Source organism: Rattus norvegicus, chromosome X (genome assembly GCF_036323735.1).
Source record: "Rattus norvegicus strain BN/NHsdMcwi chromosome X, GRCr8, whole genome shotgun sequence".
NCBI lineage: Eukaryota > Metazoa > Chordata > Mammalia > Rodentia > Muridae > Rattus > Rattus norvegicus.
This window is the reverse complement of record NC_086039.1, coordinates 114290937-114363025: the sequence shown is the minus strand read 5'-3', so window position 1 is coordinate 114363025 and position 72089 is coordinate 114290937. Positions and strand designations below refer to the sequence as shown.

Here is a 72089-nt window from a genome sequence, read left to right as displayed (position 1 = left end):
TAAATACTTAAATAGGTAAGACATCTAATATGTACTCCTATCTAATAAATGCTTAAAAGATATTATTGAATATAAAATAATTTTATAAAATCAAATATACACATTACAGAAGTATATATTCTTTGGAAATTAAGAACTTTTTGAAAGCACTTGTAGCTCATTTGGTAGTGCTGTGACCATGTGCAGTTTTCTGTACTGTGTAGTTTCTACTATGCCGCAATAAGCTTCGGGCTGACCGTGCTACCAGCATCTCCCACTTTCCATTAGATCCTCTAATGAAACACACACACACACACAAACACACACACACACACACACATACACACACACAAACTTATATTAATATGCTTTTCATCTCAATGGAGGTGCACATCTAAGCCTTCTTTGACTAGTGTGCCCTTTTTTTCACTTCCAGATCAACACCTCTAAATCTGCCCTCTACCTAGGTGAGGTTAACTTCTGTTCAGGACCATACATCTGCCCTCAGCTTAGTTGCATTTCTAGTCTCCTGCATGCTACCCCAGACACAGATGGGGAAACAGACAATAGGTATTCCACCAGAGATCTCACATGACTGGTGGCTCTCTCTTCATCCAAAGCATAGGGAATCCTCTTTCCTCCTTCTTCTGCTAGCCTGCCTTTGGGAACCTATGCAAGTTCCACCTCTTCTGTTCAGCCATTGGCAGCCAGTACCTTCATAAATTGATCAAGAACCAATTGGAAAACAGGACCTTCAGTGTGTCCATATGCTGATCAGATCATTAAAACCACCCTCTATAGTTTTCCTGTACACTTTGACTTGTGAACTGGTATTGTCATTGTGCTTGTCTTCAGACAGCCCATGTTCTTGAGACTCTACGGGTGCAATTTCATTGTTTTGTCTAGTGGACACTATATAACGATAAGCATTGGAGTCCTCTGGATCTTAAATTCTCTATGCCCTTTCTTCCAAAATGAGTACTAACCCTTAAATATAGAGGTGGTGTAGATGTAACAGTTAGTGTTAGATATGCTACATTTTGACCAATTATTAAGCTCTGTAGTCATCTCCACATGCTATTAAATGAAGGTTCTTTGAGGATTCATGAGAGATACACTAATTTCTGTGTATAAGGATGAATATTTACAATATAGTTAGATATTATATTAATTTTAGAAAATGACAGTAACAGGTTTTGCTGTCAGGACTATGAGCACCCAAGGTATTGGTAGGTATCTGTAGTTACATTACTAGGCAAACAGTTGGCTATATTTACAATACAGTACCTAGAGAACAAACCCTTTGTCCAATTAGTCAGCTGTTGGTTACCCCCAAAATGAATGTGCTATTATTGTGACACAATGCAAATGCCATTATGATGAAAACTCATGGGTCCAGGTGCCTTCCAAAATAAATGGAAGAGAGCATACACTAGTAGCTTGACAGCACATCTGAAAACTGGAGAACAAAAAGTAGCAAATACACCCAAGAGTAGTAGACTGCAGGAAATAATCAAACTCAGGGAGGAAATCAGCCAAGTAGAAACAAATAGCACAATACAAAGAATTAACAAAGGCAGGAGCTGGTTCTTGGAGAAAATCAACAAGATAGATAAAACCTTAGTCAAACTAACCTGAGGCCACAGAGGCCATATTCAAATTAACGAAATCAAAAAGGGAAATGGAGACATAACAAGAGAAACTGAGAAAATAAAAAAAAATCATCAGACGCTACTACAAAAGTCTATACTCAACAAAACTGAAAAATCTGGGTGAAATGTACAATTTTCTAGACAGATACCAGATACCAAAGTCAAATCAGGATCATTTTAACCTTTTAAACACTCCCATGATCCCTAAAGAAATAGAAGCAGTCATTAAAAGTCTCCCAACCAAAAGAAGCCCAAGACCAGATGGGTTTAGTGCAGAATTCCATCAGCCCTTCAAAGAAGACCGTTCCACAATCAATACTTCTCAAACCGTTCCACAAAATAGAAACAGCAGGAACACTACCCAATTTGTCCTATGAAACCACAATTATGCTTACACCTAAACCACACAAAGACCCTACCAAGAAAAAGAACTTCAGACCAATTTCCCTTAGGAATATTGATGCCAAAATATTCAATAAAATTTTCACAGAATCTAAGAACACATCAAAATGATCATCCATCATGATCAAATAAGGTTCCGCCCATGGAAGCAAGGATGATTCAATATATGGAAATCCATCAATGTAATCCACTATGTAAACAAATTCAAAGAAAAAACCCACGTGACCATCTCATTCAATGCTGAGAATGTATTTGACAAAAATTCAACAACCCTTCATGATAAAAGTCTTGGAAAGATCAGGGAATTAAAGGCCCATGCCTAAACACTTTAAAAGCCATATACAACAAACCAGAAGCCAACATCAAATTAAATAGAGAGAAACTTGAGGCAATCCCACTAAAATCAGGGACTAGACTATACTGCTCACTTTCTCCATATCAATTTAATATAGTACTGGAAGTCCTCACCCAAGCAATTAGACAGCAAAAGGAGATCAAAATGAAATAAATTGGAAATGAATAAGTCAAAATATCACTATTTGCAGATGATATGATATTATACTTAAATGACCCCAGAGAACTCATAAACCTGATAAATAACTTCAGCAAAGTTGCTGGATATAAAATGAACTCAAATGAATCAGTAGCCTTCCTCTACTCAAAGGATAAACAGCCGAGAGAGAAATTATGGAAACAATGACTTTCACAATAGTCACAAATAATATAAAATACCTCAATGTGACTCTAACCAAGCAAGTGAATTTTCTGTATGAAAAGAACCACAAGTCTCTGAAGAAAGAAATCGAAGAAGATACATAGAAAGATCCCCCATGCTCATGGATGGGCAGGATTATAAAAGTAAAAATATTCATCTTGCCAAAAGCAATATACAGATTCAATGCAATCTCCATCGAAATTCCAACTCAATTATTCATAGAGATAGAAGAGCCATTTGAATATTCATTTGCAAAAGCAAAAACCCAGGATAGCAAAACAATAAAAGAACTTCTGGGGGAACCACTATTCCTAAACTCAAGCTGTATTACAAAGCACTTGTGTTAAAAAGTGTACAGAGACAGGCAGGTATATCAATGGAATAGAATTAAAGACCCAGAAATGAACCCACAAATGTACAATCATTTGATCTTTGAAAAGGGAGCTAAAACCATCCAGTGGTAAAAGAACAGCATTTTCAACAAATGATGCTGGTTCACCTGGATGTGAGCATGTAGAAGAACGCTAATTGATCCATTATTATCTCCTTGTACAAAGTTCAAATCCAAGTGGATCAAGGGCCTCTACGTACAACCTCTTCTGCTGGAAAAATAGAAGAGAAAGTGGGGGAAGAGGCTTGAACACTAGGGCACAGGGGAAATTTTCCTGAACAGAACACCAATGGTTTATTCTTTAAGATCAACAATCTACAAATGCGACCTCATAAAATTGCAAAGCGTCTGAAAGGCAAAAGACACAGTCAATAGGACAAAATAGCAACCAACAGATTGGGAAAAGATCTTTACAAATCCTACATCCAATAGAGGGCTAACATCCAATATATACAAAGAACTCAAAAATTAGACTCCAGAGAATCATATAATCCTATTAAAAATGGGCTACAGAGCTAAACAAATAATTTTCAACTGAGAAATATCAAATGACTGAAAAGCACCTAAAGAGAGGTTCACCATCCTCATTCATTAGGGAATTGCAAAACAAAACAACCCTGAGATTCCACCTCATATCAGTCAGAATGGCTAGGATAAAAACTCAAGTGACAACAGATGCTGGCAAGGATGTGGAGAAAGAGGAACACTCCTCCATTGCTGGTGGGATTGCAAACTGTTACAACCACTCTGGAAATCAGTCGGGAGTTTCCTCAGAAAATTGAACATAGTACTACTACCTGAGGACCCAGCTATACCCTTCCTGGGCACATACCCCAAAGATTCTCCAACATATAACAAGGACACAGGCTTCACTATGTTCATAACAGCCAGAAGCTGGAAAGAAAGCAGATGTTTTTCAACAGAGGAATGGACACAGAAACTGGTTATTTACACAATGGAGTACTACTCAGCTACTAAAAATAATGAATTGATAAAATTCTTAGGCAAGTGAATGGAACTAGAAAATATGATCCTGAGTGAGTTAACCCAGTCACAAAAGAACATACATGATGTACACTCACGGATAAGTAGATATTATCCCAAAAGCTTTGAATACCTAAGATACAATTCATGTATCATATGAAGCTCCTAGAAGGAAGAGCAAAAGTTTGGACAGTTCAGTCCTTCTTAGAAGGGGGAACAAAATTCTCATGTGAGGTAGAACGTGGGGGAGACTTGAGAGGATGGGAAGAGGGGGAGGGTATAAAAGGGGAACCAGGATGGTATTTAGCATATCAGGAATTTATACAGTTATGTAGCAATTGGGACAAGGAACAGGGCATAGCCACCAGCAAGTCCCAGATGCCAGGAAAGCAAGAGGATTTTCAGAGGAACAGTGATGAGATTAGCAGAAACGAACAACAAAGGGGTGGGAGCACCTATAGAAACCATATCCAGAAGTTAGGTAAGGTCCCCAGTTGACGGATGGGGACACCCACTCCTCTCCTAATTTTTAACTCAGAATTGATCCTGTCTAAAGGAAATAAGAAGTCAATTTTTGGAGCAGAGACTGAAGCAAAGGCCATCCACAGACTGTCCCACATGCAGATCCATCCCATATATAGACACTGAACACAGACACTATTGAGGATGCCAAGAAATACTTGCTGACAGGACCCTGATCTAGCTGTTTTCTGAGAGGCTCTTCCAGAGCCTGACACACAGAGGCAGATGCTTACAGTCAACCTTTGGACCGAGCATGCGGCTCCAATGGAAGAGTTAGGGGAAAGACTAAATGAGCTGAAGGGGTTTGCAACCCCACAGGAAGAACTACAATATCAACCCACTACACTCCCAGAGTTCCCAGGGACAAAACCAACAACCAAAGAGTACACATGGATCTCCCCATGGCCCCCGGCACATATATAGCAGAGAATGGGCCTTGTTGGGCATGAATGGGAGGAGAGGCCCTTAATCCTGTGATGATTCAATGCCCTAGTATAAGATAATGCCAGGGCAGGGAGGGAGAAGTGGGAGAACACAAAATATGATGTTTCAGAAACTTTAACCATACATTTTATCCATTAACTACAAATTTGAAAATAAAACCATCATGAGCTCTCAAAAGACGGAAGAATGTGCTCTTATTAACATTATTATGGATATCTTGCTGGTCCAGTCGTTGTTTTGGAGTACTGGGAAGGAGTACTGATTATTCCTTTACTTGTTGCTTATGTAGCACCTTCCAATACTATGAGAGCCATTTCTCAGAAATGGGGCTTCAGGTTTAGCTCCATATCCAATGGATAATTTTGAAATCATCACACATTATCTTTTAGAGAAAAGGAACAAATTTCATCCTGATTACAATCTGTTTGGTCATAAAAATGTAAGTAGCAAGGTTAAATAGAGTTGTCTGAGTTTATTCTCACTTAAATGCTTCTACTAAAATCACAAGAAGATTTTTAATAGTTGTGAATTTTATGTGTTGTATTTGAATGCCAAAAGTTTCATTTTTAAATATCAAAGAACCTCAGATAATTCTTCTTTCACCTTATAAGTGATGAATTTTATGAAGAAATAAATTGCTCATGGAATTGAAAACTAAATTATTTAATGTGTTCAACCTTATGTAAATTGCTTTTTAACTTTTACATATATTTGTATTTCGTTTTCAATTTTGTGTTTTATTACTCCATTAAAATTTATCTGCATATTTTAAAAGAGAAAGTCGTATTGAACTTTTTAGTGTACAGGAAAAAACTCGTTAGAAATGTCTACTAATAAAGAAATGGAGACAAATACATTTATTTTGTCTATATATCTTTAGTTTCATACCTTATTATCTCTCATGAGTACTTTTTTAAAAAAGAGCGTATCCATTTGACAAGACAATAAAATATAAATTGGAGTTTTAAATGATAGTATAACAAAATTGCTACTTCATTTGATTGCTTTATTATCATTCCCGATGTTCAAACTAGAAAGGTCTAGTCAATTACCAAAGCTTTTTTTTGAAAGGAAAGGAAATGATCATTCACAATTCATCTAGGCTATAACATTCATTATACACTTACATCTAAATATACTTTGTAGGTCATAAATATCATGCAGGCTCATTCATTCTATTGTGATGTTATCTTTACTTTAAATTGCCAAATGATATAAAAGCATAGCAGCAATAACATCCATCTAGATGGATTTATAGTTACATGGGTTACGTACTGAGCAGTGAAGTGAGCTTGAATGAGACAGTATTTTTGGCCTGATTTTTTTTATTCAGCACTAACCATGCATGACTACAGGGAGGAAAATTCTACAAGTATCAGACAGCATTTGTGGTCAGTTTTTGTTTTGTTTTGCTTTGTTTTTAATCTTAGCCATTCTACTGGGGGAGCACTTAACCATTGCCGTTGGAAGTATAAACTTTGTAACCACTATGGAAATCAGTGGAGGTTCCTCGAAAAGCTAGAAGTATATCACTAATCCATCTATAATATTCTTGGTATATAACCAAATATTTTATATCCTACTATAGCAATACTTTCTTATCTATGTGTCATTGTTTTCTATACACAATAGCTAGATGGAGTTATCCGGCCTGTTGAATAGATAATAAAAGTATGGTACATAACATTATAGAATTTTATTCACCTGTAAAGAAAGATGAAATTCTTAGTCAAATAAATGGAGCTAGAAATAATTCATGGGGTAACCTAGACCCATAAATGCCTCTTGCATGTTTTTGTCATATGTAGATCTTAGCTCTGAATCAATAGTAGTGTGTTTGTTTGTGCCTGTGTTTGCCTGTGTGTGCCTGTGTTGCCTCTGTGTTGCCTTTGTGTGTGTGTGTGTGTGTGTGTGTGTGTGTGTGTGTGTGTGTGTGTGTGTGTTTGGTTTGTTGTACTTATCACAGCTAAAAAAAACCTGTGAAATAACTTGAAGTGGGGGGAAAATAACCCTTCCAGTCACCATATGCCAGCAAATAAAATCCCTGGCTCCATGAAAGGGTTACTTCTTTTTAAGATATTGGTTAGAGGTTCTGATAGACCCCAATTACAACAGACTATTATCATTGTTCTAGTTACCCTCCAGAGGATGTTAGCAAGTCTCGATTGTTGACTCTACCACACACTTGAGAAAAACGTAAAGGTAAACTTTAAATTTAAACTATAAAGTTAAGTTTAAATTTTACAAAGGAGATATCAATTTGGTACTTTCCTGGAAACTTTATCTCTACCTTTCATGGTGCCAAATGATGATAATCTTGATACTGGAGAATAGAAATAATCATCAGTATTACCCAGCAGTGAATCCTTGGGCTACAATAATGACTATCTGTTAAGAATGTGCTCACTGATGAAATACTGTCACAAATATTATGGTAATGGGCAAATACTTTCCTCTTGGACTTGCTCCAGAAGATGGAACACATATTTTGCACCATTATCAGAGGCAAGAAACTGAGACTTGAAAATTCACAGGCCCTAGGGAGAAGCCAATACCATTATTCTACTGAATGAACATAGTCTCAAACCAACTCCTAATGATTTCTTGCTATACTGATAGATTAGTACATCTCTCAACTCTCCTCTGAGAAGATAACAGTTAACTCAGAGCCCACATCTGAAAAAAAGACTGTCGGGTGCTCAGCCCTGAATGGGATACCTATATAATACTTCTCTGTTCAAAGTCTCAAGGGTTGTCAGGAAGATGAAGTGAAAGGTTTTAACGGCCAGAGGTGGTAGACAACTTCAAGGGAACAGCATTTTCCCAACACATTAATGCAGTTACACACAATTCACAGAGACTTTAACAGCATGCATAAGACCTAGGCCAGATCAGTCTGTCAGCCCTGAAATGGAGTAGGAAAGATGGCCATGAACTCCCAACTACACCTAAAGAACTATTGACAATTGATAGCTTCTGGGAAGGATAGACATAATTTTCTCTGAGGTATGACCCCTAGTAGGTCAGAATGGTCTAAGGTAGTCTTTATACCCAAACCTGTTTGGACAGCACAAATTGGAGTTAAGGATTTTATGGTGGGGTGGGGTGTGAAGGCAGGTGGATACAGAAAGGGAGGATTTTGGTGGAATTCCAGAGGGGATTAATATGATAAAAAATTATTACATAAAATTTTATTATTAAAAATAAAATAACAAATTAGAATTTTTAAAATGTTGCATTGCAATGTCTTGATTCAATTCAGCAAAACAATGTAAAATTAATAGTCTTAAGTAAATCAGAGGGTATTGCTTGCTTAAACTCTTAGGGTTGCCAACATATTTCCTCTTGGGTTCTCTGAACTATGGTCCTCTTTGTTGCAAGAAAATGTTTGCAAATTTACACATTATATAAGGCTGTGGAGTTGAAGTTTTTTAAGAGAGGCCGGAGCGAGTTGAAGATAAAACAGTAGGTGATATTTGTAATAGTCACAGAAGATTAAAGGGATGAAAACAGGAAGTCAAAACTGACTACATAATTTAATGTGCAGAGAGCTCAAAGAAAAGTGACAAGTATCTTTCTTGGCTAAAAGCCACAAAATGTCTTTGGAAAGGAGCATATGCATGTCCTTGCCAGAGACCAAAGATGACAGAAATATCTAAGCCAAAATTATTTCTTGTTTCACCATAGCTAGAGGCTTGAGGTGTCAGAAAGGGAATAGAGTTTCCCTTTTCTCTTTACCCTAAAGGAGTATCTCTTTCCTTGAAACCATACTGAGGAATTGACTAAAATAACAAAGGCCTTAGCCCCTGGAGTGAAAAGAAGTACACCCTGCAACTCTTTTTTTCCATCCAATAGAGACACATTAACTCCAAGGCAGTGAGGCTCAATAATATCCCACCTCAATGATATCCCATTCCTAGGGACAAGTACTGCTCTAGAGAAGCATTATCTCCCTTCATTCCAATAAACTCTGTATAATAAATGCTTCTTTATAAACCCCCAAAAGTTCTTGAATTTCATTCTTCAAATCCATGAGATAAGAATTCCAAAGCTTGGGAGTTGTAGAAAGAGTCCTGCATTTAAGAACATTGACTGCTTAAAAATAAATCAATCAATAAAAAATAAATAAATGAATAAATAAAACACTGCTCTTTTTTTCTTTTTTTCTTTCATGGAATATTTTCTTTAGTTACATTTCTTTTCATTTTTTATTGAATATTATCTTTACTTACATTTCAAATATTATCCCCTTTCCCAATTTCTGCTCTAAAATCTCCCTATCCCTTCCTCCTCCCCCTGCCTCTGTGAGATTGTTCCCCCACCCGCCCATCTACTACTCTTTCCCATCTCCCAGCCCTGACTTTCCCCTACACAGGGGGCATTGAGCCTTCACAGAGCCTAGGGCGTCTCCTCTCATTGATGCCCAATAGAGTCATCTTCTGTTACATATGCAGCTGGAGTCATGGGTCCTTCCATATGTACTCTTTCACTGATGCTTTAGTCTCTGGGAGCTCTGGGGGATCTGGTTGGCTGATATTGTTCTTCCTATGGGGTTTCAGACCCCTTCAGTTCCTTTCTCTAACTCTTCCTTTAGGGACCCCTTTCTCACTTCAATGGTTGGCTGCGAGCACCTGCCTCTGTATTTGTCAGGCTCTGGCAGATTCTCTCAGGAGACTGCTATATAATGCTTTCACAGGATCAAGGGCTTTTCTTTCTATTGATGCTGGACAATGGCATCCTTTGCCACATAAATGGCTGGAGTCATGGGTCCCTCCATGTGTACTCATTGATTGGTGGTTTAGTCCCTGGGAGCTCTCTGGTAAGGTCTGGTTGGTTGATATTTTTGTTCTTCCTATTGTGTTGTAAACCCCTTCAGCTTCTTCAGTCTTTTCCCTAACTCTTCCATTGGGCTCCCCTTGTTCAGTCCAATGGTTAGCTGCAAGCATCCTCGTCTGTATCAATAAGGCTCTGGCAGAGCCTCTCAGGAGACATCCATATCTGGCTCTTGTCAGCAAGCACTTCTTGGCATCAGCAATAGTGACTGGGTTCCGCGGCTGCACATAGGCTAGATCCACAGATGATTCATTTTATGGACAACCTTTTCTTCAGTCCCTGCTCTACTCTTTGTCCGTGTACTTCCTCACATCAGTATTTTGTTCTCCCTTGTAAAAAAGAATGAAGCATCCATATTTTGGTCTTCCTTCTTTTTGGGCTTCATATGATCTGTGAAATTTTTTCTTAGATATTCTAAGCTTTTGGGCTAATAACCACTTATCAGTGAGTGCATACCATGTGTATTCTTTTGTAACTGTGTTACCTCACTCAGGATGATATTTTCTAGTTCCATCCATTTGTTTAAGAATTTCATGTAGTCATTGCTTTTAATAGATGAAAAGTATTTTGTAATTGTACCACATGTTTGGTGTCTATTTCTCTGTTGAAGGACATCCGTGTTCTTTCCAGCTTCTGGCTATTATAAATGAGGCTGCTATGAACATATTGGAGCACATGTTCTCGTTATATGTTGCAGCATCTTTTGGGTATATGCCCAGGAGTGGTATAGCTGGGTCCTCAGGTAAGACTATGCCCAATTTTCTGAGGAACTGCCAGATTGATTTCAAAAGAACTCAAGAATAAAAACACTGTGGCGCCAAGATAGTTTGACAGGTAAGAAAGCTTGCCGTTCTTGGTAAGACCTTTGTTGGGCTCCTCCACAGCAGCTCATAGTAGCTGCAGTTCCAGCACCTCTGATACCTCTTTTGGCCACTGTGGGTTCCAGGCACACAGGCACATGTATCAAATCAGAGAAAAACACCTGTATGCACAAGGTAAAGAAAATGAATGTTGAATGAAAAGAATATAAACAACCCAGCTGGTGAAAACAAGTGAGGCATATATAAACAATAAAAATCTAGCATCATTAATCATACAGAAATGTAAATCCAACACATAATAGAACATTACATATAACCATATGAGTGAGTATATTACAAAACAGGACTGAGTAATAAACGGTGCAGAAGCTAGTATTATTACCTGTCATAGGTGGGAATCGGAAAGGATATGTCTGTTTGGGCAAACAGTGTGGCAGTTCTTTCAAATATTAACAAGATACCTATCATACGTTTTATGTCATGTTTTTACTCTAAGTTGCTGTCACAAAGAAATGAAACATGACCATACTTAAAGAAACATATGTGAATAATGGAACAATAGTATGCATAAGAACCCAAAGAGAAAGAACCTAAATTTTTCAATATAGAATAGCTAAGTGTACATTTCCATACAACTGAACATTATCCATCAGCAAAAGGAAATGGAGTGTGGTTGTTATATCCAATAAACAACCGAAATGTAATGCTAAGTGAAATACTTAATGCAAATGACCACAAATTTTATTACATAATTATTCTGAAATGCCCAGGAATAGTAAATCTATTTAGAGACTGTATAGAAATCAGCTCAGTGGTTTGGGGGAATATAAATGGGAATTTTATAGCAAGAAGAATAAAGGAAATATTTTAAATTTTATTAGTATACTAGATAGACAAGTTTATAAAAATTCCACAAAATCTATGAGTTAAGCATGTATAGGGCATAAAGTTTATGCTGGGTAACCCTAACTAATAAAACAAATTTATATCTAATATGTCAAACTAGTTTAACTATATCACTTAAATATAATCAATAGTTTATTAAATTTAACTTTGAGTATTTTCTATGTGAATTTTCAGACAGTTCACTTTGTCCTCAGAGTAGTACATCAATCAATACTGTGTTCTAAATGAAAAGACAGATAGCTTTTATATTCTTCAATAGAGCATCTTTTTACAGACCATGTCTTAAAAGATGACTGTAATTTGATTTTTTCATCCTTATGAAACTCTGCACAAGACTTTGATGTTTTAAAATTGCTTTTCAAAGAAAATTTAGACTTGCTTATACATCAGAGGAGCAATTTTCAATGTGCCTCAAAAATTGTTTAGTTACAAGAACAATAATGTTGAATAAAAAAAGAAAAAAAAAAGAAAGAAGGAAGACAAATTCAAATGCTATTGCTCTAAACAGTCCAAGCTGGAGAAGGTATTGACAATTGGAAATTCCCACTATAAGCTGTTGCTTGGTGACTCTATTATACAGAATGAACTAAAATAACTGAAAATACACTTCAGTGGTATTTCAAGTAATTTTGCACGATTTGAGTTGATTAGTTAATAACAGGAATTATAATAATGAAAGCATTCAGTGCAGTAGATTTTAAACTTTATTACAGCATCTCTTTAAAAACAACTGTAACTGCATTATCAAAAGCAAAATACCACAAGGATTGATATAGTTCCTGGCTCTTAAAAGCTAAAAATATTCAACCTTTTTCTCTTTTTGTTATCTGTCATGCCAAAACATATATTTTTTTAAAAAATCGTGTCACAATTGAAGTTTAGAATGACATTTCATATTTGTATCATTGTTTTGTCTTATGTAGGTTGAGATGGTGTCTCTCTATGTAATACTGGGTCTCCTGAATCTAGCTATATAGATAGGTCATGCTGATCTAAAAATCATGGAGAACTATTTGCCTCTGCCTCCGGAGTTCTGCAATTAAAGGCACGTGCTGTCCCCACCTAAACCATCTTCTTTCTAGTTTGTAAGTGATTAATGCACATGTACCGTGTTATTTAGTAGTAAAGTGGTTTAAAGCATTTTGAAATCCAGGACATAAAACGCACTGAGTAATTGTTCATCACTGTGTGACATATTTCATCCCTCTGACCTTCATTTTTTTTGTAAACAAAACAGAAACAATATTATGACCTAACACATAGGGTACTTTGATATTGTATGTTAAATGCAAGTCATATACATATTGAGGCCTAGTCATATAAATTCCAGTTTTACTCTATGAAATTATGGGAATATATATAATATATTAACATATATAATTGTTTATATATTTACTATAATATTTCGTATATATATTTACTATTATATATTGAATATTATATTATGCATATAAAGAAAATCAAGTATCTCCTTTCAGTCCCATTTTATTTTATTTTTTTGAAAATAAAAACATGGTTTTATTTTTAAAATCATATTCATATGAGTGCTAAATTTTGAAAGACCCATTTTTTAAAAAATTATTTAATCTTCTTCATAGTCCAGATAATATCCAGGTCCTGATCTACCCTCTGACTGTTCCACGTCAAATACGTTCTCAGTCCCTCCTTCCCCATCTCCACTAGGATGTTTCCACCCCACCAGACCTCTCCACTCCCTGGAGCCTACAGTCTCTTGAGGATTAGGTGTATTTTCTCTGACTGAGTCCAGACTAGGTAGTCCTATACTGCATATATGTTGGGGGCCTCATATCAGCTGGTGTATGCTGCCTGATGAGTGTCCCAGTTTTTGAGAGATCTCGGGGTCCAGGTAAGTTGAGACTGCTAGTCATCTTACAGGGTCGCCCTACTCCTCAGCTTCTTCCAGATTTTCCCTAATTCAACCACAGGGGTCATCAGCTTCTGTCCATTGATTTGATGTAAATATATGCATCTGGCTTTTTCAGCTGCTTAGTGGGTCTTTTGGATGGCTGTCATAATAGACCCCTTTTTGTGAGCACACCATAGCCTCAGTAATAGTGTCAGGCCTGGGGACCTTTCTTTGAGCTGGATCCCAGTTTGGGCCTGTCACTGGACCTCGTTTTCCTCAGGCTCTTCTCCATTTTTGTTCCTGCAGTTCTATCAGACAAGAATAATTATGGGTCAGAGTTTTTGACTGTGGGATAGCAACCCCATTGCTCACTTGATGCCCTGTCATTCTGCTGCATGTGGTCTCTAAATTTTCCTCTCCCCACTGTAGGACATTTCATGTAAGGTCCTCCCTTTGAGTCCTGAGAGTCCCTCACCTTCCAGGTCTGTAGTACATCCTGGGGGGCCCCCTTCTACCTCCAGACGTTGCCCATTTCTATTCCTTCTTTGGTCCTCAGGACTTAAGTTCATTCCCCTAACCAATACCAGATCATGTTCCCCTCTACCTCTCCCTGCCCTCTTTCCCACATTGGTCCCTCGCTCCCCACTCCTGTGATTACATACTTCTCTCTCCCAAGTGGGATTGAGGGGTCCTCACTTGGGCCCTTTGGCTTGTTAGCCAGAATGGCTAAAACAATTCTTTTTCCCCATTTTTTAAAATGTTTTTAATTGGGTTTTTTATTTACATTTTAAATGTTATTCCCTTTCCCAGTTTCCCACTCATAAACCCTTATCCCATCCCCCTCCCCTGCCTCTATGAGGGTGTTATCCCAGCTACCCACCCCTTCCTGCCTCCCTGCGCTTACATTCCCCTACACTGGGTTATGGAGCCTTGACAGGACCAAGGGCTTCTCCTTCCATTGATGCCCCAAAAGCCATCCTCTGCTACATATGCAGCTGGGGCCATGGGTCTGTCCATGAGTACACTTTAGGTGGTGGTTTAGTCCCTGGGAGCTCTGGTTCGTTGGCATTGATTTACTCATGGAGGTGCAAACCCCTTCAGCTCCTTTGATCCTTTCTCTAACTCCTCCAATCAGAACTCCGTTCTCAGTACAATGCTTGGCTGCTAATATCCGCATCTGTATTCGTCATGCTCTGGCAGAATTTCTCAAGAGACAGCTATATCAGGCTCCTCTCAGCATGCACTTCTTGACATCTGCAATATTTTCTGGGTCTGGTGTCTATATATGGGATAGATTCCCCAGGTGGGGCAATCTCTGTATGGTCTTTCCTTTTATTTCTACTCCAAACTTTGTCTCTGTATTTCTTCCTATGAATGTTTTTGTTCCCACTTCTAAGAAGGACTGAAGCAATTGTACTTTAGTCATTCTTCTTTTTGAGCTTCATGTGGTCGGTGGATTGTATGTTGGGTAATCCAATCTGTTGGGGCTAATACCCACTTATCAGTGAGTACATACCAGGTGTGGTTTTTTGTGATTGGGTTACGTCACTCAGGATATTTACAAGTTCTGTCCATTTGCCTATGAATTTCATGAAGTCGTTGTTTTTAATAGCTGAGTAGTACTCCATTGTGTAGATGTACCACATTTTCTGTATCCATTTCTCTGTTGAGGGACATCTGGGTTCTTTCCAGCTTCTGGCTATTATAAATAAGGCTGTGATGAACATAGTGGAGCATGTGTCCTTATTATATGTTAGAGCATCTTTTGGGAGTGGTATAGCTGGGTCCTGTAGTACTATGTCAAATTTTCTTAGGAACTTCCAGACTGATTTCCAGAGTGGATGTACAAACTTGGAATCCCACCACCAACGGATCAGTGTTCCTCTTTCTCTACATCCTCACCATCATCTGTTGTCACCTGAGTTTTTGATCTCAGTCATTCCAACTTGTCTGAGGTGGAATCTCAAGGTTGTTTTGATTTGCATTTCCATGATGTCTAAGGATGTTCAACATTTCTTTAGGAGCTTCTTGGCCATTTGATATTCCTCAGTTGAGAATTCTTTGTTTAGCTCTGTACCCCATTTTAATAAGGTTATTTGATTCTCTAGAGTGTGAAAACAATAAAAGTCCTTCTGGGGGAATCACCATCCCTGACCTCAAGCTGTATTACAGAGCAATCATAGTTAAAATTGGATGGTATTGGTACAGAGACAGGCATGTACATCAATGGAATACAATTGAAGACCCAGAAATAAGACCCCCACACTTACAGACCAGTTCCATTTTAATTACCTAAAATATTACCACATAGAAAAGAATGTTAGGCTCACAATGTTGTTTGCATTATCAGGAGCTGAGGGTGCCAATTCCTTAGTATAGTTCTTTTATTGGAGTAAACTTTCACAGTGAGTGCAGACCTTGAATCATCGAAATGCTCTTTGAAGAATCTTAACTTTAGGAACAAACCCTAAGAGTTTAATGCAAAAAACATCTTTGAAGCTAAGGTTATATCACCCAGGTAAAGAGAAAGAGATGAGGAGTGGGTATGAGGGACAGAGGGGTTGGGAAGTGTACTGGGAGAAGTGGAGGGAAAGGAAACTGCAGTCAGGAAGTATTGTGTGAGATCATAATAATAACAGTAGTAGTAGTAGTAGTAGTAGTAGTAGTAGTAGTAGTAGTAGTAGCAGCAGCAGCAGCAGCAGCAGCAGTAAAGTTATCACTGATTAAAGACTGCAAAATTATATTATTTCAGGATCAGCACTGACAAAAACCATTGCACATCCTTATCCTTTCCAGAGTAAATTCCCTTGTTCTCTAAACAGCTTTATTCACTTGTTTCTTCATCCCTGGACAAAGATTTTTTTTGATAATGATAATATTATTGCCTCTGTAACACAAAATTTGTTGTGGTAGGAAACTATTCAATAAATCATAGTATGATGCTAGCTATCTAGTAGCACTGCATGATTTCAGTTCCTGTAACCAGCACTTCTAATTCAGTATGCAATTCTGATGCAATTGTTTCCTCTTCCAGGCTCCAAAACATTTCCAGAAAACATGTATTTACTAAACAAATCAAAGAACACAATAGGAACTCTAAATCAATTACATTTTTAGACCCTTAACCTCACTATTGCTTAGGGGAACAGAATCCAAACTAATATTAGCCCATTTCTTTTAATACTACTTTTGATTATTTGAATATGGAATAGAAAGAGATAAAGTTCTGTTAATAGTTGATAGTTTAATGTAGAAATTTGTGGTGTTTCATACAAATTTTTATTCCTATATTATATCTTTACTGTAGAATGAAGCTAATTCTATAACGAATATAGCAAAATGGACACCTATATTATCTGCTAATTGTTATAAACAAAACAAAAACGAACAAAGATGTAGAACATTGATTTTCAGATATTAAGTTCTACTATTTAGTTGTAATAAACAAGAAGCAAGATTAGCAAAAATCTCCATAGCAACCAGTGAACAAAATAACACTCTAAAAAATAGTAGCAATCATACATTGTCATCTGATTCATTGCAATTGACAAAGTTCAGTGATCAATCTTGAGTCAAGTTGATAGTCAAATTTTTACTCTAATCTCACGCTGAAAACAAAATTAGTTTCAAATATGTGATACCTCAAACACAAGGAAAGTCAGTTCCAAATTATGTTACTTCAGATAGAAGCAAATTCAAATTTGTGAACTCACAATTATCTAATCTTATTGACCAAAAAATAAAAAAGGACACAGGATGAAAAAAATATCAACAGCACTTTTGTCAAAAACAAATAATCTTTGTTGAAAAAAATAACATAAAATACAATCTAACCAGAAGATGTGTGGTAGAATAGGCATAATATAGAATAGACATATACGTGAAATAAACATCTATCAAGAAGTGACACTATAGTCAGTGCAGTACCAGAAGGAAGCCAAACCTCACACTCATAGATAACAAAGAATGGTGATATGGATATTAGTATGGGAGGTTCAAATTGCTCAGATTGCTTGAATGAATAAAGCCTATACAAACTGTTTTGAAAACTCCTCGTCAGTAAAACATAAGGCTGAATTAATATATGCCCTGAGACTCAGAAAACTTGTATTAGGTTATGTTCAACAGAATAAAGCACATCCAATAAATGAAACATACTACAATGAGCATGGTAAGTCTACCCATACTAACCCTAAATTGTACTAAACTTCAATATCCATTAATAGTCAGGAGTTATAAATGAAAACAATTTATTAAATGCATTTGTTATATATAGCTTCATTTATATTATGTTGCAAATCACGGGATGTGAGTGGAACTGTGAAGTTAGGCTTTGAAAGGATTCTATATTCCTGGCAATGTGCTCTATGTGTTTACTTAGTGCTGTAGTGCAATGTGTCATAGTGTTTACTGTACACACATGCTTATCTATAAAATTACCCCAGATTTTCTGGATGCTAATTGAAAAATAACATAGACATGACAGAGTAGACACTTAACTTGCTTACAATTTTATCTGAAACTTCTACTGCACACTAGAGTAATACTTATAGGCACCGATTTTCTACTGCTAAATTTACATTTACCTCCCAATTAGGTTGCTCAGTTCCCTTGCTGTTTAGACTAAATTCTCCTCTGTCACAGTTGTTTGCTCTAGCTAGGTACTTTGTAAATTTTAATATCCTGCCTGCATTTCATTAGGCAGAAAAATATAACATCTATGACAACTTTAACTACTCTGGCTTGAATATATAGTCTACTCCCTCTTTGCAAAATGTGTCACCTATCTTCGTTTTGGGTAATGTTCTAGTCAAGACTGCAGAATATGAATAGATGCCACGCCACACTGTGGGGGTCATGCTTCTTTACTGACTAATGAAGATCTAAACTATTTCATTTGCAGAACACTCCCAGAACTCAGTAACAGTGGGGCATTTTTAATTATATAAATACAAATAAGTTTCCAGGCTTGTTGTGTTGTTCTAAAATAAATATAATTTATCAAGATTTATTTGTGTGATTCTGTTTGCTGTGAACTCTTATCAGAAAGAAAAATAATCAAGCATTTTCCTTGGGAGATAATTTTTCATTTTCAAATATGTTGCTATCATTTAATTAGGAGATTTAACCATATTAGCAATTATTAAGACTGACTTGCTGCCTTGTTTTCTGTTTTAAATATGCTATGTGAGGAATAAACATGAGTTAATATAACTAAAACATATAACTCTAAAGTAAACTGAAGAGAAAATTATTCCAATGTAATGTTCCAACCAAAATACCCATACATATCCTCTTCAATTTGGTTCTTGTGTTTTATGTGGCATAAAATTCAGATCATGATCTAAGGGTTGGATGTAATATTCTGTATACTATTTTATTTTTCTCAGAAGGACAAAGGATAAGTTCATTTGTAGAGTGCTTACTTCTGAGTTCCTTGCATTTCAAGCATGAACAATGTAGTCATTTGTATTCTCACTCTGGTCATGCTCTCTGGTTGGTCTACTAGTCATGAAGTTTGCTCACTTAACCGTAGCATGACAACTTTTTTTTGGACTTACATTTCTATAACTGACATCAATATAATCCATCCCAAAGCACGTGGACATGCCATTTATCTCTCTGTTACTCAAAACTATATTTTGTTTCTGACTTTTTCATTAGCCATAAGCAGCACTTCATTTCCCTCTCCTCTCCAGGTTCAGTTATCCAAGAATTATTCATTGTTTTGTTGTCCGTTTTTTCCATTCTTAAAATTGTTATGATTTTTTACTTCCCAGATGTCATAGATAAACTCATATTCTCCAGATAAGAACTATCGAAGTTTGCTTCCATTTATTGACATGAATGCCTTCTTCCTAAAGATGCCTTACATAAACTCATATTCTACAGACAACAGCTATCAAAGTTTGCTTTCATTTATTGGCATGGAAGCCTTCTTCATGAAGACTACCTCTCATAGAATCTGAAGATGCTACTCAGGGTGCAAAGGGAAAAAGCAATTAGTCTTGTTCATCTGCCAACCTTTGAACAACAATAACAACCAGTATTGCAAGATCATCCCAACGATGTAATAATGGCACTTATACTTTGAGGTAAGAAACAGTTTTCTAATTGGACTAAGGGCCTACTCAATAGGAAAGAATTTATGACTAATATTGTGAACTTGACTAATTACCTATAGATGATGAAGTCAAGGTCCCTAGAGAAAAACACATTACTGCTACTTTACTAAACCAATATAATATCCAAGTGCACTCTAAATATTCATCCTTAGGCCTACTGAGACATACAGCTCTCACCCCTAATCAGAGAAGCTTCTTTAAACAGCAAATTAAGACCATTACAGAAAGACAGAAAAGGTTAAAAGGTAAAGAGTAGTCAACAGTGGGTTTTCTGGCTTCAGCTGATAGTTCTGCAACACTACCCTTGATTTAAAGTTCAGGGCATGTTATGGAAGAGAGAGCAGAATGATTGGAATTGCCGGAAAACCAAATTTCTGCTATGAGATAGTGTTCTCTATATATGACAAGGATGCAGGTGCCTGAACTCTCAACTGTATGCTGCCTAAACAAAACCTAAACAAAGAACATGTCAGTTGGTATGCTAATGTACATGGTGAAATCACACAGGATGTGTGATGTCCCTCTCGATGAAGAGATATAAGAAGTCCATGGCTGTCAAGTGGAAAATCAGTCTTCTTCCGAAACAGGACCCTAATGGGTTATCCAAATCTAAGTGGCTACTCCTGAACAGATAAATATCATGAACAATAAACGGGATCAGTAAGTGGTCCATGCATGTGTGAGTGTATGTGTCTGTGTTTCATGTTTGTATGCATCTGTAACAATAACAATTAAGAAAAAGGTCATAAGTCGTAGAGGGAGTTGTAAGGAGAAATAAATGCAAGGAAGAAGGAGGCCTTGGAATTTGGGGATCCACATAACATATAGGTGTGAGGAAAGTTCTTTCTCATGCAAACATTCAAATGGAGTAGTGTGGCAGGAAGTCAATGCATAGGTGTGTTTTAGCAAAAGTATTTCCCTGATATCCTGTTTACAGTTCCTTCTCCCTCTACTCTTCCAGTTTGTCTCCATCTCCCTTCTGATCCAGATCCACTCACTTTCTATTTCTCATTAGAACAGAATAGGCATCTAAGTGTTAACAACAAAACCAGCAAAATAAAATACAATTATATAAACAAAAAAATCACGTCAATGTTGGATCATATGTTTTTGTTTACTCTCCTGATCCATAGCTTTTATTTGGGAGTATATATTCCATTTATTTTCAAAATTATTACTTCCCAGGAATTAAATTTTTAATATTATTATTAGTTTCATAAATGTCTTATAACTTTTGCACCCTCCTTTTCTTGATCTTTTGTTTCTAAGTTGATTTTATGATGACATATTTTTATTTATTTTTGTGTATATTTTACAGACATTTTCCATGTGCTAACCATGTGGATTATGTATAATGTTCTTGAGTAAATCTATTTTAAAATGAAAAGAACTTAAGTTTAATTGCATTCTGAAACTCTATACTTTCATAATTCCAATATGCCTGAATTATGCATTTGTCATTGACAAGAAAAATTTTGTATGCTGTTTAACAACTGACATAAATGCATAATTATTTTTAATGTGTTTGTATAGAGAATGCTGCAGGAAAAGAGAATTGAATAAATTTGGTTCATCTTGACTTTCAACTTGATTGGACTTAGAAATACCTAGGAAATAAGTGAAGCCTATCACAAGTTTTATTTCTGTTTGTCTCAGGAAATCATTTCACCTATGAATTAATAAATGGATTACTCTTTGATGGAGACATACCATTACTGAGAGATTGAAAAATGCCTTTGCTAGGGCCTAGTTGGAGAAAGTATGTCAGTGGGGTGATTTTTTTCCAGGGATACATATTATCCTAACCCCTTTCAGTATTTTTTTTTTTTGCCTCTGATTCTTGGAAGCCATGCCATGAAATGCTATTCTTTACCATACCCTTCTAGCCACAGTGAAAATAAATGTCTAAGGTTGCTATTCTTGAGAATTTATTCACAGCAATACAAAAGAGTAATATAAGTATATGTCAAATAATGATTTGTGACTTACAAGTACTGAGGGTGTTTATGTTTTCTCACAGCTTTGAATGTTTATATTTTTCATTCATTTTAGTATTTATGATTGTTACTAGCATTTCTCTGATGACAATCTACTAAAGAACATCTCTAGTGTCTAGCCTAAGAATCGAAATCTTTAAAACTCATCAAGGGAACTTCTCTTTTCAAGAGATAAAAATCCACCAGCAATCAAAATGTCAAGTTGTGGAGTCTATTCCCATTGGATACATCTATAAAACATTCCTACACCAAAGGCTCCAGGAGCATTGTGGAAGGAAGGGCAAGGTGTAAAATCTAGAAGATCATGGAATTTGCTGTGAGATTGTGTCTCCTATAATGTCAGAAGATACTCCTGTAAAGTATCAGCAACATGACTACACAAGCATGAACACCAAGGACAGCAATAGACAAATGAAAGCAGAAGAAGACAGGCCATTGGGTCAGATCCCTTCTTAAAGAAGTAAAGTCATCTGAGGAATGCTAAGATAGAAAAAAATAGTCTTTCCCAAGGCAGAGCATAATTAGTGATACAATACCAAATGATCATCCCTGACAATATTCATGCAAGTGCCATTATATATGTGTATGTGTGTATGTGTGTGTGTATGAAATGACAATTTAAAAAATAGAGGCCAAGAATTTATAAGATAGATGGGAGATATGTATGGAAAGGTTTGGAAAGAGGAAAGATGAGGAAGTAATGTTGTGATTTTAATTGTGATTATAGTTCCAAGTTTTAAAAGACTGCAAAGTAAAAGTAAATAATCTAGAGAGGAGAAAGTATGAAATATGTACAAATCTGCATATCACAGGAATTTTTTCTTTTACACATTAGAGAGATAGAATTGTTTGAGGTTCAAAATAGTTTGGAATTCAAAAAAAGAAAACATCTTTGGATATATTAAGATTTCCTAATTATGAAATTTCCACAGAAATACGGCTTCTACAGACACCAGGACACTCTATAAAGAAATAATCTTGGCTGCCGCTGCAGAGAGCCCCTGGGCAGCACCCCACGAGCGAACTTGAGCCTCGGGACCACAGGTAAGACCAAATTTTCTGCTGCAAGAAAGCTGCCTGGTGAGCTTGGGACACACGGAAGCAGAATTTCTCTAGGACCGGGCACGTTCTGTGTTTACCGGAAGTCCCACACCCGCCGATCCCGGCCCGCAGCAGCTCTCTGCTCCCAGACCCAGTGAGAGAGAGACCCAACCACCTGGTCAGGTGGGCACTCCTGAGGCTGCAGAGCGGAAGAGACCACCAACACTGCTCACCCCTGCCCACATCCCTGGCCCAAGAGGAAACTGTATAAGGCCTCTGGGCTCCCGTGGGGGAGGGCCCAGGAGCGGCAGGACCCCTGCCAGAGACACCGCCGGACCCTGAAGGAAACAGACCGGATAAACAGTTCTCTGCACCCAAATCCCGTGGGAGGGAGAGCTAAACCTTCAGAGAGGCAGACAGGCCTGGGAAACCAGAAGAGACTGCTCCCTGCACACACATCTCGGACGCCAGAGGAAAAAGCCAAAGACCATCTGGAACCCTGGTGCAGTGAAGCTCCCCGAAGGGGCGGCACAGGTCTTCCTGGTTGCTGCCGCTGCAGAGAGCCCCTGGACAGCACCCCACGAGCAAACCTGAGCCTCGGGACTACAGGTAAGACCAAATTTTCTGCTGCAAGAAAGCTGCCTGGTGAACTCAAGACACAGGCCCACAGGAACAGCTGAAGACCTGTAGAGAGGAAAAACTACACGCCCGAAAGCAGAACACTCTGTCCCCATAACTGACTGAAAGAGAGGAAAACAGGTCTACAGCACTCCTGACACACAGGCTTATAGGACAGTCTAGCCACTGTCAGAAATAGCAGAAGAAAGTAACACTAGAGATAATCTGATGGCGAGAGGCAAGCACAGGAACCCAAGGAACAGAAACCAAGACTACATGGCATCATCAGAGCCCAATTCTCCCACCAAAACAAACATGGAATATCCAAACACACCAGAAAAGCAAGATCTAGTTTCAAAATCATATTTGATCATGATGCTGGAGGACTTCAAGAAAGACCTGAACACACTTAGGGAAGCACAGGAAAACATTAATAAACAAGTTAAAGCCTACAGAGAGGAATCGCAAAAATCCCTGAAAGAATTCCAGGAAAACACAATCAAACAGTTGAAGGAATTAAAAATGGAAATAGAAACAATCAAGAAAGAACACATGGAAACAACCCTGGATATAGAAAACCAAAAGAAGAGACAAGGAGCTGTAGATACAAGCTTCACCAACAGAATACAAGAGATGGAAGAGAGAATCTCAGGAGCAGAAGATTCCATAGAAATCATTGACTCAACTGTCAAAGATAATGTAAAGCAGAAAAAGCTACTGGTCCAAAACATACAGGAAATCCAGGACTCAATGAGAAGATCAAACCTAAGGATAATAGGTATAGAAGAGAGTGAAGACTCCCAGCTCAAAGGACCAGTAAATATCTTCAACAAAATCATAGAAGAAAACTTCCCTAACCTAAAAAAAGAGATACCCATAGACATACAAGAAGCCTACAGAACTCCAAATAGATTGGACCAGAAAAGAAACACCTCCCGTCACATAATAGTCAAAACACCAAACGCACAAAATAAAGAAAGAATATTAAAAGCAGTAAGGGAAAAAGGTCAAGTAACATATAAAGGCAGACCTATCAGAATCACACCAGACTTCTCGCCAGAAACTATGAAGGCCAGAAGATCCTGGACTGATGTTATACAGACCCTAAGAGAACACAAATGCCAGCCCAGATTACTGTATCCAGCAAAACTCTCAATTAACATTGATGGAGAAACCAAGATATTCCATGACAAAACCAAATTTACACAATATCTTTCTACAAATCCAGCACTACAAAGGATAATAAATGGTAAAGCCCAACATAAGGAGGCAAGCTATACCCTAGAAGAAGCAAGAAACTAATCGTCTTGGCAACAAAACAAAGAGAATGAAAGCACACAAACATAACCTCACATCCAAATATGAATATAACGGGAAGCAATAATCACTATTCCTTAATATCTCTCAATATCAATGGCCTCAACTCCCCAATAAAAAGACATAGATTAACAAACTGGATACGCAATGAGGACCCTGCATTCTGCTGCCTACAGGAAACACACCTCAGAGACAAAGACAGACACTACCTCAGAGTGAAAGGCTGGAAAACAACTTTCCAAGCAAATGGTCAGAAGAAGCAAGCTGGAGTAGCCATTCTAATATCAAATAAAATCAATTTCCAACTAAAAGTCATCAAAAAAGATAAGGAAGGACACTTCATATTCATCAAAGGAAAAATCAACCAAGATGAACTCTCAATCCTAAATATCTATGCCCCAAATACAAGGACACCTACATACGTAAAAGAAACCTTACTAAAGCTCAAAACACACATTGCACCTCACACAATAATAGTGGGAGATTTCAACACCCCACTCTCATCAATGGACAGATCATGGAAACAGAAATTAAACAGAGATGTAGACAGACTAAGAGAAGTCATGAGCCAAATGGACTTAACGGATATTTATAGAACATTCTATCCTAAAGCAAAAGGATATACCTTCTTCTCAGCTCCTCATGGTACTTTCTCCAAAATTGACCATATAATTGGTCAAAAAACGGGCCTCAACAGGTACAGAAAGATAGAAATAATCCCATGCGTGCTATCGGAACACCACGGCCTAAAACTGGTCTTCAATAACAATAAGGGAAGAATGCCCACATATACGTGGAAATTGAACAATGCTCTACTCAATGATAACCTGGTCAAGGAAGAAATAAAGAAAGAAATTAAAAACTTTTTAGAATTTAATGAAAATGAAGATACAACATACTCAAACTTATGGGACACAATGAAAGCTGTGCTAAGAGGAAAACTCATAGCGCTGAGTGCCTGCAGAAAGAAACAGGAAAGAGCATATGTCAGCAGCTTGACAGCACACCTAAAAGCTCTAGAACAAAAAGAAGCAAATACACCCAGGAGGAGTAGAAGGCAGGAAATAATCAAACTCAGAGCTGAAATCAACCAAGTAGAAACAAAAAGGACCATAGAAAGAATCAACAGAACCAAAAGTTGGTTCTTTGAGAAAATCAACAAGATAGATAAACCCTTAGCCAGACTAACGAGAGGACACAGAGAGTGTGTCCAAATTAACAAAATCAGAAATGAAAAGGGAGACATAACTACAGATTCGGAGGAAATTCAAAAAATCATCAGATCTTACTATAAAAACCTATATTCAACAAAATTTGAAAATCTTCAGGAAATGGACAATTTCCTAGACAGATACCAGGTATCGAAGTTAAATCAGGAACAGATAAACCAGTTAAACAACCCCATAACTCCTAAGGAAATAGAAGCAGTCATTAAAGGTCTCCCAACCAAAAAGAGCCCAGGCCCAGACGGGTTTAGTGCAGAATTCTATCAGACCTTCATAGAAGACCTCATACCAATATTATCCAAACTATTCCACAAAATTGAAACAGATGGAGCCCTACCGAATTCCTTCTACGAAGCCACAATTACTCTTATACCTAAACCACACAAAGACACAACAAAAAAAGAGAACTTCAGACCAATTTCCCTTATGAATATCGACGCAAAAATACTCAATAAAATTCTGGCAAACCGAATTCAAGAGCACATCAAAACAATCATCCACCATGATCAAGTAGGCTTCATCCCAGGCATGCAGGGATGGTTTAATATACGGAAAACCATCAACGTGATCCATTATATAAACAAACTGAAAGAACAGAACCACATGATCATTTCATTAGATGCTGAGAAAGCATTTGACAAAATTCAACACCACTTCATGATAAAAGTCTTGGAAAGAATAGGAATTCAAGGCCCATACCTAAACATAGTAAAAGCCATATACAGCAAACCAGTTGCTAACATTAAACTAAATGGAGAGAAACTTGAAGCAATCCCACTAAAATCAGGGACTAGACAAGGCTGCCCACTCTCTCCCTACTTATTCAATATAGTTCTTGAAGTTCTAGCCAGAGCAATCAGACAACAAAAGGAGATCAAGGGGATACAGATCGGAAAAGAAGAGGTCAAAATATCACTATTTGCAGATGATATGATAGTATATTTAAGTGATCCCAAAAGTTCCACCAGAGAACTACTAAAGCTGATAAACAACTTCAGCAAAGTGGCTGGGTATAAAATTAACTCAAATAAATCAGTTGCCTTCCTCTATACAAAAGAGAAACAAGCCGAGAAAGAAATTAGGGAAACGACACCCTTCATAATAGACCCAAATAATATAAAGTACCTCGGTGTGACTTTAACCAAGCAAGTAAAAGATCTGTACAATAAGAACTTCAAGACACTGAGGAAAGAAATTGAAGAAGACCTCAGAAGATGGAAAGATCTCCCATGCTCATGGATTGGCAGGATTAATATGGTAAAAATGGCCATTTTACCAAAAGCAATCTACAGATTCAATGCAATCCCCATCAAAATACCAATCCAATTCTTCAAAGAGTTAGACAGAACAATTTGCAAATTCATCTGGAATAACAAAAAACCCAGGATAGCTAAAGCTATCCTCAACAATAAAAGGACTTCAGGGGGAATCACTATCCCTGAACTCAAGCAGTATTACAGAGCAATAGTGATAAAAACTGCATGGTATTGGTACAGAGACAGACAGATAGACCAATGGAATAGAATTGAAGACCCAGAAATGAACCCACACACCTATGGTCACTTGATTTTTGACAAAGGAGCCAAAACCATCCAATGGAAAAAAGATAGCATTTTCAGCAAATGGTGCTGGTTCAACTGGAGGGCAACATGTAGAAGAATGCAGATCGATCCATCCTTATCACCCTGTACAAAGCTTAAGTCCAAGTGGATCAAGGACCTCCACATCAAACCAGACACACTCAAACTAATAGAAGAAAAACTAGGGAAGCATCTGGAACACATGGGCACTGGAAAAAATTTCCTGAACAAAACACCAATGGCTTATGCTCTAAGATCAAGAATCGACAAATGGGATCTCATAAAACTGCAAAGCTTCTGTAAGGCAAAGGACACTGTGGTTAGGACAAAACGGCAACCAACAGATTGGGAAAAGATCTTTACCAATCCTACAACAGATAGAGGCCTTATTTCCAAAATATACAAAGAACTCAAGAAGTTAGACCGCAGGGAAACAAATAACCCTATTAAAAAATGGGGTTCAGAGCTAAACAAAGAATTCACAGCTGAGGAATGCCGAATGGCTGAGAAACACCTAAAGAAATGTTCAACATCTTTAGTCATAAGGGAAATGCAAATCAAAACAACCCTGAGATTTCACCTTACACCAGTGAGAATGGCTAAGATCAAAAACTCAGGTGACAGCAGATGCTGGCGAGGATGTGGAGAAAGAGGAACACTCCTCCATTGTTGGTGGGATTGCAGACTGGTAAAACCATTCTGGAAATCAGTGTGGAGGTTCCTCAGAAAATTGGACATTGAACTGCCTGAGGATCCAGCTATACCTCTCTTGGGCATATACCCAAAAGATGCCTCAACATATAAAAGAGACACGTGCTCCACTATGTTCATTGCAGCCTTATTTATAATAGCCAGAAAATGGAAAGAACCCAGATGCCCTTCAACAGAGGAATGGATACAGAAAATGTGGTACATCTACACAATGGAATATTACTCAGCTATCAAAAACAACGAGTTTATGAAATTGGTAGGCAAATGGTTGGAACTGGAAAATATCATCCTGAGTGAGCTAACCCAATCACAGAAAGACATACATGGTATGCACTCATTGATAAGTGGCTATTAGCCCAAATGCTTGAATTACCCTAGATCCCTAGAACAAACGAAACTCAAGACGGATGATCAAAATGTGAATGCTTCACTCCTTCTTTAAATGAGGAAAAAGAATACCCTTGGCAGGGAAGGGAGAGGCAAAGATTAAAACAGAGACTGAAGGAACACCCATTCAGAGCCTGCCCCACATGTGGCCCATACATATACAGCCACCCAATTAGACAAGATGATGAAGCAAAGAAGTGCAGACCGACAGGAGCCGGATGTAGATCGCTCCTGAGAGACACAGCCAGAATACAGCAAATATAGAGGCGAATGCCAGCAGCAAACCACTGAACTGAGAACAGGACCCCTATTGAAGGAATCAGAGAAAGAACTGGAAGAGCTTGAAGGGGCTCGAGACCCCAAAAGTACAACAATGCCAAGCAACCAGAGCTTCCAGGGACTAAGCCACTACCTAAAGACTATACATGGACTGACCCTGGACTCTGACCCCATAGGTAGCAATGAATATCCTAGTAAGAGCACCAGTGGAAGGGGAAGCCCTGGGTCCTGCTAAGACTGAACCCCCAGTGAACTAGTCTATGGGGGGAGGGCGGCAATGGGGGGAGGGTTGGGAGGGGAACACCCATAAGGAAGGGGAGGGGGGAGGGGGATGTTTGCCCGGAAACCGGGAAAGGGAATAACACTCGAAATGTATATAAGAAATACTCAAGTTAATAAAAAATAAAAAAATCAAAAAAAAATAGAAAAAAAAGACAAAAAAAAAAAAAAAGAAAAAAAAAAAAGAAATAATCTTTGACTAGTCTTAGCTCAAAATCCACCAGTCAACAGAAGACTAGCCACAGGCACTATCTTTGCAAGCCTGACTTCTTTTTTTTTTTTTTTTTTTTGACCCAATTGACTTACAGTTGCTTTTTTTTTTTTTTTTTTTTCCGGAGCTGGGGACCGAACCCAGGGCCTTGCACTTGCTAGGCAAGCGCTCTACCACTGAGCTAAATCCCCAACCGACCCAATTGATAATATATAATTGCCCACATAAACATACAAAGCCCGGTACAATCCATCCCTTAGGAATATTAATAACAACCTGTAAATACACAGAGCAGAATCTTAACGTCACCTGCCGTGGCTTCTAACCCTCTCCTCTTCCTGTCTCTAGTCTCCTCCACTTCCTTCAAACTTCTCTCCTCCCCATCCTTCTTTCTCCTCCAATGATAGGCCTCCTTCTGTCCTGTACCTTCTCCTCACCTGTACTTTACAAATTCAATGGGGAGGTGGTTCTGGTGAAGTTACCTGAGTTCTGAGTATGTGACTAGGCAGCTGTCCTTGGGGCAGTGGAATTAGAATCAAAATACAGATAACTTCAGGGCAAACCACAACATTTCCCCCTTTTTGTCCAGTTAAAAAGCCTTTTCACTTATATATGAATTGAGTATGATTATTACCATTCTACAGTTTATAAAGCATATGATATACTCAACACCCAGTCCACCAATATATCAGTTAGACAGAACATTTAGTACCATGTTCAGCATGGCCTTGCTGTGGTCAGAGTGACTTGGTTCCTACCCCTAGGGCTAGCAGGCATGTGCCTCCACAAGTGTTAATGGCAACTGTGAGGCCTCTTTGTATAATAATGTACATATTTTTATGACTCCACGATAACCAAGAGGCAAGGGGTAACTAATGTCTCAGGAAAATTGTAAGCACTAGGACCTTCAAGACAGCCATTATGGCTATGGAAAAATACTCTAAAAACAAAAGTTTGAAATTTTATAATTTTGTAATGATGTACAAATATAAGGATGTAATATAAATTGTATGAGAAGCTTCATAGATCAAATGGAACAGAGGCAGCTTACCAGAAAAATACAAAGAAAGGCAGAAAAATGCAGATTCTTGAATTCAAGGTCAACCTGGAACAGAGTGAATTTAGGTTCTAGTGTAGTGAAATTGGTCATTTAAGGGCCCGATCACATCTAGCAAGCTAATTGTCTGTGCTTAACAGAAGCAGGCAGACCTTTGAAGATTTTTTGCAATGTTAAAAAAAAAAATGTGCTTGCTGTCTCCTAAGAATCAAGGGTCTGGGGTCATGGGATGCTGATTCATAGGATAATGAAAAGGAAACCTGAAATAAATAACTAAATTGATATGTAAATGAAAAACTGGGCTTTTGGTCTGCATGAGATAAACTAGCAAAACACAATAGCAGTTCTTCAGAATTTTTCTCTAGAGAGAGCTGAGCTCTCTAAAATTTTCTGGAGATCTTCCATAGCACTTCAAGAATTTTTTTATGGGATTTCTGATTGCAGTTGGAAAATCCATGGAGAGCGAACATAACTCTTTCAGAATTTTTCATAGCTCTTTTAGAATTTTTCTAATAGGGTTTCTCAGAAATCCCAAGAATTACTTAGATAGCTGACAGGTCTTTTAAATTCTTTTCTGGCTTTCTGATTTTAATCAGAAAATCCAAAATTTATGTTTTGAATTTTTATAACAGGATTTCTTACTTGGTCAGAAGATCCAAGATTTCATTTAAGCAGCTTTTCTGACTTTGGTCAGAAAACCCATTAGCTATCCAGAGAGCTTATACAAGTGTTACTAGCAAAGGAACTGTGTGAAGTAGAAAACTGACTGTCTCATCCAGATCGTTTTTAAAATAGACAAAAAAAGAAGTTGCCTATAGCAGAGCAGAACACACACACACACACACACACACACACACACACACACACACACACACACACACAGAAAGAAAGAGACAGAGACAGAGAAAGAGGAAGAGGAAGAGGAAGAGGAAGAGGAAGAGGAAGAGGAAGAGGAAGAGAAAACAGTCCAGAAAGCCATCATAGCAGAACATAGGTCACCAGCTTGGACCCATGATTTGATTTCATTTGGATTCAACATTCCAAGATAGCCCTCACTGAAAACCCTTCTAAGGCAATGCTGGTCCCTTGAACCACAGATATTCATTTGAAAAAATTTAGGAAGCATTTTGAATTTATGATATAAAGAATATCAGTAAGGTATCTTATGCACAGTTAGATAAAATAATTCTATAACATTATTTTAATCACTTAGAAAGTGCTCAAAAGCATTATATCATCTGCATTGTTGTCATTACCTGAGTTTTTCTTGTGTGAAAATGTTAGCGCTGCTACTTGTCTTCTGGGAACTTGTTACCGATAATTGAACCAAGCTAGTGGAACTGACAACACAGTGACCTTATGAAATATAGCACATCTATGTATGCTCAGATATTCCACTGTGATCTTGGATACTCATTTGTAAGGAAAAAACATACTCATACTGTTTTGATTTTTAAAGCCATTTAATTGATATCTGGCATTAGAGATAAGGAAAAAGTTTCTGTTTCTTATTGTATTTCCAGCATTGTAAATTCTGTTAGGCATTAATCATTTTATTTATTTATTCACTTTACATCCTGATCATAACTCACTTCCTCCTCTCCTCTCAAGCCCACTCTTATATTTCTTTCTCCTATGGCCCCTCCTGTTCTCTAGCAGAGGTACCCTCCCCCTCATGGTACCAACTTGCCCTGGCACAGCAGGACTAAGTATATCCTCTCCCCCAGATAAGGCAGACCAGCTAGGCAGTAGTCAGAGAGAGCCCCTATTCCAATTGTTAGGAGACTCACATGGAAATCAAGCTGCATGCCTGTTAGATATGCGTATAGGTTCTAAGTCTATTCTATGTATGCTCCTCAGTGGTTCAGTCTCTGTGAATCCCATGGGCTCAGGTTAGTTTATTCTGTAGGTCTTCTTATGATGTCCTTAGCCCATCTGGCTCCCCCAATCTTCCTCCCTCCTTTCACAGGACTCCACAAGCTTTGCCTATTGTTTTGCATCTATGTGTCTCTTTCTTTCTAACAGCTACCTGAGGATGCCTCTCAGAAGACCGTTATGCTAGATTCCTGTCTGCAAGAATAGCAGTGTATTTATTATTAATAGTGTCAGGGGTTGATTCTCACCCATGGGGTGAGTCTCGAGGTGGTCTAGTCATTGTTTGGCCATTACTTCAAATTCTACTCCATCATTATGCCTGCACATCTTGTAGCCAGGGAAAATTTGGGTTGGAAGGTTTTGTGAGTGGGTTGATGTCTGCGTCCCTCCAATGGAAGTCTCTCTTCCATCTCTTGTATTCTTTTTGTGATGCTTATACCTTTTTTACTGTTCTCTATCCCTATATTTTCATTTCCATGATTTCTTCAGACTGTGTTTTCTTTGTTGTTTCTATTTCTACTTTCAGGTCTTGCACAGTTTTATCCATTTCCTTCACTTGTTTGTTTGTATTTCCCTGTATTTCCTTAAGAGATTTATTTATTTCCTCTTTAATGGCCTCTATGGTCACCATATTACTGCATTTAAAGTAATTTTTTTGTGCTTCAGTTTCATTAGGATTTTCAGGCCATGCTGTGGCAGGATAGCAGGGCTCTGGTGGTGCCCCCTTGCCCTGCCTCTTGTTGATTATGTTCTTATGCTGCCAGTTTCTGGTGTTGGCTGGATGTTTCTGATGCCAGTAGAATTCCCCAGGGAATCAGGTAGGGCCTTTTGGCTGTCAGTGGAGTTCTGGGGACAGTACACTGCTCACCTACCTCTACAGAATGTTCCCCGGGTGGTTCTGAATGTTCCTGAGATCCTGCAGGCCTCTTTGGAAAGAGAAGCAGCATCATGTGACTGATTATTAAGACCAGGAGACCAAACTGTATAATCTTTTTGTTTTAGTCCAATTTGTAGTAAGTTAACAATGGCTAGAAATAATGTGGAAATGTTAAATATCTATAATTATATAAACATTTAATGTTATCATCTGTAATATTTTAAACATTATTTTAAATGTTTTATCATAAATTGTGTTATGATTATTTCATTGTTCAACGATTTATGAGACATTAATTACAATTTTCAGAATTAGTTTTACTAGTGTGCTTGCACTTGCTTGTACTTTTATATGAACACATGCATATATGTAACAAAGTACACCTAAGAGGCCAGAGTACAATTCTTGAGAATCAACTCTCTCCTACCATAGATTCCAAAGATACAATTCAGGTAGGCAGGCTGTTGAATCAAGCATGCTGCACCATCTAACTATAATACTTACCCAGAATTACTCTTAACATTCTGTTCTCTAATGTATTTGGTCCCTCTAATTTAATTTATTTTTATTGCTATAAATCCTGATGCTCAAAAACAAAGGCCAAAACTGTTGAGCTAGTGTGGAATAGTGTGCCAAAGCATACACCGTTTAAACCCTACTTTATGTGTAGATCCATGCATAGCTTTATATGAGTTGTTTTGCAGCTTGATTCATTTCATATGCCTCAGAGATGTATTTTGAGAACCTACTTTTACCTCTTTTGCTTGCACTTTGGGTTTTGATTATATATAACAGCATCACACATTCTAGAAGCAAGTAATTAAGGCTTCGTAGCACTGTTACCTAACAACAATGAGTACAGGGAGGACCTAGATCTTCATTTCTAATATCTTTCTCCCAAAATGATCCTGAGTTCCTTTTGGAAATAAAAGTTGGTTCAGAGACTATCTAATATAAACCTGTACAATATAGTACTTTCAAAAATTAAAAGGAAATTCACAGTCTTGGTGATACTGAAGGGACACTGAAATCCACTGAACGATGTCCAAGTGAATACACTTGGACAAACTGAGGACCACCAAGTAGTATAATAATTATCCATATAACAACGCTGTTGAATGTCTTAAGAAACCCAACTAAAATATGATGCAAAAAAGGACAATAAGCAGTATAATAGCAGATGCACATCAACATTATCAACTGTCACTGATCAGGAAGCACTCGGTATCATGATGCTGATAATTGATAATTTGCTGTATAAAAAGGATAGTCACTTTTCTCTCAATTGCTACAAACCTCTCTGACCATGAAATAAACATCAGACAAATCCCAGTCCCAATCTGTTATATAAAATACCTGACCATCCCACCATAAAACTCAAGACCAGTTTAAAAAAACAACAAAAAGCTGTAACTCAGAGCTAAGGGTAATGTTATGTGGAATGTTACCTATGTGGAATGGGTTCTTGGGAGAGAAAAATTAGTCATTGAATAATAAATCTGAACAAAATAGGAACTTAAGAAAATGTTTACAAAATATTTAATGGTTACATAGAAAACTATTTACATGATATTCAACTAGAAAAAGACCAATTCAATAGTATATAAGAAGCACTACTTTGAAATGTAAAACTTATGGATTACAAGGCATTATGGATTAAAATGTTAAGTGAAAGGTATTTTACAAATTTATATACCATATACATACATAAATTATTCATAAAATTATAGGAGTTATAGAAATATATCTGCAACCAACTCTAGTATTTTAACAGAACTAACAAGAACTGCTAAAAATCACTACAAGAAAACAAATGAATGTGGACAAATTTACATACTGATAGTTCAAAAATGTATTTTCACTAAAAGAAAAAAACGACACTATATCTAAATGTCTAATAATAATATGAAAAAGATTTTAACATCTTTACTCATTGGGAAGACACAAAGCAAACCTGAGGAGGATTAATAATAGTTCATTGTATCAAATGTGTTGATTTTGTGATGAAAATGTTTATACTTTGTGATAATGCATAAAACTTCAAACTTCAAGTCTATATATTTTTTATTTTGTACATGTACTTTATGAAAAATTATCAAAAGTAGCAGATGGAGTGCCAATTAAAATTAATGATGCATGTAAAAACATAAGGAAATATGATAATTAGTAAACAAATTTACAATAGGTTTAAGAGAAGGTACTCTGTGTGGACAGATAAAATGGCTTCCAGAAGCATTAGGTTATTAAATATAAATCCCAGTTCCATGCTTAGGCAACCTTCCTATGAATGGATGGCCAAGAAGTCCCCTGAGGTAAACAATACAGTAGACACAATACTTGTTTTGCTGCCCCACCAGAACTAGATAATAAGATCCTACTGACAGAATTGTATGCACTAAGCCCAAACCAAACCAAAAATTTCAATTTAATCTGGAAATGGAATGAAAACTTCCTGCTGTGAATCCCTCATAGCAACAGAAGCTTCTGTGCTATGAAGGGTGTGCGGAGCAGAGTGGGGGGCTTTAAGTGAAGAAAGAGAAAGGACTAGGAAGTGATGATTATATTTTAATTTTAAAAAATAGCAGATAAAACAAGATGCTCACATCTATTTCACATTGAAATTTAGATACTCTAAAGGGAATGGGTTATTTAGCTTTTAAAAATCTCTCATCAAATGTATTACTGTTTTCGACAAAAGAGAATGGAATGATCCTGGGTATAGTTTAACATGCATATCACGCCATATTGCCTAGAACATGAAACGAATCATGGAAAGTTAATTTAAATTTTCACCCTTTGTAAATACGTCCATTCAATGACCTATTTACATCTCAATGCCAAATTAGTACGTACTAGTGTGTGTATGTGTGTGTGTGTATTTATGTATTCATTAGTGTGTGCATAAGTGTATATGCATGCTTATGGAAGACTGAAATCTATGTGTTATGTCTTCCTCTATTAATGTCCACAGACTCTCATCGATCCTGGAGTTCATTAATTCAGCTAGGCTGTCAAGCCAGTCAGTTCCAGAGAGCTGCTTATCTCATCTACTGCTTTCTGACTTACCTCTTACTGCTGAGTTATTTTCCCCATTGCCTCTGCTGCTGATTCCTTTCCTGATATTAGAATCACTGTTTCTAGTCTTCCAATGAGAACTAAGGACCAGTGACTGCAGGAAGTCTGCAGATCTTCATTTTCAGATTGGGACTACAGAGACATTGAGCCTCAAGGACACAAAAACTACTGGGTACTCAGTCTCATGTAAATTACAAAAAGCTGTTGTTACTATTTTGAACTTATAAACCGATCTAACAAATTCATATGTACACTTTCATTCTATCCATTTTGTTCTACTAAGGCAGTGATTTTCAGTCTTCTCATCTGTAACCTTTTTTTTTTTATCTTTATTAACTTGAGTATTTCTTATTTACATTCGATTGTTATTCCCCTTCCCGGTTTCCAGGACAACATCCCCTCTAACCCCCCCCCCCATTCCACTTCTATATGGATGTTGCCCTCCCCATCCTCCGCTCATTACCACCCTCCCCCCAACAATCACGTTCACTGGGGGTTTAGTCTTAGCAGGACCAAGGGCTTCCCCTTCCACTGGTGATCTAGGTAGGATATTCATTGCTACCTATGAGGTTGGAGCCCAGGGTCAGTCCATGTATAGTCTTTGGGTAGTGGCTTCGTCCCAGGAAGCTCTGGTTGCTTGGCATTGTTGTTCATATGGGGTCTCGAGCCCCTTCAAGCTCTTCCAGTCCTTTCTCTGATTCCTTCAACAGGGGTCCCGTTCTCAGTTCAGTGGTTTGCTGCTGGCATTCATCTATGTATATGTTGTATTCTGGCTGTGTCTCTCAGGAGAGATCTACATCCAGTTCCTGTCTGCCTGCACTTCTTTGCTTCATCCATCTTATCTAATTGGGTGGCTGAACATGTATGGGCCACATGTGGGGCAGGCTCTGAATGGGTGTTCCTTCTGCCTCTGTTCTAAACTTTGCCTCCCTATTCCCTGCCAAGGGTATTCTTGTTCCCCTTTTAAAGAAGGATTGAAACATTCGCATTTTAGTCATCCTTCTTGAGTTTCATGTGTTCTGTCCATCTAGGGTAATTCAAGCATTTGGGTTAATAGCCACTTATCAATGAGTGTATACCATGTGTGTTTTTCTGTGATTGGGTTAACTCACTCAGGATGATATTTTCCAGTTCCATCCATTTGTCTATGAATTTCATAAAGTCATTGTTTTTGATAGCTGAGTAATATCCCATTGTGTAGATGTACCACATTTTCTGTATCCATTCCTCTGTTGAAGGGCATCTGGGTTCTTTCCAGCTTCTGGCTATTAGAAATAAGGCTGCTATGAACATAGTGGAGCATGTGTCTTTGTTTTTTTTTTTGTTTGTTTGTTTGTTTTTGTTTTTTTTGGTTCTTTTTTTCGAGGCTGGGGACCGAACCCAGGGCCTTGTGCGCATGTGTCTTTGTTATATGTTGGGGCATCTTTTGGGTATATGCCCAAGAGTGGTATAGCTGGGTCCTCAGGTAGTGCAATGTCCAATTTTCTGAGGAACCTCCAGACTGATTTCCAGAATGGTTGTACCAGTCTTCAATCCCACCAACAATGGAGGTGTGTTCCTCTTTCTCCACATCCTCGCCAGCATTTGCTGTCTCCTGAGTTTTTGATCTTAGCCATTCTCACTGGTGTGAGGTGAAATCTCAGGGTTGTTTTGACTTGCATTTCCCTTATGACTAAAGATGTTGAACATTTCTTTAGGTGTTTCTCAGCCATTCGGCATTCCTCAGCTGTGAATTCTTTGTTTAGTTCTGAACCCCATTTTTAATAGGGTTATTTGTCTCCCTGTGGTCTAACTTCTTGAGTTCTTTGTATATTTTGGATATAAGGCCTCTATCTGTTGTAGGATTGGTAAAGATCTTTTCCCAATCTGTTGGTTGCCGTTTGTCCTAACAACAGTGTCCTTTGCCTTACAGAAGTTTAGCAGTTTTATGAGATCCCATTTGTCGATTCTTGATCTTAGTGCATAAGCCATTGGTGTTTTGTTCAGGAAATTTTCTCCTGTGCCCATGTGTTCAAGATGCTTCCCCACTTTTTCTGCTATTATTTTGAGTGTATCTGGTTTGATGTGGAGGTCCTTGATCCACTTGGACTTGAGCTTTGTACAGGGTGATAAGCATGGATCGGTCTGCATTCTTCTACATGTTGACCTCCAGTTGAACCAGCACCATTTGCTGAAAATGCTATCTTTTTTCCATTGGATGGTTTGACTCCTTTGTCAAAAATCAAGTGACATCTGCAACCTTTTAATACAGTTCCTCATTTTTTGGTGAGCTGAAACCATAAAGTTATTGCTTTTGCTGTGATTCATAGCTGCAATTTAGCTACTGTTATGAATTGCAATGTAAATATCTGATATGTAAGATATCTTATATCCAGGATTTCTGATATTTGATCCCCACAAGAAGGTTGCAATGCACAGGTTAAGAACCACTGCTCTAGAGACTTCTATTACATACAAAATATGAATATCAGAATTGAACGTTAATTGATCATAGTTTAGGTAGTATGTAGTATGTGCAATATTCTAGCTTTAATTCCCAAGCCGATAAAAAATACTGTACTAGATTTAAAGTCATTTTTATTAAGATGATTTCTTTATGCACAGAAACACACTCCAATCTTTATTGGTTTTCAAAAATCTTATGTGTCACAATATTTAAATAAATATTGAAAATGAATGAATATGAATGCCAGCAAAAAAAAAACCTTGAAATAATTTTAGAGCTTAAATTCACTCTTTTAAAATATTATATTATTATATATTTACTTCAATATAAAATTAAACATACTATGGAAGCAATAAAATCAGGCTACCCTTCTTAGGTCCAAAATATAAAGCCTCTGTGTTGACTTTCTTTCATGGGAACATTCCTCTGAATGAACTTACATGAAATGTAAGATATTATCCTTACTGATCTTTACATTATCTTTGATCATAAAGCAATTTGTAGAAAATTCATTGATCTTGATTCATGTCTAGTAAAAGTAGCTAAATTAACACAATGAAATAAATTTTAAAATACTTTTAATGATACATAGTGATTTTATAATGGCAGTTTCACTAGAATTTTAATACTAAAACAGAATTATTTCCTCAATTAATTTTTCATGTTTCTCTCATATATTATATCCCTATCACAGGTTTTCTTTCCTCCTCTCCTCCAAGTGCCTCCCTCTATCTTCTTTGTCTGCCTCCTTTTCCTTTCAGAAATGGGCAAAGCTCTCAAGTATAGGAATGAAACATTACATATCAAATTGCAATATGACCTGGCACACTGCTTCATATCAAGGATGGACTAGGCAACTCATCAGGAGAAAAATGATCCCAAATGCAAGGAAAAGGGTCAGAGGCAGCCCATACGCCCAATGTTAAGAGTCCCATAAGAGACCCAAATCCCGTGGGAGGGAGAGCTAAACCTTCAGAGAGGCAGACAAGCCTGGGAAACCAGAAGAGACTGCTCTCTGCACACACATCTCGGACGCCAGAGGAAAAAGCCAAAGACCATCTGGAACCCTGGTGCACTGAAGCTCCCGGAAGGGGCGGCACAGGTCTTCCTGGTTGCTGCCGCTGCAGAGAGCCCGTGGGCAGCACCCCATAAGCGAACTTGAGCCTCAGGACCACAGGTAAGACCAAACTTTCTGCTGCAAGAAAGCTGCCTGGTGAACTCAAGACACAGGCCCACAGGAACAGCTGAAGACCTGTAGAGAGGAAAAACTACACGCCCGAAAGCAGAACACTCTGTCCCCATAACTGACTGAAAGAGAGGAAAACAGGTATACAGCACTCCTGACACACAGGCTTATAGGACAGTCTAGCCACTGTCAGAAATAGCAGAACAAAGTAACACTAGAGATAATCTGATGGCGAGAGGCAAGCGCAGGAACCCAAGCAACAGAAACCAAGACTACATGGCACCATCGGAGCCCAATTCTCCCATCAAAACAAAAATGGAATATCCAAACACACCAGAAAAGCAAGATCTAGTTTCAAAATCATTTTTGATCATGATGCTGGAGGACTTCAAGAAAGACGTGAAGAACTCCCTTAGAGAACAAGTAGAAGCCTACAGAGAGGAATCGCAAAAATGCCTGAAAGAATTCCAGGAAAACATAAATAAACAAGTAGAAGCCCATAGAGAGGAGACACAAAAATCCCTGAAAGAATTTCAGGAAAACATAAATAAACAAGTAGAAGCCCATAGAGAGGAGACACAAAAATCCCTGAAAGAATTCCAGGAAAACACAAACAAACAGTTGAAGGAATTAAAAATGGAAATAGAAGCAATCAAGAAAGAACACATGGAAACAACCCTGGATATAGAAAACCAAAAGAAGAGACAAGGAGCTGTAGATACAAGCTTCACCAACAGAATACAAGAGATGGAAGAGAGAATCTCAGGAGCAGAAGATTCCATAGAAATCATTGACTCAACTGTCAAAGATAATGTAAAGCGGAAAAAGCTACTGGTCCAAAACATACAGGAAATCCAGGACTCAATGAGAAGATCAAACCTAAGGATAATAGGTATAGAAGAGAGTGAAGACTCCCAGCTCAAAGGACCAGTAAATATCTTTAACAAAATCATAGAAGAAAACTTCCCTAACCTAAAAAAAGAGATACCCATAGGCATACAAGAAGCCTACAGAACTCCAAATAGATTGGACCAGAAAAGAAACACCTCCCGTCACATAATTGTCAAAACACCAAACGCACAAAATAAAGAAAGAATATTAAAAGCAGTAAGGGAAAAAGGTCAAGTAACATATAAAGGGAGACCTATCAGAATCACACCAGACTTCTCGCCAGAAACTATGAAGGCCAGAAGATCCTGGACTGATGTCATACAGACCCTAAGAGAACACAAATGCCAGCCCAGGTTACTGTATCCAGCAAAACTCTCAATTAACATTGATGGAGAAACCAAGATATTTCATGACAAAACTAAATTTACACAATATCTTTCTACAAATCCAGCACTACAAAGGATAATAAATGGTAAAGCCCAACATAAGGAGGCAAGCTATACCCTAGAAGAAGCAAGAAACTAATCATCTTGACAACAAAACAAAGAGAATGAAAGCAAACAAACATAACCTCACATCCAAATATGAATATAACGGGAAGCAATAATCACTATTACTTAATATCTCTCAATATCAATGGCCTCAACTCCCCAATAAAAAGACATAGATTAACAAACTGGATATAAAACGAGGACCCTGCATTCTGCTGCCTACAGGAAACACACCTCAGAGACAAAGACAGACACTACCTCAGAGTGAAAGGCTGGAAAACAACTTTCCAAGCAAATGGTCAGAAGAAGCAAGCTGGAGTAGCCATTCTAATATCAAATAAAATCAATTTCCAACTAAAAGTCATCAAAAAAGATAAGGAAGGACACTTCATAAGCATCAAAGGAAAAATCCACCAAGATGAACTCTCTATCCTAAATATCTATGCCCCAAATACAAGGGCACCTACATACGTAAAAGAAACCTATCTAAAGCTCAAAACACACATTGCACCTCACACAATAATAGTGGGAGATTTCAACACCCCACTCTCATCAATGGACAGATCATGGAAACAGAAATTAAACAGTGATGTCGACAGACTAAGAGAAGTCATGAGCCAAATGGACTTAACGGATATTTATAGAACATTCTATCCTAAAGCAAAAGGATATACCTTCTTCTCAGCTCCTCATGGTACTTTCTCCAAAATTGACCATATAATTGGTCAAAAAACGGGCCTCAACAGGTACAGAAAGATAGAAATAATCCCATGCGTGCTATCGGACCACCACGGCCTAAACCTGGTCTTCAATAACAATAAGGGAAGAATGCCCACATATACGTGGAAATTGAACAATGCTCTACTCAATGATAACCTGGTCAAGGAAGAAATAAAGAAAGAAATTAAAAACTTTTTAGAATTTAATGAAAATGAAGGTACAACATACCCAAACTTATGGGACACAATGAAAGCTGTGCTAAGAGGAAAACTCATAGCGCTGAGTGCCTGCAGAAAGAATCAGGAAAGAGCATATGTCAGCAGCTTGACAGCACACCTAAAACTCTAGAACAAAAAGAAGCAAATACACCCAGGAGGAGTAGAAGGCAGGAAATAATCAAACTCAGAGCTGAAATCAACCAAGTAGAAACAAAAAGGACCATAGAAAGAATCAACAGAACCAAAAGTTGGTTCTTTGAGAAAATCAACAAGATAGATAAACCATTAGCCAGACTAACGAGAGGACACAGAGAGTGCGTCCAAATTAACAAAATCAGAAATGAAAAGGGAGACATAACTACAGATTCAGAGGAAATTCAAAAAATCATCAGATCTTACTATATAGACCTATATTCAACAAAACTTGAAAATCTTCAGGAAATGGACAATTTCCTAGACAGATACCAGGTATCGAAGTTAAATCAGGAACAGATAAACCAGTTAAACAACCCCATAACTCCTAAGGAAATAGAAGCAGTCATTAAAGGTCTCCCAACCAAAAAGAGCCCAGGTCCAGACGGGTTTAGTGCAGAATTCTATCAAACCTTCATAGAAGACCTCATACCAATATTATCCAAACTATTCCACAATATTGAAACAGATGGAGCCCTACCGAATTCCTTCTACGAAGCCACAATTACTCTTATACCTAAACCACACAAAGACACAACAAAGAAAGAGAACTTCAGACCAATTTCCCTTATGAATATCGACACAAAAATACTCAATAAAATTCTGGCAAACCGAATTCAAGAGCACATCAAAACAATCATCCACCATGATCAAGTAGGCTTCATTCCAGGCATGCAGGGATGGTTTAATATACAGAAAACCATCAACGTGATCCATTATATAAACAAACTGAAAGAACAGAACCACATGATCATTTCATTAGATGCTGAGAAAGCATTTGACACAATTCAACACCCCGTCATGATAAAAGTCCTGGAAAGAATAGGAATTCAAGGCCCATACCTAAACATAGTAAAAGCCATATACAGCAAACCAGTTGCTAACATTAAACTAAATGGAGAGAAACTTGAAGCAATCCCAGTAAAATCAGGGACTAGACAAGGCTGCCCACTCTCCCCTACTTATTCAATATAGTTCTTGAAGTTCTAGCCAGAGCAATCAGACAACAAAAGGAGATCAAGGGGATACAGATCGGAAAAGAAGAGGTCAAAATATCACTATTTGCAGATGATATGATAGTATATTTAAGTGATCCCAAAAGTTCCACCAGAGAACTACTACAGCTGATAAACAACTTCAGCAAAGTGGCTGGGTATAAAATTAACTCAAATAAATCAGTAGCCTTCCTCTACACAAAAGAGAAACAAGCCGAGAAAGAAATTAGGGAAACGACACCCTTCATAGTAGACCCAAATAATATATAGTACCTCGGTGTGACTTTAACCAAGCAAGTAAAAGATCTGTACAATAAGAACTTAAAGACACTGAGGAAAGAAATTGAAGAAGACCTCAGAAGATGGAAAGATCTCCCATGCTCATGGATTGGCAGGATTAATATAGTAAAAATGGCCATTTTACCAAAAAGCAATCTACAGATTCAATGCAATCCCCATCAAAATACCAATCCAATTCTTCAAAGAGTTAGACAGAACAATTTGCAAATTCATCTGGAATAACAAAAAACCCAGGATAGCTAAAGCTATCCTCAACAATAATAGGACTTCAGGGGGAATCACTATCCCTGAACTCAAGCAGTATTACAGAGCAATAGTGATAAAAACTGCATGTTATTGGTACAGAGACAGACAGATAGACCAATGGAATAGAATTGAAGACCCAGAAATGAACCCACACACCTATGGTCACTTGATTTTTGACAAAGGAGCCAAAACCATCCAATGGAAAAAAGATAGCATTTTCAGCAAATGGTGCTGGTTCAACTGGAGGGCAACATGTAGAAGAATGCAGATCGATCCATGCTTATCACCCTGTACAAAGCTTAAGTCCAAGTGGATCAAGGACCTCCACATCAAACCAGACACACTCAAACTAATAGAAGAAAAACTAGGGAAGCATCTGGAACACATGGGCACTGGAAAAAATTTCCTGAACAAAACACCAGGGAATAAGCCACTACCTAAAGTCTATACATGGACTGACCCTGGACTCTGACCCCATAGGTAGCAATGAATATCCTAGTAAGAGCACCAGTGGAAGGGGAAGCCCTGGGTCCTGCTAAGACTGAACCCCCAGTGAACTAGTCTATGGGGGGAGGGCGGCAATGGGGGGAGGGTTGGGAGGGGAACACCCATAAGGAAGGGGAGGGGGGAGGGGGATGTTTGCCCGGAAACCGGGAAAGGGAATAACACTTGAAATGTATATAAGAAATACTCAAGTTAATAATAAAAAAAAAAAGAGCCCCTATGAGCCTGGATTCTATGGGCCTTTGTCTGGTGGTGTCCTTGATTACTCTGGTACTCCAGTCCTTCCTCCACCTCTTTATAGGACTCCCCAATGTCTGCCTAATGTTTCAATTTTATCTGTTTCCACCAGTTACTAGGTGAAGCCTCTCTGATGAGAACTGGGTTAGGCATCAATCTATGTGTATAGCAGAATATCGTTAGACATCATTTCATTGACTTTGTGGTGGGCATAGTCATGTTTGGTTCTATCCTAGGTCTCTGAGTTATCCAACCTCTGGTTCCTGGCCCTCTAGTCAGTGTCAGCCGTGGAATCCCTCTCATGGCATGGGTATTAATTTGCTTGGCTATTCCTTTGAATTCTGTGCTATGTTTATCCAAGCAAATATTTCAGGCAGGACAAATAGTAGGTTGAAGTTTTTGTGTCTCAGTTGGTATCCCAATCCCTACTTTGCAAACCTTGCCTGGTTACAGAACTTGGCTGGTTAAGGTGCCATATCCCCCATTCCTAGGTGTCTTCCCTGGAGTCACCCTTGTAGGTGCCTGGGAGTTTCCACTGAATTCACTTTCTACCTCACCCTGAAATACATCCCCAATACCAAGCACTCTCTAGCTCCATCACCCTTGAAATATTCCCTTCTGTTTCCATCCTCAACAGCTCAAAGTCTACCCATGAAACCTATTCCCCTTACTTGGAAGATCTCTACTTCCCCCTCTCCCTTGAGCACTCCTTGTTACTTAACCTCTCTGGATCTGTAAATTTTAGCATTATTTTCTCTTATTTTGCAGCTAATATCCACTTATAAATGAATACCTACCATGTTTTTCTTCCTAGGTCTGGGTGTTATATCACCTAGAATCATCTTTTCTAGAGTCATCCGATTTTGTCTCAAATTTTCAGGATGTTATTTTTTAAGAGCTGAGTAATACTCTATTGTGTAAATGTACTGTATCTTCTTTTTTTTTGTAATTGTACTCAAATATGAGTACTGTAGGGTTAGAGTTCAATGGGGTAGCTTAGTGCAAACACTCCTCTTCGTCCATTCTTTAGTCAAGGGATATCTTGGTGGTTTCCAGATAGTTACTATTATGAATAAAGCTCAAATGAAGTAGGCCAGTTCCCAATTGTCTGAGAATTTCCAAAGTGACTGCTCAAGTTTGCACTCCTACCAGCAATGGAGGAATATTCATTTTGTTCTCCATCTTCTCTTGCATGCGCTGTCACTTGTCTTTTTTTTACCTTAGCCATTTTCACAGATGTAAGATAAAATTTCGGAATCATTTTGATTTGCATTTCTTTAATGGCTATGAATGTTGACCATTTCTTTACATGCTTCTTGACCATTTGAAGTTCCTCTGTTGAGAATTCTGTTTAGATCTGTACCCCATTTTTTACTTGGGTAATTTGGGTTGTTGGTGTTTAACATCTTGAGTTCTTTATGGAATTTGGAAATTAGCCCTTTGTCCAATGTGGAGTTGGTAAAAATATTTTACCATTTTGTAGTCTGCCATTTTGTCTCATTAAAGGTGTCCATTCATTACAAAAGTTTTTCAGTTTTATGAGGTCACCTGTGGTGTTTATGTTCTCTTCAGGAAGTTATCTCCTGTGTCAATGAGTTCAAGGCTATTTCTCACTTTCTATTCTACCAGGTTCAGTGTTTCTGTTTTTACCTTGAAGCCTTTGATTGACTTTGACTTGATCAGCATAATAGATATGAGACCATTTACATTCTTCTACATGCAGACATCCAGTTATACAAGCACTATTCATTTAAATATACTTTCTTTGTTTACAATGTATATTTCTGACTCCTTTATCAAAAGTCAGATGTCCATAGGTATGTGTATTTACATTCATGTCTTCAATTTAATTCCTTTGATCAACTCTTTATCTTTAATGCCAATACCATGGAGGTCTTAATACTATTTTTTATAGTAGACATTGAAATCAGGGGTGGTAAGACCTCTAGAAGTTCTTTTATTATATAAGATTCTTTTCATTATCCTGAGGTTTGTTTGGACTTTCCATAGGCAGTTCTGTATTGTTCTTTCAAGGTCTGCACAGAATTCAGTTTGAAGTGTAGTGAGGATTGCACTGAATTTTTAGATTGCTTTTAGTACAGTGGCCAATTTTACTATGTTAATCCTACCAATCCATGAGCATGGAAGTTCTTTCCGTCTTCTGATATCTTCTTTAATTTCTTTCTTGAAAGACTTGAAGTTCTTGTCATAGAGGTGTTTCACTTGCTTTGTTAGAGTTACACCAAGACATTTTATATTATTTGTTGTTATTGTCCCTGATTGCATTCTCAGACTGTTTCTGATTTGTGTGTAGGAGAGCTACTAAATTGTTTATTAGTTAATATTCTATCCAGTCATTTAACTGAAGGTGTTCATCAGTTTTAGAAGTTCCCTGGTAAAATTTTTGCTATCACTTATATATACTATGTCATTTGCATATAGGGATATTTTGACTTCTTTCTTTCTAATTTGTATCCCCTTGATATCCTTTAGTTGTCTGATTGTTGTAGCGAGAATTTCAAATACTATATTGAAGAAATTTGAAGAGAATGGACAACCATGTCTTCCTTACTGATTTTAGTGGAAAGGCTTTGATTTTCCCTTCATTTAATTTAGTGTTAGCTATAGTTTTGATGTAAGTCATCTTTATTGTGTTTAGGAATGCACCTTGTATCCCAGATCTCTCCAATACATTTTTCATGAATGGTGTTGTATTTTGTCAAAGTCTTTTTTCATTATGTCATGTTTTTATTTTCTTCAAGTTTGTTTATATGATTGATTATATAAGTAGATTTTTTTGTATGTTGAATCAAACCTGCATTTGTGAGATGAAGCATAATTTATCACGGTAGATGATGTTTTTTATATATTCTTGGGTTTGGTTTGCAACTATTTTATTGAGTAGTTTTGTATCTATGTTCATAAGATAAATTGGTCTATAAATTATTTCTTTGTTTTGTCTTTTCTTTTCATTTTTTTTGCTTTATATCCTGATCAGTACATACATCTCCTCCCAGTCTTCCACACACAGTCCCTCCCCCAACCCAACCCTTCTCACCTGAGAGGGTGGGGGCCCCCTCTGTGTATCCCCAAATCCTAGTACATCACGTCTCTGTATGGCTAAGCACATGCTCTGCCACTGAGGCCGGACAAGGCAGGCCAGTTAGGGGGAATGAAGTCCACAGACCGTAACAGCTTTAGGAACAGCCCCTGCTCCAAGTTTTAAGGAACCCAAATGAAGAACAAGATGCAGAACTGCTACATATGAGTGTGGAACTTAAGTCCAGCCCGTGTATGCTCTTTTGTAGGTGGTTCAGTCTCTGAGATCTCTCAAGGGCTCAGGATAGTTGACTCTGTTGGTCTACCTGTGGAGCTTTCTCTGTAGCCCCCAATTCTTCCCTGCCCCAACTCTTCCAGAAGACTCCCTAACTCAGTCCAATGTTTGGATATGAGTCTGTACATCGGAGCCAGCTTCTTGGTGGAACCTCCCAGAGTTCAGTTATGCTAGGCTTTTGTCTGCAAGCATAACAGAGTATCATTAACAGTGTCAGGGATTAGTGCTTGCCTATAGGATGGGTCTCAAAATGGGCCAGTTACTGGTTGGCAATTACATGTTTTGGGATATCAGGCGACTGTGGCCTCATAACATGTATTTGGCAATATTCCTTCCATTTGTATCTTGTAGAATAATTTGAAAAGTATTGATATTAGCTTTTCTTTGAAACTCTGGTAGACTTCTGCACTAAAATCTCTGGCCCTGGATTTTTTGCTGTTGTGATGTTCATTTGTTTGTTTGATTAGTTGGTTTGGTTTTGTTGAATCAAATCTGGCTTTGTTTGTTTTGGTTTGGATTTTTTTTGGAAGACTTTTAATGACTGCTTGTTCAATAGAGTTTAGAGGTATATTTTATTTTTTATCTGATTTGTTTTAACTTGGTAAATGATAGCTATAAAAAACTGTTAATTTCTTTTGGATTTTTGAATTATATGAAGTATAAAACTTTTTGAAGTACGACCAAATGATTTTGAATTTTATCAGCTAAAGCTTTGTATCACATTAGGTTCAATAACCAGCTTCATTCATCTTTTGACTCAAGTTTTAATTATCTTTAATTGAAACCAGTAAATCAATTACAGGGAGGCAGAATCATTTTTGTTAATTCCTTTCAGTCATATACTGCTAAAATAGCATTTTGTTTTGTGATATGAATATAGCACTAATATTTCTCATTGTCCCTGTTGGGTTTGTTTCCTTTTGGATAATGTAATAAAATATTTTCACCAAAAGCTACTGAGAGAAGCATAAGCTTCTTTTGGTTATAATTCCAGAGGAGTCTATAATAGCAAGGAAGGCAATAGGCTGGAGCAAAAGGTGGTTTGATTACATTTTGGTATGCAGGACAGTAACATAGTAAATATGAAGTAGTGTGAAGCTATACATATTCAAATCCCACCTCTAGTATTGTACTTTCTTCACCAAGAACCCAACTCCTAAAAGTTACACAACCTCGACAAAGAGTGTCAAACCTGGGGACCAGGTGTTTATATACATGTGTGGAAGGAGAGCATTGGTCATTCAAGTAACCACACCTTTGGGAAACATCTGCTCATCAAATCCAATTGTCCTTTGTTCATGATTTCCAAATTTCCCTATTAGTTACCCTTCTGACACTTATCTGTTTCCTTAAATGATTCATAGATTAAAATAATGTTTCATAAAAAAATTACTTCGTGTTGCACTTTATAATTCTATATTCAAAAACATAGCAACCAGGATGCAAGTCAGAAAACTTGCAGGGGAATGCCAATAAGGGAAGGGAATGGGATAGGGGGCTTATGGCCAGGAAACTGGGAAAAGGACTAACATTTGAAATGTAAATAAAAATATCCAAAAAAAGAAAACATTTTAAACATAGACAAAGAAAGAAAGAAAATATTGGCTTGGCCCTTCCTTTTAAAACAAGAAAATTCTCATTGACACAAATGATTTCTTAAATTCACAGTGCAAAGTGCTGCCTGTCTTGCCTCTTCCAGGAGAAAATATTCATTAAATGACTCTAAATAAAATGAAATGTTACATATAAACATGAGCTATTGTTATTTATGCTGTTTTAAATATACCTAAAGCATCATACTGAATGATTTCTAAATGAAGTGACCAGTTGTTTTGCAGTATGTATGCAGACAAATTTATGATAGCTTATAAGACAGAGCACTGTGTAATTAAATATATAAGCTTTCCTAAGTGAATCCTTTTCAAAGACAATGACACATGGATATCAGGGCACAAAACTAGGATGTCAGAAATGATTAATTTTCACAACTCGTGCAAACTATGTTGACAAGGTAATAGGAAATTTGCATTTTTTTTGCTTTTTCTATAATCCTAATTTTGAAACTTCTGATACCTATTCCAAAGCCTTTCTTTCATTCATATTTTAATGGATGATATGTCATCAATAATTTTGCTTCATGAAATAAAATTATTACTACATATTTCAAATATATAAATCCTTTGATTTGAATTCCTAATTTTAATGATTTCTTAGTTTCATTATTTAGTTCACATGGAAGCAGCAATATAAGGTAAAACTTCAATGAGATGAAGAAAAATACATTGAGCTTGGAACGCTGATAAATTGTGAATATACTGTGTATTTCCATAAACCATTGTGCACAGATTATTTATATGCATATAATAGGAGTTTGTGCTTCAAATTTGTCATTTGATGATTCTTCCTATTTGAAAGGATGTGAGTCGTTCTGTACACAAATATTAGATTCATTTGTAAAGAATTGTAAGTTAGTTAGTGGTATAAGATTTGTCAGTTACTCAGGGCACAAGGAGCACAAACCAAGATGTGTTCAAAAAAAGCAGAATGTAGAAGCTAATGAAGCACAAGGAAGGAAGAGCTAACAAGCTTAGATCAAACAAGAGAAATAACAGATGGCTGTGATAAGACAAAAACATATCAGTTTGCATCTAATTCTGACTGCTGTCTGCTGGACCAAAAATACACAAATAAATGTTAGTATACACATTTCAGGGGAAATTCGGAGTTCACTTGCAAAGAGAAAAAAAGTAAGGAAAAGAAAAAAGAGGGTGGATGGTATAATATACTCTACTAATACGATTAATAACCAAATCTGATATTCAGTAAATTGCAAAGGAGTGAAATAGCTTCAGTAAACTACATATATAAATTCCTATGAAGAAAAAGGAAGAAAAATACAGTAACAAAGGCAAGACCACATTACCTAGAGAGAATGTAAGCATACCGTAGATCAATGATAAATGTATTCGCTAGTTAAGTGACTTCATCATGCTGACACACATGAACTCTTCATTTTAACATACTTATTTCTATTAATTATGTTTATAGGGGAGGGTTACGGATGGGAACTGTGGCTCACAACTACCTGCAGCTCCATCTCAGTGGGATCTAATTCCAGTTTCTGTGTTCCTAGACACCTGCACTCTCATGCAAAACCCGAAGACAAATCTCCGAAATGAGAAGAGCTCCTCAGACATTCTATTAGGATTGTTCTCTTACATGAGTTGTGGTAACATCGATGCCAGGAACTTCTATTTACAACCTAGCAAATGATTCCACTAATAAATTAGCTGATAAATCTTTTAGAATAGATGGATTTTATAAAAATCTACTCTACATTAATGGTATTTTCTGCATTTTGACTGAATCAGCAGTTATAGATATCTAATGGTATCAACTAGAAACAAGTGGTTTCACCAATAAGTATAGATATTTGGTTTAAAATGTCAAAACTTGTTGTGTGTAATTTTAAAGCTTTAAACCATTATAGAAAACTACAACCAATAAAATCGCTGAGCTGTGGAGCCCATTTCCAACAGATAGACTACCAAACACTCACACCTAAGGCTAAAGGAATACTGTAGAAGAGGGCAAGAAAGATGAAAAGGTTCCAGGATGGAGCAGTTTTCAGTAAAATTCTGTCTCATAGTAACATTGAAAACTAAACATATAAAGTCTCACCAATATGACTGTCTAAACATGAGCTGAAAAGAACAACCATAGGCATGCTAAAATAAACAGGGGAAAGCCCATGAGGCTTCAATCATATAGAGTACTACAGACAACCAAAGAGTACTGATAGTAGAAAAATGGTCATCCATAGGGAACAGCACACCAACTGGTTATCCAATATCGTGTGGTCATCACTGAAGATATAGCCATACAAGTAACATAGGACTGAATAGGTTCTATTTTTTAGGTTTACGAATATGTAAGTATGTACATAAATCTATATGAATTCAGCAACATTTAATGAATGAATAAAGAGGTGACAGATTTTAAGGAGAGCAAGGAAGGGTATATGAGAGGATAGAAAGGGAGGATAGAAAAGGGAGAAATGATGTAATTTTACTATAATTTAAAAAAATTAGTGAAGTATTTTTAAATTATTTTCATTATTCTTATACCATAAACAGTTTTGAATCTTTAGTGAGATATACTAGCAAATTTTCTCATTAAACTCAAACACGGATTTTTTTTTAGGATTATCTTGTGTTTTGAGAAGTAAGATAACTGCAATGAAAATTAGAATGTTTTTATTGATAAAAATATATGAAGGAAAAATGGAAATGATTGTTATACAGAAAATAACACTGGAAATTTAATTCTGATATACATATGGCAGAATGTTTTACATTTTAATATGAGCATTTCGAGCTCAACACTACAAACCATAGAGTAAAAAAAAGCATTTCATTCATCAGGCTGTTATTTCATTCACTGAGCTGTAGAAAACCATTTCCAAAAGACATTTATCTGAATTTACAATCAAAATCTGGAAACATGTGCTCTAACACAGCATTCTGGCAGCCTCAAAAATCTATCTTTATGATTTTGGGGGCCAGTGAGTGTTTGAAATCAGTATAACAGTATTTTCTTAGAATAAGGCTGCTTTTATAGATCCCCAATATAGATGCAACACTCAGCCTTCATGTGAAAAATGAAAATATTATTTCTAACAACTGAAACTTATTTGGTAGATTATAAAATGGGCAAACTGAACTGTAACTGAACACACATATATGGTAATTTACCAAAACCATACAGATAAATTGAAGATTTTCTGGAAAATAAATCCAGGTACCTAAAAATGAAAAATCACCAAATTCCTGTTTGAAAACGATATGAATCCTCAGTTATGTCATACAACAAATGAACATATTTTTCTGATAACATTGAAGCCTAGAAATTGGTGTAGAAGTGTTCAAGAGGCCATCTGATATAAAGTAAGATATATTTTAGTAATATGTATGTGCAACAAGAATTTAGAATTTAGTTAATATTGAATTTATTGTTATGGTACAGAAATGAATTTTAAAAAGCCATAATATTTTTCAGGTTTGGCATTAGACTCAGCAAGGACAGTACCACAAGTTATATCCCCAATACCTAAATGTTCATCTTAATTAAAACACTTCTTAGACCAGCTTTGTACAAAGAACCTTTATTAACAATTGCCTTAATTACAAACATATTCATCCAATATTTGTAAGCAGGATCTAGAGCAGAGAATGTTGCTGTAGCTGACCATTTTCTTTCCTCTGACCAGGTTTTCAAAATATCAAGACCACTATGGACCACTATGGAATTGCCCTGATGCATCAATTATACATAAATGTATCTAATAGATACATCACACACACTCTCTCTTTCTCTTTCTCTCTCTCTCTCTCTCTCTCTCTCTCTCTCTCTCTCTCTCACACACACACACACACACACACACACACGCACACACACACGTGCACACACACCAAATGGAAATGTACGTGTGTGTGTGTGTGTGTGTGTGTATCATAATGTATGTCTTTTATCTCTCAACTTCTTAACTTTTCTGCCCTTTCCTTAGCAACGAAACTTCTTTTCTTTTCTTTTCTTCCTTCCTTCTTTCTCTTTCTTTCTTTCTCTCTTTCTTTCTTTCTTTCTTTCTTTCTTTCTTGGCTTTTATCTACTTTTATTAGTTATAACATTTAAAAAATTCTAACAACACAAATAACATCATTCAGCCTGCAATGACATGAGAGACTTCTGTACTAATAAATGTCAGAAAGGTTAATGACAGAATATCAAACACCAAACAACAACAGCCAAAAATCAACAGTCTGTGCATCAGAAACAAGCACTTCATCCACATTTTAAAAGAACAGATGCTATGTATAAGTTTTGATAAAGACATCCATCCTTTCTATTGCTTATTTTAATCATTTTTATCCACTTTACAGCATGATCACTGTTCACATACTCTCATTTCCCTCCCTCTCCCTCCTTTTATACTCTGAGATGGTGGAAGTTCACGATGGGTATCCACCAAGCATGGCACATCTATTCTCTACAGGGCTAGGTGCTACTTTTTCACAGAGGCCAGTCAAGACAGTCAAATGATGGGAAAGGACTCCACAGATAATCAACACCTTTATGGATAGTCTCCAAGTCCAGTTGTTCAGGATTCACATGAAGACCAAGCTTCACATCTGTTGCATATGTATAGTGGGCATGGGGGTTGGGGTGTAGGCCCAGCCTGTGTATGCTCTTTGGTTGGTGTTTCAGTCTCTGAGATACCCAAGGGTCCAGGTTATTTGATTTTGTTGGTCTTCCTATTGAGTTCAAAACCCATTCAAGATCTTCAGTCCTTCCCCCAGCTCTTCTGTAAGAGTTCTCAAGCTCTATACACTGCTTGGCTGTGGGTTTTGGCATCTGTCTGAGTCAACTGCTGTGTGGAACCTCTCAGAGAATAGCCATGGCTAGATTCCTTTCTACAAGTATAACAGTATCACAAATAGTTTCAGGGATTAGTGCTTGCCCATTGGATGGGTCTCAAGTACTTGACCAATATTGATTGGCCATTCCCTCAGTCTCTGCTCCATTTCCTGGCCCTGAATTTCTTGTAGATAGGATAAATGTTGGTTCAAAACTTTTTTGGGTGAGTTGGTGTTCTTATTGCTCCCCTGGGACTCCTGCCTGGCTCCAGGAGGTAGCCTTTTCAGGTTTCATGTTCCCACTGCTGGGAGTCTCAGCTAATGTCACCTCTATTGATTCTTGGGAGCCTCCCCTATCAGTAGGGTTCTTCTACATTCTTGATATGACCCCTGCAACTCTTCACCCACATCAACTGAAGATTTACATTCATTCTCATACCCATCTGGCCATTTTCTCTGTCTCTCCACATACCTGATCCTGAAGGATCCCCACCCATTCCCCTTTCCTAACCAGTTCCCTCCATTCACCTACCTCCTATGACTGTTTTATTCCCTCTTCTAAGTGAGATTCAAGGACAAAATGACAGCCTACAGACTGGGAAAGGATTTACACCAACCCTGCATCTGATACAAGGCTAATATCAAAATTTATAAACAACTCAAGAAGTTAGACACCAACAATCAAAATAACCCAATTAAAATGGGGTACAGAGTTAAAAATAGAAAATTCTCAACAGAAGTATCTCTAATGATGAAGAATCACTTAAAGAAATGGTCAAAGTCCTTAGTCATCAGGAAAATGCAAATGAAAACAATCCTGAGAATACCTATCAGAATTGCTAAGGTAGAGCTGTCAAGGAGGTGGAGCAAACGGAACATTCTTCCATCGCTGGTAGATAGGCAAACTCCCTGGACAGCCACTCTGGAAATCAATGTGGCAGTTTTTCAGAAACTTGGAAAACATTCTAACTCAAGACCCAGCTATACTACTCCTGGGCATATACCCAAAAGATGTTCCACCATAGTACAAGAACATTTGCTCAACTATGTTAATAGCAGCTTTATTTGTAATAGCCACCAACTGGAAACAACCTAGATGTACCTCAACTGAAGAATGAATGAAGAAAATTTGGTACAAAGAATACTGATCATCTATTAAAAAGAAAGATATCATGAATTTTGCTGACAAATGGATGGAACTTGAGAATATCATCTTGAGTGAGGTAACCCAGACTCCAAACAACATGCAAACATGTACTCACATATAAGTGAATATTGGCCATAAAATGCAGGATACACATAATACACTCCACAGACTCAAAAGAAGATAAACCAAAAGAAAGACTCAAATGGGGCAAACAAATTTCAGTGCGGTATCTCTGGTGCTTAAACATAGTATTAGTCAAAATATAAGTGACCAAGAACTAGTTACATGTTTTTTTCTTTAACTCTGATCTCCATGCACTTTGACATCACAATAGTAACCTGATCCAGAAAATATTCATTTTTCACTGGGCTTAATAGCTTGACTTGAGGTTTTAATTAGTATTTATTTCAAAGTCAGGCCAAATAAATCAATATCTTGAATCCATTTTAATTTTACTTTTGGCCCTAAACTCTTCCCCAGGGCAAAGCCATCACTCCAGACCCCTTCTCACACAAAGAGAGCTTGGCCCACAGGAGGTCTGTCATAACCAGGCCTTACAGATCAGGTGTTCTAGCACCCTTCCCACACCCACATTTAGAGACACCGTGACTCCCAAGAAGTTCATCATAAGGAGACTCACAGGAGGAACAGGCACCAGTCAGAGAAAATAAGGCCAGTTAATACCAGAGATAACCAGATAACAAGAGGCAAGCACAAGATCATAAGCAACAGAAATCAATGCCACTTGACAACATCAGAGCCCAGGTCTCCAACCATAGCAAGCCCTAGATAATGTAACACATCTGAAAAGTTAGATTCTGACCTAAAATCCAATTTCATGAAGATGATAGAGTACCTTATGGAGGACAAAATTAATTCCCTGAAATAAATACAGGGAACAAATAACACAGTTGAAAACTGTGGTACAGTGCTAACCAAAGAGTTTTCAACTGAGAAATCTCAAATGGCCGAGAAGCACCTTAAGAAATGTTAAACATGTTTAGTCATCAGGGAAATACAAGTTAAAACAATCCTGTGATTCCACCTTACACCAATCATAATAACTAAGATCAAAAACTCTGGGGACAGAAGATTTGTCAAGGATATGGAGAAAGAGGAACACTCTTCCATTGCTGGTGGGATTGTAAGAAGGTAAAACCACTTTAGAAATAAATATTGTGGTTCCTCAGAAAATTGCAAATAGTTCTACCTGAAGACCCAGTTATACAACTACTGGGCATATCCCCAAAAGATGATCCAACATATAACAAGAATACATGCTCCACTATGTTCATAGAAGCCTTGTTTATAACAGCCAGCAGCTGGAAACAACTCAGGTGTCCTTCAGTGGAAGAATGGATACAGAAAATGTAGTACATTTACACAATAGAATACTACTCAGCTATAAAAAATGACTGAATTCAAATTCCTGAATTTTGTAGACAATGAATGGAACTAGGAAATAACATCCTGAGTGAGGTAACTCAGACCCAAGAGGACATAAATGGAAACACAGGGACAAAAATTTAGCAGAGACTGAAGGAAAGGCCATCCAGACACTACCTCACCTTTGGATCTATTGCATCCACAGACACCAAATCCCTATATTATTACCAAAATGAAATTTACAAGCAAGTTATTCAAATCAGTAAGAGGGGAATAGTAAGTTATCAAAATAGGTTTTCCAGTTTGAAAAAAAAGTATATTTGTTGAATTTAAAACATTGAATTTTTATGTTAATTTCTAAACATATCTTATCAGTAACCCAGCATGTATTTTCCAGAACTGTTTTGGTAACATTTTATAAAGAGAAGAATAATATAGCTTTGTAAGTGTTATGTATATGTATAAAGAAAAAATAAAGACAATGTAGAGAGATATAAATTTATTTAAATAGTGCTTATCAGAGGGGTGTGCATTTTGCTTTATTCTTCCCTTAGCCAACTCATTCTTTACTTACCTCACTCGAAAATATAGGAAAAAGATTTTAAAACATATCTGAAAAGCTTAAGAATACAGAGAATGATTCCTCTTTTACTGTGAATTTCTGATTTGTGAGTGAGAAAATTGTCCACTGGCAATACCATCAATGAAATCCTGAAAATGCTGCGAGAATTAGGGAACACCTGCAAATGACAGTGTTTAAGCATGACTGAATGTTGAGAACACCTGAAATACAGGGACCTTTTAATTGGTACAATTTTGGTAGAAGAAAGATGTAATAGAGAACTACTAAATCATAAATTAATACTTTAGAAATTGTTTAATAACTGATAGTCTCAATATGCTTGCTGACTTCTTAGTCCATTTCATACAGAATGTTTCCTTTCAACTGAATTTTGTTTTCTTCCATGATAACAGGCCTTAATCAGGGACAATTTCTCCAAACCATTAGCAGGGAGATTTTGCCATAGCTAAATAAATTATAAATTTTGTAAAGTCTAGATATGGACAATAGTTGAAATAGTCCAACTTCTTTTTATCAATGTTAATATCTCTTTACGCTAGCCATATCCGGATAAAATTTAAGCTTCATTCCAGTTCACTTTGGTCTCTGATTCTGGAGCGCTGTGTTGGGGAGAGTGCTGTGCTCCCTCTGGCATCCAATGATATATTCCCCAAGAGGCTGCTTTTGTTTAAGTTTTGACACTTAGCAATTCTTTTTTAAATAAGAGAAAGACTTCTACTCTGACTAAGCACTTTGGAATTAGTAACTGGAACCTACAGGCTTTACTGTAGCAATTATATTTCACAAGATTATGGCAGAGAAAGATTTGGATCGAAGGAGAAAAGTGAACTGCCTGTTTCACTTGGATTCAAAGGTTATTGCATTACGTGAACTAATTTTGTTAAGGAATTGATTTTTCTATCTACTCCTAAAATGCAATTATATCTGTTCTTTTCATATCTGCATTCTATTCTGTTCATTTTACCCCTCAAGTCTGTTTCCTTCTCAGCATTTCCACTGTTAAGATCCTTATCAGAATTAAAACCACATTCTCATTAAACTATATTCCATTGGCTTCAAAACTGGTCTGCAAATCATTTAATAACTTCGTAGGGCTTTGTATAAAATCATCTCTCTTTTTATTGAAAATAGATCATTTTCTCATAGACTATATATTGATTAGGGTTTTACCTGCCTCTACTTCTTTACCTCTCCTTGCATCCAAATTAACTCTCATTCTGTCTCTTATTAGAAAAGAGTAGGCTTTCAATTGATAACAAAAAATCATAAGAAAATAAAATACAATAAGATACAACAAAGACCATCACACTGACATTGGACAAGGTAAACATACAGAAGGAAAAGGAAACAAGAATCAGAGACCAATTTTTTTACACTCTCAGAAGAACCCCCCCCCCAAAATACTAAATTGAAAGCTATAAACAGAGGTGCTGGGGCAACCCCATGCAGGCCCTGTGCTTGTTTCTTCAGTCTCTTTGAGTTTATATGAAATGTACTCAGTTGATTCGGAGGGTTTTGAGGAACTATACTCAGTTGATTCATAGGATTTTGTACTCCTGATGTCCCCCATTCACTCTGGCTCAGATACCCTTTCTGCTTCCTCATTCACAGGTTTTCTTGGACTCAGGGGACAGGCTTGATGAAGACCTCTCACTTAATCTCTCTCTCTCTCTCTCTCTCTCTCTCTCTCTCTCTCTCTAATTTCTGGCTCTGAATCTCTGTACTTGTTTTCATCTTCTGCAGGTGGAACCTTTTCTCATGACATTTGAGACATGAGTATAACTAAATATCATTAGGAGCCATTTAGTCATCCCTTCAGACCAGTAGTGTTTGGACTTATGTCTCTTATGACTATCTATACTCCGGTTGTTGACCACACAAGCACTGTCAGGTATTGGTTTCTTCTCAAGGAGTGGTCCATAAGTCGAGTCAAAGATTTATTGTTTACTCTTCTAAATCTAGTATATTTTTCAGGCAGGACAACGTTGTGACACTTAAACCTAAATCTAGCAGATTTTTGTCAGCAGAACAAGATTGTAGAACAAAGGTTGTGTTGCTAGGTTATTATATACATTTCTAGTTTGGTAGTCTACAGAATACCTCCCCTTACCAAAGACACTAGAATAAAGAAGGGAAGGTTCTATGTAGACACCAAGACTTCAGCAATGTGTCAGTTTGCAGAGAGCAATCTTTTTTTTTTTAATCTTTACTAACTTGAGTATTTCATATTTACATTTAGATTGTTATTCCCTTTCTGCACGGAGCCATATTGGATTTGGGCCTAGCCGCTTTTTGACTGCATGGTTCAAAGTGACTCTGGGCTGTTTGGCCACAGAGACTCACCCCGAAGATGACTGCCATAAATCTTAAGATTGTTGGATAAAGCCTCTCCCATGAATTTACGGCACAGGAGTATAACATTCAAGGGATGCCTCAGCTCGAGCAGATACCAGTTATCTCCTCAGACACCCAGTGTCTCCACCACCTGACCTCATCGCCTGACTTCTTTGCCTCCAGCTATCACTGCCTATACCCTCATCTCCCCCTCCTTCATATTTCACAAAGGTCACTCCCCCTACCTGAAAGCCTTAAAAGCTGCAATGTTCATCCCAATAAACGAGACCTTGACAACAGAACTTTTGCTTGGTCTCCTTCTTCTCTTCACCCCCATTTTGGCCCACAGGTAGAAAGCCTCTTCGGGACCCTGAATAACTGGGTCCCCGCTGGCGGGGACAAGTGGCGCCCGAACACAGGGACCCCGAAGCAAGGCCGACTACAGGACGATGGAGATAAGAGAGCTGCAGCGGGAATCAAGGACTCTTCAGGCCGCATCGCTCGTGTGTCGCTGGAGAGGGAGGTAAGGACCGGTCGAATAATTGTCGTCTAATTGCCATGGGGAAGGTATGGATTTAGGAGGCTTGTTTCATAGGAGAGATCAAGCGCTCACTCAGGGAGAGAGGATTAAGAGTTAAGAAAAAGGATTTAATCAAGTTTTTTTGTTTTATTGATGAAAGGTGTCCCTGGTTAATTTTAAGCAGTGTGGGGCTAGCTTAAGTAAAACTTGTAATAAAAAAGGGACAAGGTAATGGTAAAGTGTTTTTGCATATGCGTTCTTTTAGAGTTATATTTTAGTCTTTGGATCCTGACTAGAGATAGTTTACACCCTAGACATGAGAGAGAATGGGTTTGGGAAAAAACAGTCCTCCCGGACTCTCCACGGATGCTTTGGAGAAAGAGAAAAACTTTTCAGGGCTCTCCTGGGAACAGAAGAAAGGCAGGAGACGTCCTGCCTCTCTGCTGGCTCCTATTGGAGAAATGCTTATTTCTAGTTCTGGGTTCCATAGGTAGGATATGTGGGTCCCTATCGTGGGACACCATCTAGTTTTTTCCCTCTAGGTCTGTTGTGTGTCCTTGGTGCACCAAGCTATCCATGTCTGTCAGTTTATGTCTGTGGTCTTTGTTTCTCGTTGTTTAAATGTTTTATGTTTCGTGTTCAAAAGAAAAAATGATAAAAACTTTATCTGCCAGTCGTTCACACCTTGACTTGGTTTTAACTCGTTTCAAGAAGGGAACAATGCATAAAAAACAGTTTCAATTGGCTTTTGGAGCCTACATCTGTAGCTAGAAGCCTAAGTCTGCTGGACAAGCTCCCCAGGGGCTGGCTAAATGTTTATACTAGCTGATCCTAAAGACACCAGGAGCTTCACAGCTTAAAAGGTGTAACATTGGTAACAGAAAGTTGGCTTAAAACTGTAATTTGGATATGAGCCAACCTAGGGAAACAGGTCCAAATTGAGGTAATATTTTTATGGAATTCTTATTCTAAAAACCAGGCTTCTAAAAGATTTTAGGGCAACGTCTCTTTGTTGAGGTATTGGAGACCGCACCATCGTGCGTTCGTATGTAGGAATTGGCAGTCATAGCCAAAGTTGTGGTTTGCCCCAAAGTTACTGTATTGTGATGCTAATTCCACTGCCCCAAGAACAGCTGTCTAGTCACATACTCAGAATTCAGGTGACTTTCCAAAGTTGTGGCTGTGCTCTGGTGTTACAAAGAGATCTTAAAGATTGTGATTAAAGATTGTCAGTGTTACATTGACTAACTCAAACTTATTTATAATTAAGAAAAAAATCAAACAGGTAGAGATTGTTACAGGATTTAAAAAGGATTGATGAGGTTTTAAAACTTGTGAGAGCATTACAGCTTGTTTGCTTATCCAACTGCCATTTCAAGATAGATTTAGAGGATTATTTTTATATAATTTGTTTACGTCCTGGCGATTGTGAGTTTTCATTTCGTGAGCTTGCTTATAATTTTAGAGAGCCCATAAAGTGATATCATTAAAATTTTTACTAAAGAATGGCTAATAGCCTTATATTATGTAATTTTGTCGCTTCTTCAATGTAAGAAGTTAGAACTTTAAATCTTTAAGTGTATATAGAAATTTTTACTACAAACTTTTGCTCTCTAAATGAGCTTTAATATTTGGGGAGTAGCTGTTAGACTACTCCAGAAAAGAGTATTTAAAACTAATTTTAAGCTACTAAGGATATGTTAGTTGGCTAAGTACCTCACCTTACCAGAGGACTTAGGTCTTTGTTTGTTATCCTCATTGGAGATAAAGCTTCAGTTGTGTTAATACAGAATTGTAGGCTAGAGTCATGGAAGTATTTTAAAAAGCCAAACAACAGTTAATTGGTTATTACAAAATACTGATATTTGGCCTATCACATATACAAATCTCAGGCAAAATTGATAATTTTACTCTTTGCATGCTTTTGTATTTCCTATAAATTTGTGCATGCAACCCATAGGAAATGAGCTTACTGTATTTATAGGTGGTTCATCTAATGAAAAGGCTACATGTATGATTGGATCACTTGTTTATTCTCTTCAGTTTCCCCTGCTTTAGCACAGATTATTAAATTACGTGCTGTAGCCACTGTTTTTAAAAAAAAAAATCAAGCTTTTAAGTCATATACTGATAGCCAATGTATGGCTTATGGTTTACAGTTGATTAAAAAGTTTCCCTATTTAGATACTACTAGTCCTCAAATTTTACAATTACTTAATGCTATATTAGAGGCAGGTTTTCTACTTAAAATCAAAGTGATTTCAGTGTGACTGTCTGACAACTCACTGTCCTTTCAGTGCTCTGGCTCAGACAACTAAACAAAACCATAGACCCAGCTCTTTGAAAATGATAATGGAGTTGATAACACTCCCTCACAAATAGAGGAAGACTCCATTTGCTTACTTTCAACTCCCAGCCTCACCTTGCCGGCTCAGGGATTTCTAGTACAGTATTTATAGGATTTGGCATCTCTAATTAATGCTTATGTTTAGGTAAATAAAGCTGGTAAGGGGCTGGAGAGATGGCTTAGTGGTTAAGAGCACTAAGTACTGTTCCTTTATAGGCCATTTAAGAACTCAAACTGGATTGCCTGGACACCTTACTTAGCAAGGGAGGACAATGATACCAGGCAGATTATAGGCCTCATATAGAAACAGTTAGTCAAAAAATCTCATTCTTTATATATCCAAAACAATAATGCTGGAGACAATAATTTGGTATAAAAGTAAATTTATAAATACAAGTGCTCAGTGTCCTCAATTTAATCCTTAAGGACTTATCTTAATAAATAATATTTTAACAACATTTTAATAAATAAAAAGGGGAGTTATCCCTGTATGCTAAAATATGCTCCTTTTATTTCAATTTTAAAATTTGGATGCCAAGGAACACTCTGAGTTTATGGCACCCTACAACTAGGCATACTTCTGCCAAGGTGAAATAGAAAGATCCACATATTGGCATGATCCTGTTCAGATATTTTATATGGGGAAGAGGGAATCTTTGTGTTTTTTCTACAGGATGCTACAGGAGTGTGCCAGCTGCCCGAGTGGCTGGTGAGACTTGCTGATCCTGGGAGCATGAAGATTCAGCTCTCCTGGTTCGGGTCCCTGGAGTCATTCCTGTGTCCTTGGAGGAATATGGAGGATTCCCACTCATCTTTTGTCATCACAGAAATTCTGGCGTTGCTGCAGTCATTGTGTCCCGTCCCACCACGGCCTGCGCTCCGACCCTCTGTGCACTGCTGACCGATCCTGAACTGTCCTGGGAAAGACCTTGGCATTTTCGCTGCTATTGTAGCAGCCATTACTGCTGCAGCCATTGTGTCTGCAGTGTCTGGAGCTACCCTCCCCCAATCTATTGTTAGGCAAGCACAGTGGGTGAACTTTCTGGAGTAGTTGCTAACAATTGGGAATTCTAAATTTTATTACAGGAGAGGCTTGACTAGGCCCTTGGTGGTATGGCCATAGCAGCTGAGGAGAACCAGATGAGGTGCCCACTACTTATTGGGAGAGGCTCAATTTCCACAATCTCTTATATTAATGCCATCTGGCTCCTGCTCCTTCGCCCCTGGGCTCAAGTAAGAGGAATGAGAAGATGATCCAATGTAGCTTTCCTCAGTGACGGGCAACTTCCTCTGACCCTTGACCAATCTAGACATGGAGCCTTGAGGGCGACAAGGTGGTCCTATGACAGAGAGGCTGGGGTTTGAGAGGTCGATCCTAAGACAGAGGTGGCTACACCCCGTTTAAATGTGCGGGCCGGTCAAATGCTCCTCTGCCCAGTTTCTCCCCCAATAACACACACGTATAGCCCAGAACGGTGTGTTACAGCATAAGTTCATTCCTAGCCATTGGGGTGCAGTCCTAACTGCAAGAGTGGCTTGCCATGGCCGAGCTGGGCACTCTGTGAGGCATGTCTGATCTCTCTCAGACCACTACTTCCACCTAATGGTTTTTTTTTTTTTTAAAGAAAAATGGGGGAGATGCACGGAGCCATATTGGATTTGGGCCTAGCTGCTTTTTGACTGCATGGTTCAAAGTGACTCTGGGCTGTTTGGCCACAGAGACTCACCCCGAAGATGACTGCCATAAATCTTAAGATTGTTGGATAAAGCCTCTCCCATGAATTTACGGCACAGGAGTATAACATTCAAGGGATGCCTCAGCTCGAGCAGATACCAGTTATCTCCTCAGACACCCAGTGTCTCCACCACCTGACCTCATCGCCTGACTTCTTTGCCTCCAGCTATCACTGCCTATACCCTCATCTCCCCCTCCTTCATATTTCACAAAGGTCACTCCCCCTACCTGAAAGCCTTAAAAGCTGCAATGTTCATCCCAATAAACGAGACCTTGACAACAGAACTTTTGCTTGGTCTCCTTCTTCTCTTCACCCCCATTTTGGCCCACAGGTAGAAAGCCTCTTCGGGACCCTGAATAACTGGGTCCCCGCTGGCGGGGACACCTTTCCCGGTTTCCATGCCAACATCCCCTCCCCCTCCCCTTCTATATGAGTGTTCCCCTCCCCATCCTCCCCCCATTGCCGCCCTCCCCCCAACAATCATGGTCACTGGGAGTTCAGTCTTAGCAGGACCCAGGGCTTCCCCTTCCACTGGTGCTCTTACTAGGCTATTCATTGCTACCTATGAGGTCAGAGCCCAGGGTCAGTCCATGTATAGTCTTTAGGTAGTGGCTTAGTCCCTGGAAGCTCTGGTTGCTTGGCATTGTTGTTCATATGGGGTCTCGAGCCCCTTCAAGCTCTTCCAGTCCTTTCTCTGATTTCTTCAAGGGGGGTCCCATTCTCAGTTCAGTGGTTTGCTGCTCGCCTATGTATTTGCTGTATTCTGGCTGTGTTGCAGAGAGCAGTCTTTTATAGTGGGAATAGCATTGTTTGTTTGGAGAGTTTCTATGGGAATCCTTTGGCCAACAACTCAGTTTAATGTAATCCAGTGCCAATACTGAGAGTTCATTAGGTGATAAGAGATGAGTGTTTGAGACTCTGTCCCTCAATTAGTTTAAGACTATCAGGATGGTCATCATATGTATTTAGGAGATTTTCAATGCACTAGATTTCCACACCACCCCTCAAAAGCCCCTCAACTCTAGCTGTCTCTTCCCACATTTCCTCCATTAATCCAATTTCCCTCCTGCTCCCCACCTGATCCTCCATTTCAGCCACCCTAACGCAGTCCACCAGATAAATCCATTCTATTTCCTCTTCCCAGGGAGATCTCTGCACCCTCAATAGCCCTACTTGTTATTTAACCTGTTTGTGTCTATGAACTGGTATCATTGTCTTTGACTTTAGACCTAATATCCACTTATAAGTAAGCACATAATATATCTTTTTGTGTCTTTTTCACCTCATTCAAGATGATTTTTTCTAGTTCTATCCATTTCCCTACAAATTAGATTGTTATTTTTTAACAGCTAAATAATTCTCTGTTGTATAAGTGTACCACATTTTCTTTCTCCATTTATTGATTGAGGTACAGATAGGGTTGTTTGCAGTGTCTGACTATTATGTATAAGCTGCAAAGAAAATAGTTTAGCAAGGGTTTAGCAAATAGTTTAGCAAGTTTAGTAGGGTGGGGTATCTTTTGGGTACATTCCTAAGGTTGCTAACAAATTCTCTAATATAATACTTATGCTTTTTATGGTCTTCCTGGGACTTCATTTCTTAATATCTTTACACCCAGATTCACCTTCATTTTCTCTGTTCAAGAGTCACAATAACTCGTGTGTGTGTGTGTGTGTGTGTTTGTGTGTGTGTATATATATACATATGTGTGTGTGTGTTCTCCTCTGTGTTCTCTAAGGAATTTATGAATAAAGGAGTCTATAAATAATTTATGAAGTAAATAATTGCACAGTAACCTTAAACAGTGTTATAAATAATCTCTTATGTGACTTCATTAGGTACTTTTTTGTTGCTGGGATAAAATGCCATAAACAAAAGTGACTTAAAGAAGAAGTTTACTTTAGTGTATGGTTCCAGGTAACTGATAGTCCATCATAGTGTGTGAGCATGGCAGCAATCAGAGGGCATAGTTTCCAGGACAGAAATCTAAGAGCTCATATTCCCAATCACAAGCAGGAAGCAGAGAGAACAAACTGAAAATGATGCCAGGCTTAAACTCTCTGGGCCCACCTACAATGACATACTTCCTCCACAAAGGCTGTACTTCCCAAATCTTCTGAAAAAGCATCACAACTGGAGGGGAGGGGGAGAATCCAAAAGCCTGGGGATATTTCTTACTTATTTCACACAGCATCCTACAGATCATAAATCCAGTATATTGAAGCATACCCAATTGCACCATCTGACCATTCCAGTTATATATTTCTTCACAGATTTTATCAAAAATTTGATATTAAGTTTCTTTGTGTATGTGGTTGACCTTTTATTTAGGTATCATCAGATTATATGTTTCCTAAAGGCGAAGCTTGAACCATTTTTTTTTTCTGTCACTGCAACTTCAGATACTACGAAATTATCTTGAGCATATCCCATGGATGTGAAGAAAACAATTAGATGGCCATATGATCTTAGGCCAGTCAATGATACTCTTTGTAAGATAGCATTTTCATCTGTAAAAGGCAAATGAAAAAATGGGCTTATTAGCATCCAGTGTTGTGGTGTTGGTGATATAGTAAAGAAAAGCATAAAAATCCTGGATGGTACTGACAGAGAAGTTACAAGTTTCATGGTCATAATGAGCTATGTAAAAGTAATTAAGCAATTAGTATGCACCAGGCTCTGTTTTATGCATTATATCAATGAAGCTTTTCAGCTGGAGGCTTGCAGAACCAATCTGCTTGGTTTATATAAAGAAAGCTCTCTCTCTCTCTCTCTCTCTCTCTCTCTCTCTCTCTCTCTCTCCTTCCTTCCCTCCCTCCCTCCTTTCATTTGTTCTCCCTCCTTTCTTTGTCCTTCTCTGTTTCTAAAATATCATATCAAATTTCAATGTGTCTTAATATATTGTGAAGTATCACACTGTGTTCCAGTGATTAACATAAACCCTAATGAAATCTGATAGCATTCCCTTTTGCATATAACTCATATCAGTGGACCTAGTATGGACCATTGTTAATGTACTACTTTAGTGCTAAATTTAACTCCTGTATAATTCTTTCCCCAGTCACCTTAGTTAATGAATTAATTCCCTTAAAATGTTTTTAGGTCAGCCAATTCTCAACTCATTTTACAGATGAAGGAACAAAAACAATGAGATTTCCTTAATGTCATAGCTGAGTCACAAAACCCTCAATATAATAAACCTTGGGGATATCAACTTTTTGAAGTCTTTTAAGGACATCTTACTCAGTTCAGTAGCTCTGTCTGTGATCACGACAGCATGAATGAAAAGACTCAAGGTCAGACATAGTAGTCACAGCTCTAGGACTTTTGTACCCTTTGGAATTAGTTCTTGGTAGCAATATGTGTCAAACTATCAAATGTTTTATATAACAGAACTCACATTTATCTACCATCTTTGACTTAATAGTTTTCACAGAAAACTTATTTTATTAGAGTCTAAAATTTCTTCAGAAACAAGGAAGAGTATTATGGGGATATAAAATGGATAGCAGAACATATCAGAGTTCATATTTTGCTTCAGTATTTTATTATTGTGGCTTTTGAGCTCTGTGTCCCAATAATGTGAACAGGGACTTAGTTATGTAGCTGATTTCTGCTTCATTTCTTTTTATTTATACAAAATAAAAGAATGTGGAGTATACAATATGTCTAAGTTATAGGGGTTTTAAACTTTTCTATTTTCTTTCTCTGTTGATTAACATTTTTATCACCTGGTCAAACATTATATTACATTGTATTTAGTAGAGAAAGTGATGGTAGTGCTATGGAAAACTTATTCAACAGTGCAACTGGTAATGATCTGCTTTTGTTTTTGCAGTTCTCCTTTGAGAAACACAATATAAATATAACAATTTAACATCCTGAGTTAGAAATTTTTATCTTTTAAGAAGCAATAACTTTTCAATAGTCAATACTAGGCAAATCATATACCTACCTTTTGAAAATAGGTTGCCATACCAATCAATGAACATAAAATATCTTTATCTATATGTATGTATCAAAGAAAAAAGTACCAGTCTTAGGAAGTTAATTATAAACATATTCAAGGAAAATCTTCAGCCAGGAAACTGTAGTGGAAGTGGAAATTCAGTTGGAACAGCAACAACAAACTGAATCTTTTTCCTACGCCATTACTCCATTATTTCCATTAGCAAAGGATATATGCAAGTTTTAATTAATAACTACTTAAAATTGTTATGATTATGAAAACTTAAATTAAGATACTTTTAAGCAGTCAGATTTAGATTTTACTCTTTTTTGAGAGGATAATGTAATTATATAATTTTCCTGTTTCTTTTCCTCCAACCAAAACCTCCCATATTTTTGTCTTTCCTATTTTTAAAATTCATGGCCTCCTCTCCTCAATTTGATTTGTATATTAATATATATCAATTTGAATGTATATTTTCTATAACAATGTTCTATGTTGATATGAGGCTTTACTGAGAGCAAATAATGTTTAATTTTAAGTAACTGAGGCAAAAATATGCAGTCTTTTTTATAATCTGAGGTCTAACCATGTGCCATGATACTGAGACATGAAGTATAATTTGAAAACAGATTCAGCATGAACTCGTATTTATAATGGTCAGCCCTGTAAGACAATTCTAAAGTTGTATAAGTAAACTTCAAGAAAGAAACCTCTATAAATCAAAGAAAGTCCTTAGTTAATAAGAAACAGAGGGTGAGAATCAAGCATACATACTAACTTTCTCTTTATTACCCATCTATGTCTATTAATGCAATATGACAGAACACTAATCATGAAAACATGAAATTAACCCATAATAACAAACAGCATAGAAAATAAAGTTATTCGAGTTAACATAATAAAATACAAAGGAAAATGTATTCATTCACAATTTCCAGATCATGTAGGATAAAGGTTTTGATATATTCACCCTTCAGAATTTACTAGAAGATTAATAAACATAAAACTATATGAACTAGCCTCGCTAACCTAATAGTTATTATCACAGAGACATGAAGCATTATTCCCAATTGATACAGCTATAATAGTCACCCAGGAACTTCTCTACCAGAGGGCTAAGATATATACTCTGTGTTTAGAAAAAAAAATTGGAGTGTACAATTATATGCATTTACAGTGGTACTTTTTAGAATAAGGGTCATCTTAAGAAATAAAATAATAAAATAAAAATAAAGTAAAAATAATCAACATCGGAAACATTGAAATTGTAAGTGGGAATTATTCTGTTCCCTGCAACTCACTTATAAATGTTTCAAACCACAAGCAAAATTGTAGATACATACACTATCATCTGGAACAACAACAAAAAACTAAATATTTTCCTACAGCATTATCCCACAATTTTCATTAGTATCTTGGAAGAAAAATACATTTTGAAACCTAATAAGAGAATTAAATTGATCCATCTAAATGAAATCCATAGCAATCTTTACCCTACATGTCTTTCCCCGGTCTTTGTGCATTTCACTGTAGGTATTATGATGTGGGTATGCAAATGGACAGAAAATTATTTTTAGACATATATTTAGAACACTGGTCTCCCATTAGTAACAAAAAGAGAGCACATATTTTATTTTTTTAATTTAAATTATTTATTTATATTCCAAGGAGGACATTCTTTCAAATTCTGTTATTTTACTGTTTTCTTTTAAAACACTTCCATCGGAATATATCGTCAAATAAGATGATTTTCATACATTATATTATACATGGAAAATTCACTAGTTTACTGCACAAATGAAATATGTCTAGGTCTTTTTTAATTAAGTAAATTGGTTGGGAGGGCTTACATTGTTGTAGGTAGGTATATTTTTTAAGTACCACGACTCATCTACCACCATTGTCACCAAGTTTAGCTGGAAAGAACCCAGATGCCCTTCAACAGATGGATACAGAACATGTGGTACATCTACACAATGGAGAACGACACAGCTATCAAAAACAATGACTTCATGAAATTCATAGACAAATGGACGGAACTAAAAAATATCATCCTGAGTGAGGTAACCCAATTGTCGGCGCCAGCATTGACCTGGTACCGAGAATTGGGCGAAAGCCTACAGGATGAAAGAAGCACACACACACACACACACACACACACACACACACACACACACACAGGTTACTCCTGTCAAGGCAGGAGAGGAAGGGAGAGAGAGCCCCTCCTGTAGCTTTATTCACCACTTATATACCCAAGTTCCCCAGGTAGAAAATATCTGGGAAGCACAGTGGGAAACCCTGGCTCATGACTTCCATAACAAAAGACCAACTAGGAGACCTGAATTAATTAGGGAGAAATCCGAGAAGACCAGCCTAAATTTCAAGGATAAAGGCTGAGAATGCAAAAGGCAGAAGCCAATTGACCACCACCCAGGTGTGGTCCAGGTGTGTTGGTTCCACATGCATCAGCCGGGCTCAGCAGAGGTCATGCAGTGGAGATACCCAGCGTTTACTACTTGATCTTTTCTTCCTGTGCCTTAAATACATGGGAGAGGCTCTCGTGGAGTATGTGTGGCCAAGAGTCACGTAGCCACTTTGAGCTATCCAGGCCCAAATCCAATATGGCTCACTACATCCAATCACAGAAAAACACACGTGGTTTGCACTCACTGATAAATGGATATTAGCCCAAAAGGTCAAAATTCCCGATGCAATCCATGGACCACATGAAACTCAAGAGGAAGGATGACCAAAATGTGGGTGCTTCACTCCTTCATAAAAAGGGGAATGTACATATATATATATATCCAACAACAAAACTAGATAAGATAAGATGGATGAAGCTAAGAAGTGCATGCTGAAGCAGAGATATGAAGCATATGGGGACGTGTTTTGCTCCTGCCTGGCTTAACCCACCCAAATAGGCTGGTATACTCTTAGCAGTAGAGGACAGAGTGACAGAATGAACAGACTGACAGTTAGAGAGAGAGAGAGAGAGAGAGAGAGAGAGAGAGAGAGAGAGAGAGAGATGGGTGTATAGTGTGTACTGAGTCAGAAAGGAACAGTACATAGCAGACCTCCCTCTAATCTCCCAGTCTTACTCCAACCCTGGGGACCACTTTACAGCCCAGGTGTCCTCCTAACTTAAATCACATTTTCGGTAACAACATCTACTTGGGGATAAGAAGATATCATCTAGGAACACCCAGAAGTGCGGGTAATCTTGACACTGCAGGGCAGGACAGATTGCCACTTCTGCCCACCTTTTCCCACATCCCTGACCCAAGAGGAAACTGCATAGTGCCTCTGGACACGGGAATATAGAAACAGTAAGCTGCAGGAGTCCCATGGTCCAGATCTGCTTCTGGATCTGAACTGAACCAGTCAAACAGTTCCCTACACCCAAATTCCATGGGTGGGGAAGAGCTAGAACATCAGAGGGGCAGACACCCCTGAGAACTCTGCTTACATTTCGGACTCAAGAGGAAAACGCCTAGTGCTATCTGGGCCACCTGCACACAGGGACCTAGGAGAAGTAGGGGCAGGACCCTGTGGTTCCTGCCTTCATGGAGAGCTGAAAGCCAGCCCTGAGAAGTAACTTCAGGCCCAAGGCCAGACGTAAGAACAACCTCTCTGCTCCAAGTGACCTACCTGGTTGGCTCAGGACACACAAAGACAGAATTCCTCTGAGACCAGGCACTTCCGGGTTCTAGCTGGGGCCTGAACCTCTCTGATTCCAG

The 72089-nt window shown here is 37.7% G+C and overlaps 1 pseudogene; it reads left to right on the top strand.

The window, feature by feature from the left end:
* Positions 1 to 30825: 30825 nt before the first annotated feature.
* On the top strand, positions 30826 to 30879 carry LOC120099434 (U7 small nuclear RNA; annotated as a pseudogene).
* The last annotated feature ends 41210 nt before the right edge of the window (positions 30880 to 72089 follow it).